Source organism: Camellia sinensis, chromosome 7 (genome assembly GCF_055761805.1).
Source record: "Camellia sinensis isolate YWXY chromosome 7, ASM5576180v1, whole genome shotgun sequence".
Classification (NCBI taxonomy): domain Eukaryota; kingdom Viridiplantae; phylum Streptophyta; class Magnoliopsida; order Ericales; family Theaceae; genus Camellia; species Camellia sinensis.
The window spans coordinates 101,830,346-101,887,748 of record NC_138967.1 but is presented as its reverse complement, the minus strand read 5'-3'; the positions used below and the strand labels follow the sequence as shown (position 1 = coordinate 101,887,748).

The 57,403-nt window shown below is 35.0% G+C and overlaps 2 protein-coding genes across 3 annotated transcripts; one reads left to right on the top strand and one right to left on the bottom strand.

Annotated features, from left to right (window-relative positions):
* The first annotated feature begins 1,739 nt into the window (after positions 1 to 1,739).
* Positions 1,740 to 23,401, top strand: LOC114315770 (putative E3 ubiquitin-protein ligase RING1a). Of its 2 annotated transcripts, none has more exons than XM_028262375.2 (10): positions 1,740 to 2,125; positions 2,225 to 2,270; positions 8,544 to 8,602; positions 18,148 to 18,229; positions 18,690 to 18,810; positions 18,910 to 18,951; positions 20,900 to 21,376; positions 21,588 to 21,695; positions 22,338 to 22,535; positions 22,993 to 23,401. In XM_028262375.2, the coding sequence occupies exons 1-10, from the start codon at positions 1,927 to 1,929 to the stop codon at positions 23,023 to 23,025; spliced, it is 1,365 nt and encodes a 454-aa protein (XP_028118176.2). In that variant the 5' UTR covers positions 1,740 to 1,926; the 3' UTR covers positions 23,026 to 23,401. The 2 variants fall into 2 exon arrangements, with proteins under 2 accessions (XP_028118176.2, XP_028118175.2); XM_028262374.2 differs by having other exon boundaries at positions 20,894 to 21,376.
* An 888-nt stretch (positions 23,402 to 24,289) lies between these two features.
* Positions 24,290 to 32,492, bottom strand: LOC145795227 (14-3-3-like protein). Its single transcript, XM_082878899.1, has 9 exons — positions 32,281 to 32,492; positions 32,016 to 32,096; positions 27,954 to 28,041; positions 27,709 to 27,818; positions 27,520 to 27,603; positions 27,271 to 27,352; positions 26,833 to 26,934; positions 25,008 to 25,059; positions 24,290 to 24,522 (listed from the first exon to the last, which is right to left on the bottom strand). Coding segments are annotated over exons 1-6 (408 nt in total). The 5' UTR covers positions 32,283 to 32,492; the 3' UTR covers positions 24,290 to 24,522; positions 25,008 to 25,059; positions 26,833 to 26,934; positions 27,271 to 27,309.
* Positions 32,493 to 57,403: the final 24,911 nt, after the last annotated feature.

Sequence of the window (57,403 nt, the reverse complement as noted above, 5' to 3'; positions counted from 1 at the left end):
TTATTCACCCTATGGTGGTGATTTTTATAACAATGTCATTTTTCACCAATGACCAACAATCAATTTTTACATGTAATGGCTTAATTCAAGGATATTTAACTTCAATTTCAAAGTAAAGGCAACATTTCCAATACTTGACCAATTTCACAAATTAGAGTTTCAAGAAAGTTGGAGCTTGCTCAATTAAAGCACCCTTATGCTATACAACATTAGGAAAATAGGTTTGAAAAGAAAAATAAAGATATAAAGAAATAATCAATAAATTCCAAATCCTAACCCTTTGTAATGCACATTTTCAAAATCTCTACAAATATCTTAATATAGCATAAGGAAACTACCACATATACACATATAAACTCACATAGGCCTCGTTGTAAAGTGGCTATTTTTTAGACTTTTTGGCTATTTGGCTATTTTAGTTTTTGTGTTTGGGAAGATAGGTTGGATTTTTGTTGGATTGTTGTATTGGGAAATGTGTTTGAAATGATGTTAAACAATGAAAAGATAAAAATGCCCCTAAGAAGAGTTCCTTGTTGAATGACATGGCGTTGCGTTCTAACTTGGGAAATATATTTGGGTTCCATCCATTGGTGTGAATCTCAATGTTCACAAGGGGCAATTTGAACATTTGACAACTTGAGGTGGCAGTGTTGTCAAGACACATGGTCTTTTTTTGTTCAGTAATGCTAGGGATCATGAAAAATATATCATGAATATTATCATGAAAGTTTCTCAACCTTTGGATTACTCATACAATAAAACATCACACATTAATCAAGACTAATCAAGGGATGAAAAATTTTCATGATATATTTTATGATATATTTTTCATGATCCTTAATATTACTCTTTTTTGTTTATATATGATTTTTTGCTATTTCAGCTGTGAGGCTAAAATAGCCTTCTCAACCTACTTCCCAAACACCGCCATATCATATATATATAAAAAAAAAAAAAAAAAAAATGGAGAAAATGGGAAGTGCCAAAACTTGAAAAAGTAGAAATTGTCTTGGATAGATGTAAAGCCCTCGTTGTGCTCTACAACGTTAATACTTGAGTTTTTGATTGGCTCAAGCTCTAAGGCTTCGAATCTAAGAGATTTATGGTGAGTTATGGTAGAGAGAAAGAGAGAGAGAGAGAGAGAAGAGAAAAGAGGAAAGTGAAAGTGAGTAAATGAGAGAAGAGAAAAAACAGAATTGCAGAAATAAATATTTATCGGATTGACAATTAATTGCCATGAAAGAGTAATTGATCGCTCTCAAAATTCAAAAGCTGCGATCTCCGATCAATTGCGAGTCTCTGTTGAAGAAGCAATTGCTCGAGCAATTGATCGCCCATTGATTGCAAGCTATTATTGAAAAGATCTAAAAATGAGCAATATTGCTAAGCGATCGATCGCCTATCAATCGCTAGCCATTAGAAATCATTCGAACTAAATGCAAGTGTACCAATGAATAGAGGAGCCGAGTGGTGGCAGGATAGAAGAAGTACTAGTAAGAGAGTTGCTAAGATTTTTCATTATTATTTATAATTTTGTTCTTAATTATAATAATTATATTTAAAACAAAAAATTTATAATATATATATATATGAAATATACGTAAATGTTTTTACGATATAAACAATTTTTTTTATTTTATAAATAAATTTATGTATCACCTATCATATTAGTTTAATTGGTCATATTTCAAATTAAACTATTTTCATGGTGCATCAAATTCAAAAATTCTTAAAACTAGGGGGGATTACTGTGAAAATGAAAGAACAGAAGCCCTCCACTGAACGAACATGCCATGTCCCGTTGCAACGTTTATTTATATATACACGTGCTTTTCTTCCTCTCTCTCGCTCTACAGACACAGACTCTCATCCCCGAAGAAGATCTATTTCGCTTGATCAACGGCGGGCTTGTTCGAAGCATAATCAATGCCTTCACAGAAGCGTAATTCGTCTTCTGATAATAATCTTCTACACCACGACGACTCTCAGCAACAGCATTCCCGCCGCAAGCAATCGCGACGCCAACGAGGAGGAGCTGAAGATGATGATGAAGATGAGCGAGACTACGAACAAGATGAAGAAGAAGAACAAGTGAAAGAAGAGGACGAAGACTCTGAAGATGAGGGTTACGTATCGTATCTTGTTTGTTTATCTCTTCGCGCTCGATATATATGAATTTGTTTTCGTTTGACGATCGTTTATGGTTTCAATTGATACTTCTCAGATTCTGATGGAAGTCGTTCATCTGACGACCCTGCAAACCAATCCGAGTATTCTCTCTCTCTCTCTCTCTCTCTATATATATATATATATATATACATACATATATGTTTGGATGTGCTTCATTTTGATTTTTGCTTTGCTTTCTTGTTTGATTAGTGGTCAGATCGAATGTATCTGTTTTTTTTGTCTTCCTATATGTTCAATGTCTCTGATATCTTAATTGCTACTGCTAGATTTTGCTTTTCTTACGATCATTTTTGAGCACTGGTGTGTATGTATGGATTATCGCAATAAATTGAATTGACTACTGAGTTTTGACTACTGAAGTGGATGAATTTTGGTTTATAATGTTTGGTTGGGTGATGTTGATTTTAGTCTTGCTTTGCCCTTTCGATTATGCTTGATTTACTGCATGAGAGGTTCTTGCATGTCTCAATTTAAGTTATCTATTCTATGTTTTTATGGCTGTAATTCTAAGGGGAAATTACTATTGAGCGGGAAGTGGGGCAAATATTTACTACATGGTGAGATTCTTATTGGGGTGCAACTTTTGTTGTGTTTTTTTAACGCAGAAAGAGGGCAACCCTATATGTTTGTGTAATTATTTCTGGTCATGTGCACTGATTTATAATTTCCCCTAATTTTAAAATATAATTGTTGGGCCCACTTTGTAAGATTCTGTTAAATGTAAATTTATGATTTCCCATCTTCATGTAGTATTTGAACAAGTTTTAAATAGTTGTAACATACTCTTTTGAAACGTTGCCATACAATATATTGGCTTCATGGGAAGAATACCACTTGGATTATGCCATTTCTGGGCTTTCTATACATCATGTTCTATCTGCTTAATTACAACAGCTAAAACCTTTCTGGTGTGTGCACATGTGTGCTTTTATATATCCTTGTCTATTGTTCCTTCTTGTCGTTCCTTTTGTCTAAGACAAAAGGACTTTGCTTTGTTCGCCTTTACTTAAATGCCGGACTATGATTATCTCAGTTTTTCTTCTCTTCCCCCCCCCCCCCCCCCCCTCCTCCTCTTCTTTCCATGCCTTTTTTTTCCTCTGTATTTTAATCTTACAAGGATTTTATGGAGTTTGTGTTGACTAACTATTGCCTATCAAAAGAAAAGAACACCTGTTGACCAACTTAACATTGCTGATTCTACTTTTTTGCTGAATTGAAATGGATATCCTTTTTGAATCTTCCACAGAATACTAAAACATCCCAATGAACTATCTTTCCATTTGATGACAAAAGAGCAATCAGACCTCTCAAGGTCACAGCTTTGACTAATATACAGAGGCTTCTGTGAGAGGATTCTTTAATCAACCAAAACCAGTGCTAATGATGTGGGCATTTTATGTTTCTTTTTGGTGATTTAATGCATAAAAGGTCCTTGCATGTTGCACTGGGCTTGGCCTTTTGCCTGCTTGGTGATACAAGATTCATGTAGAGGAGAGAATCTTGTAGATGATCCTTATTGGTTGGGACAAGGCCACATTTTGTTGAGTTAAATGATTTATGATGACTTGTTTGTTTAAATTGTTAGTAATCCCTATTTGTTATTTTCCCTTTAATCGGACATTTTCAGTTATGCACATTATGCTCACCCGTAAACTCTTATTGTTTGCCTATTGTGTATTTGGTCAAACAAATTCCACACATGCCTATTCCAACACATTCAGCTTCCTGTTTGAAAGAACATTAATTCCCTATCATTTACCTTCTTTGGATAAATTGTTAATTCCCTATCATTTGCTCTCCATGGATACGGAGAAATGTGTCACCAGAACACAACCTCATAGTAGGATTTCACCTGAAAGCAACTTGATCTAGAAAGATTTCATCTTAGCAAATCCTGCCCATTCCGAATATTAGATATCTTGTACAATCTATCCATGAACCTTGTCAACTTTGCCAATTCCCAATACAGCCATTGCTTGGCCTGGGTTGGCCATGACCCCTCCCACATTTTGGCGAACCCATGTATATATAATTTGGCAGAGAGTTTGGTTTGCACTGTTATAATAATTAAGGCTTTTGAGGGTAAATACGGTAATTTTAGTTTTAGAAAAAAGTTTTTATTTTTATTTTATTGTAAATAAAAGTTTTCATTTCTGGCTAGGAAACTTACAGGCACATCTAAACTTTCCTCACTCTCCACTATCCAACACATATAATTACTTCCTACTCCCCTCTCCTTTTCTCACTCTCTCGGGAAAAAAAAAGTTATGGTCTCTCTCTCTCTCTCTCTCTCTCTCTCTCTCTCTCTCTCTCTCTCTCTCTCTCTCTCTCGTGAACAAATGAAGGAAGAAACAATATCTGAAATTGTTCCACGCCTTTGATCCTGTCACGACCCAAATCCGCCCCTAAAAGTTCGGATCATAACCGGCCAGTAATCACTTGATTACCTTCGGCCTCAAACAAACATACCAAGTAATTATAATAATGAGGCCATAAGCGGAAGCATAACACAAATGAAGAAGTTCATTGAGCTGTGCCAAAATATCAAAATCATACAGCTTACAACATAGCATATTTACTTGACCATGCAAAAACTTATGTACCAAAGAGCATTCCATATATATGGTTTACATATCCCAAGACCATTAAGCAAAACGAAACAAACGTCATAACTGAATGTAAATCAAAAACCAAAAGCTCTATTTTGGAGACTCGACCAAACATGTTCACAAAAATAATTCCGGAGGCAGACTATAAGGTTGACTTCCATGTTGATCACCTACACACATACAACATAGGGGGTGAGCGTCGCTCAATGAATAATAGTAAAGTAAAGAGAATTAAATGAATAATCTTGATTTAAAAAAAAGCAGATTATGTTAACACAATACTCTTCCACAATTACATCCTTCATAACATTATCCATAATCATATTTACAAAACGGCCTTAGGACCAACATATTATGGAACGGTTTCAAGCCCAACATATAACAGAACGGCCTCAGGCCCAACATATTACAAAACGGCCTCGGGCCCACATATATCACAACGGTCTCGGGCCCACATATTAACACAACGGCCTCAGGCACACATATTAACATAACAGCCTCGGGCCCAAGCACATCGTAGCATAAACGGAACAACCGTAGATCCATATTGCACATGTTATATAACATTCATAAAACTCGTTCATTTTGATCAAAACACAATATCAGAATAAATCACCGTATCTGGGTCAAAATAATCAATTAAGAACATATCTTTACAATACTATTACTCACAGTAAGTTTGGTCTTGCGGCGTTGCCTCCGACACACGACCTGCACAAAACATGTCACATACACATTCGATAAATAATTCGTTTCATTTCATACACTTTTCTTTTAATAGTTCATAACCTTTTTCAATGGGTTTCTAACTATCATTTCATTTCCCAGAGGGTTTAAATAAGGTCGGGAATGCGTTCAGGAGGCTAGGGAGGTCAACATGAGATAGCAAAATTTTTTTCCCTGCTGGCTGCTCGTGCGGCTGGTCCAACCGCTCGAGCGGTTAGGTTCCGCTGGTGCATGTGGCCGCTCGAGCGTGTAGAATGGTTTCCCCCAATTTGGTCCATGCTCTGCTCGTGCAAAGCTCGTAGCCGCACAAGCGGTTTGGGTAGTTCTAGATAGTCTGAAAATGGAGTTTTGAAGCCAAGTTCCCAAATTCAATTTCAAACCCAAATTCATGCAAAACTAACTCAAAACTTGGTATACTAACATGATTCAAGTATAATTTCAATTCAAACACATCAATCTTGCTTCAATGTCAAAATCAAAGTCTCATCTTTTTCCATATATGTACAAAACCTCGTGATTAAGTTCAAAATATATATATTCGCATGGATGATCCTTACACAAATGCTTGTTGTATGGATAATTTAGGATTTATTTCATGCATTAATCACAAGCTTGAACTCAAATCAAACAAAGTTGAAGACATTAAGGTCCAATTTCTTGAATTTAGCTCAAACAATTACATAACTCAAACCCTAACTCATATAAGTGTTAAATCTTCAAATTCCTCTTGATTTCAAGCAAAAGATGAGTTATTTACAAAGATTCTAAGTAGATTTCCATATCTTAGCTCAAATTTGGGTTTGCCCCTTGAATCTCTTCCAAAACCCTATCTTCTCCTCTTCCTCTCTCTCTAACTCACTCTCTGGTAAGCTCTCAACAAAAGTGATGAAAGGAAGAAGCTATATACATATATACATTGGGCCAATTAACTTAACTAATCATTACGAATCATAGTTTTACAAAATTTCATGGTAGTCTTTAAAAATCATGCTGAACACAAATATGAAGTCGGTTTTGGTTTCTGGTGTCTCTAAGGCTTTCAATTTTAGTTCAAAGTTGTAATTGCAACATATATTCCTACATTTGACAGATATAATTCCAAAATCATATAATTCACACACTTAAACATGCAACTTAATATCAAACACATAATCACATACATAATTAAGCATAATACGGATTGGGTTATCACAAATCTTTTCCCAAAATTGCATTGCCCCCATTTATTCTCAATTCGCAATTATTATTCTCTATGGCTTGAACTAATTTTGAGCGATTCTAGCACATCTAAACTCTCTCTCTCTCTCTCTCTCTCGTGAAGAAATGAAGGAAAAAAAAATATCTAAAACTGTTCCACACCCCTAATCCTATCCCAAAATTGCGATGCCCCTTTTTTCTCAATTCACAATTATTAGTCTATGGCTTGAACTAATTCCAAGTATTTCCCCTCTTTAATTTATGGTCATTAATTTTTGTGGGTTATTTTTTTGAGAGAGAGGTAATGGGTTTGATTAAATTGAGATATGTTTTAAATTAGGACTTCTATTTTGTTGTTTCTACCTTTATTATTATGGTTTATTTTGCATTTGTTCTAGATAAAATGTCTCACTTTGATAGATTACTAAGTAGATATGTACTTAAAAAACTATTCATTTTATTCAGTCCATAAGAATATTTGTTTATAATGATTATTTTTGTTTTGTACATTTCAATGCATTGCAAATTAGGGTTTGAAAATTTATGTTTGGCATAAATTTGACTTTGTTCGGCATAAATTTGACTCTGTTCATGACAATTCACAACATAATACCAAGAAACTTGAGCAATTGCGCAAATAATCAGCCATAAAACTTGAGCACTTTTTTGCGCAAACAATTAGACATTGAATCATCCTAATTTCTCCCTCGCATAATGGGACTAGAACCTCATGCCTTTCAACATACTAGTGTGTTCAATAAACTTGTCCTACTCCTTCCTAATACCTTTCAAAAGACCTAAACAATGAGACATATATACTTGTAAAGAGGATAAACTCCCCCAATCACAACCATACTTCAAGGATACCTCTCTCTCCCTCTCTCTCACAGTTTCGTTAGAAACATTTAACTTTCCAACACCCAACCCATCTCCACAAACAAACTGTGTCTCATTCAACCAAATCATACTTGAATTCTTTTGTTATTCCCCACAACAAATCCCTTTGAGTCTTTCCAACTTTTTTACAACAAAGGAAAGAATGACAAACGTAGACATAAAATTTGTAGGCCAGCTAGGTAAAGTACTCTTAAACTGGAGTATGTCTACCCCTTTCTAAGAGGTATTAACATTTGCATTTCGCCATATCCTCTGAAATCTCTTCACGACAAGATCCTAATTGCCCAGGTTTTGTACAAGGAATCCAAAGGCAGGCCCAAATACGATGATGGGAATGATCAAGTTTGTACGATGCTGCTTAAACTTTGTAAGGATGAAATCCTTTAGAATCTTTGTCTTCTCTTTGGAAACTAAGCATTGAACGGCTTAAGAGAGGCCACAACGTACCCCGGAGCTATCAAAAATCTAGTGTGATGTAAACCACCACATAATCAGTTGTAGGTGGGATCATTGTAGTATTCTAAAGCTGGATGGCATCAGCGGTGGCTGGTGAGGTATGTCCGTGCTAAGAACTCTTGTCTTTTGTTCTATGGTGACAACGGCTATAAAACAAGAGGAACTGGTAGTTTCGTAACAATAACTATAATTATTGACTTAAGTCTCTATTGTCTTAGTAAAAATCTGAAACGTAGTCAAATTACTACTACATTAATGTGGTGTCTAACCTTTACGAACTCGGTATCTTGTTTTCTCTTTTCTTCCAAGATCTTGTGTGTTCAATTAAGCAACTATGACAAAGATGTGCAACTGCATTTCACCTTTTGTTTCTCTTTTTTCCTAAGATCTTGATGATGACTGTTCTTGTTGACTAATGTGAATTTTATTGTTGATTGGGTATTATTTATTAACTTTGACTTTTTACAGATGGGTTCTTGTGAAACTGCCAGCGCTTCGTACGTACGTACAATGTCCAATATGTCTAGGTATTGTTATTATGCTCTTCTACTGTGTCAATCCTTTTTCTAGGATTCTGATTATTGCAAATCTTTTCCTACATCTTAATTTAAACATCACTATTTCTTTTGTTTTTTGTGTGCTTTGAATCTTTTGCTCGGATGTGAGAACTCAAAATGCCTTTGCACATTGTAATGTATAAATTATGGCTCCATAAATATGATTTGTAAAATTATAACTAAGAAGCACATACACTTTTGAGTAGGAGGTGTGTTGTGCCCAACACCCGTCATTATTCGAATACTCTAAAAAGTGTGCTCGACACTTCTTCCAATGTTTTAAAAATCGGACCAGACCGAACCAGCCAGTTCAACCGGTTGACCCGTTGATCGGTCCAAGGTCCGGTCCGGATACACCCTCAAAACTGTTTTACCTCGAAAATCCGCCTTTTTTAGTTAAACCGGATAAACACACGCTTGAACCGGCTAACCACACGACCCAGTGCGGGTTGAAGCGAACCGGCCAGACCATTGCGTGCTCATACAAGCCTGGTGCAAGCATGGAAAAAAACTTGTCTCCTTGGAGTTGAATGTAGGTACTCTTGCTTGCAAGAGCCATATTGTTTCCACTAGGCCACTGATTCTCCTTGTTAATTATATAGTACATATATATTATTTATTGTTTGAATCCATGTACTCTCAAACACTAGCATAACTAACATTTTTACTAACAATATATAAAAAGTATGTGTATAAACACATATATTTGAACTTAAAATATAACTACATTGAGAGTGGTATGACCATATAACCACTATGCTAACTTTAGCTTTTGTTTAAATTTGGTTAATATATTTATGTAATTATATATATGTATATTAAAATTTAAATAAATGTATCTTAATTCTATATTATTATTAAGTCTTATTTTTAATGATTTATAAAATAATTATGATGTCACAGTTCGATTCCGATTTGACCCAACGTTTGAACGGGCGACCCCGTCTACCCGATCCCTTTTCCAGTTCACTTACTGTTTCAGTTTTTAAAACATTGACTTCTTCAACATGTCTTAATTTAAAAATCAAATACATAATATTAGGCACTTTACGAACACTTCATGGACACTTAGGCGATGTTTCGTGAACCTTCCAAACATGTCCCATGTGATGAATTCCTTCATAATAACAAATGTCTTGCATTCTTTAAAACATAACTTATGCACTTTAAATATGTTGTAAAACATTTATAAAATGAATACATCATGCGTATCTATAATTGTTTTGTACTCTTTAAAATGTAATTGTTACATGAATGATATCTTGATGTTTAAGCTATGAATTATATAGCCTTTTTAATATTATATAGACTTTTTTCATTATCCTTTAATAACTTATTAATATATATATATATATATATGACATATAATAAATTTGTATCGTGTTTTTTTAAAATCGACATATTAGCGTGTCTATGTCGTATCCGTGTCTATGCTACCTAGGTTATACACTTTATGGGGGTGAAAAAAAGGAAAGAGAGGGATGGCGTTGTATTGACCAAGTCCATTGGGGGACTATGTTATGCTACAAGTGAGCTACGGATTGAGACGTTGCCTTGCTCATGCTACACGTTGGTGCAACGCTAAGGTGTGCAATGGCCTTAGGCGGAATCTAACACACGTGTTGGCACGAGGACTACGCCGTAGGCAAGAGATTGACCTTCGGTGCTTGTGGGCTTCGCATGACCAAGTGGCCATCCAATATGCATTGATTGAGGCATGCTTGACCCTAAGACACTTCGAGATGCTGTTAAAGACCCAGCATGCAATATTGGCTTGTCGGCTAAGTCGTGGGCCTTCTCTAGCACATTATTGTGTGGCTAGGCATCTTGATGACATAAACCTAAGTTGGGCGAGTACCTTGCTTGAGGTAAGCTTGGCGCTATGAAGTGACTTATGCCGTGCTTGGTGCACTTGAGGCATTAGGCCTACTTGTGGCATCCTGGTGAAGACTGAGCTTTCTTGTGAAGTTGTTTTGCTTGACAAAGCATTGGGCATTAATGTTCAAACGGATGAGATCATCAACACTTGATTTGTCAACGAGCTTATGGCGGGCTTAAACTTGGTGGAGTTCGAGCGCCACACGGGCGAAAAATTGATCCACTGCGCCTCTAAAGGAGTCAGCCCGTGACAGTTGGTATCAGAGCTAGATCACTCATTTGGGGTGAGCTTGATGTAGAGTAGACATGCAGCTATCTTGTGACATCATTTCTTCGTGGACCTTGATGCTGCTGTTTGAAGGAGTTATGCATGAAACTCATCTTGGTGGACGTGTATGACATCCTAGACTCTAAACAAGACCGCCGTTGGTTTTCTGGTCATGTTTGAACCGTGGGAGTTGATTGGTTGTCTTGGGGTATCTATGCTTATTGTGCTATTTTTCGGCGATGCCTTGAACGCAGCGACCGTTTTTAAGTGTGCGAATTAAGCAGCATTGTGGCATCTAGTGTTTCCTTGCTAACTTGGTGTTGCCTCTCACTTTGTGGACTTGGTGAGCATTTCTACACTGTGGGCACACTCTGGCGCAAGTAGGCTACATTTGTGGACGGGTTGCTTCCTAACCAACAGGGTTAGCATGATTGTGTTGCTTTGTTGGCTATATGGAGATGTCTACTGCAATTTGAACTTGTGCAATGCTTGTATTAGATTGTGGGCATGCGATCTTCATCTATTGAGCCTTAGAGACGGATTTTCGTTGGCAGCCGTGCACGTGCTATGGCATTATCATTGGTTCGCTTCAGGGGGCTTATGTTTCGACCGTTCGTGGTGGCATTTGCAACTTGTGCGTGTTAGTGGTTTTGCATCTTCAGATGCATGGTTGTTGACTTCTTAGAGGGTTTGCTCAGAAAATTTTCAAGACAAAATTTGAGATCTTGACTCTCGTGTGCAGAGGCACCGAGTGTACATGCTTGCTAGAGAGCGGGGTGATGGATGAAATCACCGTTGTTAGAGGACAACCATGTAGCGGGACTATGAAGTCAAGACATGATTTGGTGCGAGGATCAGCGCACCGTTTTGTGCATCATGGTTGAGATGGATAACTTTGTGGGTGGTAGGAATGGTGAGCCTTTGAAACGCGAAATCTTTGAGCTTAATGAGATCGTTGACTCGAGTGAAGGCAGTGGCCGAGGTACTGGGAAGCATGAATTGAATTCTAGCCAGAAGGTATAAGTTAAGACAAAGGGCTTGCCAGAGGGCACGAGCATGAGATTTAGCTAGAAGACTACACTTTGCCAGAGGGCACAAGTTGAGCAAGGTGGGCTTCATTTCAGCTTGAGGGTTACACTTCTACAAGAACATTGAAGTTTTAAGTTAAAAAAGCATATTCAGCTATAAGGCTACACTTTGCTAGAGGGCACGAGTTTGAGTTAAGCCAAAGGGCTTCATTTTGCAAAAGTGCATAGGAAAATTTGAGTTTGCAAAGAGTGCATTAGATCGAGGGCTATAATTTGCTAGAAGGCATTAGCCAAAGTGCTTTAAAGTTTAAGTTTGTTAGAGGGCTTCAGAGATTGAGCTTGCCAGAGGGCATCAGCCAGAAGGCTTCAGTGACATGAGCTTGCTAATGAGCAGCAACTAGAGGGCTTTCTTTTCGCCAGAGGGCACAGTATAAAGACACTTCAGTTTATTGAAGATATCAGCCAGAGGGCTTTGTGCTTGCTAGAGGGCATTGCTTAATCATTTTAAGGGGCAGCTATTGATTTGCATTGAGTCGACGAGGGCGTCGACAACTCGAGTGGAGGAGGAAGTCGCAAATGCGACCACCCACTGCGAAATAGCTCGAAGGAGCATGATGGATCATTAGAGGAACATCGCCTAGAGGAGTCACAGCTCAGAGGAGCTTGAGTTTGCTCAGAGGAGCTTGAGATTGCTCGGAGGAGCAGTGGCAGAGAGGCCATTCGAGATGAGGGCTTAGCATTTAAAGAGTATTGGCAAAGGACAGAGTTTTAGAGCATTGGCAAAGGGCAGAGTTTAGAGACGCTCAGAGGAGCTTTGGCAGAGGCCATTTTTAGAGAGGGCATTTGAGACAAGTTGCCAACAGAGAGTGCAACAAATGGAGTACATTGCAGGTGGATTTGAGTAGAGAACAATGAGGGGAGCTTGGCTAAAAGAGTTAGATGTTGAAGGTAGGCCATCAACGCAGAGGTGTTGGACTCGTCAGAGGAGCTGATACATGCATTGCATCAGCTTTGTGCTACATCAACGAGGACGTTGATGGTTGAAGTGGAGGAGGGTGTCACGGGTTGCCTTGCAAGGCCAACTCTGTGACGTTTTGCTCGCGGTAGTGTGGCCAATTGAGTGCTCAAGAGTGCCCTTAGAAGTGCCTCAAAGTGGCCCAACATTGGCCCTAAACAGCCCAAAGCATATGGGCCAGCAGCAGCAGCAAATAGCAAGGCCGCAGCCCCATGCCAGCAGCCAACAGCAGCAGCCAGCCACAGCCCGTGCCAGCTGCAGCAGCAGCCAGCCGCAGCCCATGCCAGCAGCCAGCAACCAGCAGCAGCAGCCTGCAACAGCAGCAGCCCAGCAGCAGCAGCCAAACAGTGTAGATTTCGGCGCGTTGTTTCGGCATCCAAATGAAGAAGTTTTGGGCTGAAATTTTTATTGGAAAGAGGTCTTGGGGGAAGTGTTTTCCCGACCAAGTTTCATAATTTTTCTCAATTTGTGGAATTTATGAAAAATCATTATGACTCTTCGAACATATTAATGTTTCCTCCTGCCAGAGGGCAAATTGCTTAACAAGCATATATAACGGTGTAAGGTGTGCTACCTACCTATCTCCCCGCCCAAACTGGGCTTAAAGTGAGCAACCTTGGGGCAACTCAAGGGTGGGCTTTAGGCATCCAAAGGGGTGTCAAGAGTCTCCGCGTGGGTTTGGGAGCCCCGTGGATGGTGCAATAATGTAGGCACTGCGTGTGCCTCTCGAGGGAGAGGTTCACCACGATGTTTCCATTATGCCAAACAATATGGCATCTTTGGGACTTGTTTTGGACCGAATGGGCTATCGAGGCATTGCCAAAGGCCTCATGTGCCCACTCAAGTGCTTGGTTTGGATTCAACCTTGCACGAGGGGATCCCGTGGCTTAAGCTAAGCGGTTGGAAGGCAACACAGTATATGTGGGCTATCAAATGAAGGCATCAAGCTATGTATTGACTAAGTTCATTGAGGGACTACGTTATGCTACAAGCGAGCTACAGATTGAGATGTTGCCTTGCTCATGCTACACGTTGGTGCAACACTAAGGTGCGCAATGGCCTTAGGCGGAATCTAACACACGTGTTGGCACGAGGACTACGTCGTAGGCAAGAGATTGACCCTCGGTGGCTTGTGGGCTTCGCATGACCAAGTGGCCATCCAATGTGCATTGATTGAGGCATGCTTGACCCTAAGACACTTCGAGATGCTGTTAAAGACCCAACATGCAATGTTGGCTTGTCAGCTAAGTCAAGGGCCTTTGCTAGCACATTGTTGTGTGGCTAGGCGCCTTGATGACATAAACCTAAGTTGGGTGAGCACCTTGCTTGAGGTAAGCTTGGCGCTATGAAGTGACTTATGCCGTGCTTGGTGCACTTGAGGCGTTAGGCCTACTTGTGACATCCGGGTGAAGACGAAACTTCCTTGTGAAGTTGTTTTGCTTGACAAAGCATTGGGCATTAATGTTCAAACGGGTGAGATCATCAACACTTGATTTGTCAACGAGCTTATGGCCGGCTTAAACTTGGTGGAGTTTGAGCGCCACACGGGCGAAAAATTGATCCGCTATGCCTTTAAAGGAGTCGGCCCATGACACCTAGGTAGTCCTTCGGTGGAAGCAAGGTGGTTGTGATTGGTGTTAGGTTCCTCCTATTGTGGCTCTGATACCATGTAAGTTTAGAGAAGAGAAGAGAAAGAGAAAGAGATGGGGAATTAGTCAGACCTCATCCCCTTTTATATTAAGAATAAAGCATAATTACAAGAGTGCCATAAGTCATGAGTTATAGGCCAGCTCATTACAACCCATTACATCAATCAAGGAATAATAGAATAAAATGGAATAAAATATGAGAATATAATTTCCTATTCTAACACAATGTATATTCTTTAATCTAAACTAAGTACAACGGGGTATTACATCACCTATTTATAGACTACAACTAATAGGCCACCTAATCATACACTTAAGGTATTTATTCTACTACATCATATTCTTCTTTTTGAAGAAACTTGTCCTCAAGTTTAAGCAACCACTAAATGAACTCAAGAACACCACCATGTAGCAGTAGGTGAGGAACAAGTGTTGTGTTTCCTTTTCCAACACAAACATGTTTCCTCACAACGCATCTTTATGCGAATACCTTGATCCGCTTTCTTGGTTAAGAAACCATAGATGCAAACTGACAATCGTCATCATGTCCATACCCCCCTTGCTACCACTTGGACAGAATCCCATTTCTCCAAGCCTCTTCACCTCTGACCTGCAGATTGGTGTAAATGAGTAATCTTCCTATCGGAATGAGACTACTAGGTCGGCAAATGATATCTTTCAAAGCAAACAAGGCTGAAGGATGTGACAAATTGATAGGATCAACTATGCAACCACTAGACAAGAACGACTTGAGAGAAACTAATCACAAGCTGGAATTTGGCATTGCACACCTTCTTTCCTTCCTTCCTCTGGACACAAATATGAACTGAGCACACAAGAAGCATCCTACTCAACTCAAAATAGCTTCCAAAAGAGGCATGAAAGGAGTCCCAATGATAAAGCTTCAAACAAATCTTTGAAGCTATGAAAAATATCAATGTCGGTTTGCAATGCAACAATTGATCTACTCATTTATTTCAACTCATCTCTTTGATTATGAGTTTGATTTAGATTGGCATCATTGCTCCTTCCAATTGAGAAAGTCATCTTGGTTTCTTAACCAAATTTGCAGCATAAACGATGACATAGGATATCCAGCATCTTGAAAAGTGGATACAATGAATAATTTGATCCAGAATTTCAATTCAGTCACAGCAACAACAAAAATTGAACCAGATTCAAACTATTGAACCAGAACTCAAGCAGAACAGGAGACTCGCAAGTCAAAGTGGTCTCAAGTTTGAGATTAGAATTGAATCCTTCCAAAATCAAACCAAATCCAAAAAATCTGTCGAAGTCGAATCCAGACTCATGGTCTAAGTGACGAAATCGAACTGCAATCCAAGCTTCGAAGTTGAACTCCGTCGCAATCCAAGTCGTGAGAGTTGAATCGCTATTGTGATCAAATCGAAGAACTAGATTCAGAGCACTATTCAAGTTGGAATCGAGTTGTGAGCACAAAAGTTAGATCAAAGTCAGATCTTGGCTAGGACTTTAGATCGAAGTCAGTTCTTGACTAGCTTCAAGTTCGGATCTGGGGCTTTGAATTCAAATCAAATTGCGAAACAAGTCAATATTTGCGAAAATCGAACTTCGAATCAAAGCGATTGCAAATTGAAATTTGAAGTCGAGATCGCAGCACACACAGATCGCAAATCGAATCAATTAGGGCTTGATCATCTCGCAAGGTTGAGTCATGAAGTAGAGATCATGTTCGATGTCCCGAAGTCGAAAATTGCAATGTTGTGATTGCAAAGTCCAGAGTTGCATCAAGAGCTGAATTGAAGATGCTAGGGTTTGAATCGAGGCGGTGTTGTTGAAGAAAGCAGGACAGAGATGGTAAGAATCCTGAAGCTTTGATACCAAATAATGCAATCCAAATGCAACTCGAGGATCAAATTGAGAGAGAGAGAGAGAAGACTAATGCCCCAATTAAAGGGCTAGAGAGAGAAACCAAGCTCTACTTCCATTACAATGTATGTTCTTTAAAAAAAAACTAAGTACAATGGGATATTACATCACCTATTTATAGATTACAACTACTATGCCACCTAATCATACACACAAGGTATTTATTCTACTACATCATAAAGCGACTTAATGCAGTGCAGTTGAGGCTTGCAAGACACATCAAGGTGAAAGTTGCAAAGAGGTGCATCTCTTTGAAATGTGCTGGGTTTGTCGAAGATATGACTTGAAATCTAATGAAGCCCTCTTTGTACCAAAAAAAAAAACTATGAAACCCATATTTTATGTGTTGGTAGATTTTATATATTTTATAAAAAAACTTAACATAAATAAAATAATAAATGACAATTAAATAAAGATCCTCTACGCTAATCAACAAATTGAAGATATATTACAAGGCTTTTCTATACGGCTTACCTATTTTATTTTTTTTATTTTTTTATTTTTTTACATTTTTTCTTATAAACAATAACAATTGTTCAACAACAATTTGCAGCACAAGTGTTTAATGTTGGGAAAAATTATATAACCTCACTTGCACTCAATTGATTTGCAATTAGTTTCTCCAATTTTCATGTATATGACCCCTTTTATTGTTGGATGAGATGAGTTGATTTGTTAAAATTAATTGCTAACAATATTAAATTACTTTAATTTCTTAATTGTTTGATTGTATAATTGTCTAACTGTTTTTAATTGTTTAATTGTTTGGTTTGTGTTTGTTTCATTTGAAATTATTGATGTGCTCCGTGATATTAAGCACAATGTAATGTACTGGGTGGTAATAATCTCATGTAAAAATACATGTCATTCAACAAATTTTCATACTAAGTTCTATACAATATCTATATATGAGCCTTGCTCCAATGAAGGCTGTGCCTCATGCCTAGTCCGTAGGGGACCGTCGCACATCGTTGCGCCCTTAAGTAACAGCAAGTTAAGTGTTGTGACTTCTTATCTTTATGCTGTTAATTTTTGTTATATTGTATCTTTAAATTCCACATATTGCTCTTTATTCTCATCAGAATATGAAATCATAATCTGACTTGTCTTCTTTATAAGCATATACTGACATATAATGTAGACAAATAAAGCAGTCTGGCTTCTTCTTGGGGGATCTCAAGAATATAATTAATTTCAGTGGTAGAGGTGAATATTTGTGTATGCCTCTGGCTAATTACAAGTGAGAAAACAAAAGCTACTTTTAACCTTGTGGTTGCACAAAAGCAGCCAACAAGAGTGTGAATCTGTGTTGCATGGATATAACACATAGACATGTATCACAAGCAGGGGGGTGCAGTAATTTATCAAAATAGGATGAAAACTGGATTAGGACATGACAAATTTGCATGCAGACCTCTGTTAACTCATGAAAGCTTCTTCATCCTTTCATTCCCCTCTTGGAACGTGAAGAAGATTCATGTGTTTCTAAACTTATGTCTTTCCTTTCCAACGGCATAATGAACGTCTGTCCTTAGGTTTCAAATATTTTTATTCTCCTGTGAGGAGGTCAGAGATTCTACTGCTTATTTTTTTGTTCATTCTATATTGTATTTCTCTAGTTGGTGCATTTCTTGTGGAGTCAATTTAAGGAAACTGGAACTCCAGCAGTTCACTTCCTTATTAGTGGCTTATGTGCCTGTGTTTTTCCTCAACATCCAAGATACATATAAACTAGAAAAAAGTAACTTTGCTATTTCCTTTTGCAGGGATCATTAAGAAAACAAGAACTGTGATGGAATGTTTGCACCGCTTTTGCAGGGAGTGCATCGACAAGTCGATGCGTATGGGGTATGTAACAAAACTATTCCAACATTATCATCATCTAAAAAGCATACACTTCTTAAAGGTAACGTGTATTACAAGTTTGAATAAAAATAACTTGGAATCCAGTGATAAAACAAAAACAATGTAAATTTATACCCGTTCTCCTTCTTTGGAATTTAAAAATAAAAATTATTGTCTTTGAATTAACTATTCATATACCTGGCATATAATAGTTGTTTATTTGTATATATGCTTATAATAAATATATAAAATGATATCCTTTGCACGTGTCTCCCACGGGTTGTGTCTTACATTTTTTGAAATTTTCTGTGTTGGTGTCTGTGTTCTGTCACGTGCCTGCGTCCGTGCTTCTTAAATCATCATTTGATTTAGGACACAATTGGACCTGTTGGCTTATAGTTAATTTAAATCCTACGACAATTAGATTTCATCTCTCAGGTTGATAATTGACCTTTTGTGACAGGAACAATGAGTGTCCTGCTTGCCGCACACATTGCGCCAGTCGACGTTCTTTGAGAGATGATCCTCGATTTGATGCCCTGATTGAAATTTTATATGATGATATTGAGAAATATGAAGAGGAGGTAAAAGTATATTCATGATTTGGCCTGGGTACTTTGCTATTCACATACCATATTGTGTAATGAGAGTTGCTCAGTTGTTTTCTGAACATCTGGTTTCAGGAACTGGCTTTTCATGAAGAGGAAAAGACTCGCAATAAGCAGGTAAGATGTAAGGATAATTGCTTCATGTTGGTAAATGTGCATCTGCCACGCTTGCTTGCCTTTTGCAACATTTGGATTTTGTAGGTCCATTAGTACTGAGCAGCAGTCACTTAAACTTGTGATGATTCCTTATCATAGATGCTGTAACCATCATGATGGGTTTGAATGTCTTGTTCCATACATCAACCATCTTTGACCTTGTTTGTCTATCCAAATTTCAGATGACAAGTTTTTGAGACTATCATCAAAGACGTATGAGCTGCTAACTTCATGCATAAAATTCCATTTTGACACTCAACTAGTGTTGTAAAAGAGGTGTTGCATCCACAGCACACCATGCTAGGAAGCACGGGTGTGGGTACGAATGTAGGTGCAAGTATGTTATGGGTACGCAATATGGCAAAACCAAAAGAAAAAGTAAGATACGGGTACAGTCTGGTACGTCTATAAAAATTATATTTTTATAATTTATACTAGTACATGACATATATTACTTAAAAAAAAAAAAAATCAAATGTAAAACATATTCATGCATTTTTGTAATGGTCAAAAAAGAATTCTTAGTTTTTTTTTTTTTAATATTTTTGATATTTGTAAAAATCCCTTATATTTTTAAAGTTTAAAAAAAGAGGTACAACATAATTATTCTAGTATTTAAAAATAAAAAATAAAATTTATGTTCCAAAGTACCCAAGCTGTATGGGATGTGATGTACACGTCCCGTACCCATCCTGTACCCAAAGTATTTTGCGTACTGGGTATGCGTGCGGTACTTGGTATTCGTACGACAATATTTTTGGAGTACCTGTGCTTCATAGACACCATGTTTTAAATTGTAAATTGCCACTGCTTGAATTTTTCTCTAATCAGCTTGGCTGCCTAATTAAGTGTCTTGGTGGAGAGGCCATCCTAGCTTGTGGAACTTAGTAGGGAATTTTTTTTTCAGGCATCAACATCATGCTTGAATTGTGAGCTGGATTGTCCTAGGCCTCAAGGGCCATTTGGTCATAAAGTGAAATGGAATTAACAACCTCCTGTGCCAACCAGCGCCCCCCCCAAAGTGCATCTGAAAGTTTGTCCATCACATCTGGGATATAAAGAAATTAATATTCTTCAAACTTATTCATTCTTGGCCATCCCTAGTCTCTCTCTCTCTAATATATATATATATTTTGCAATTGCAACCCATATACTTGACCATTATTTCATACAAAGGAATCTTGTGAAAAAAAATAAAAGAAATAACATGCAGTGATCCTTTATTTTAATCTAATTTTCCATCTCTATTATGAATGTTTTATGTTTATTTTGTTTGGGAATTTTATCGATTGCATTCTAGAGAATAGGCTAAGTTTCCCATTTTGTAAATGGCTTATGCAACAAATTGACTTTTTTTTTGGGTCTGAATTCCTCACCATGAGTTAGGGTCTATGAAGGATGGGTGCTTTGACCAACATGCCGTACCCGTACTAGGTACTAACCGGTGTAACGTACTTCATATGGTTAGCATGATTTTAAAATTAAATTGTGGTTTGTAAGTTCCTTTCATTAGACTTCTTTATTTTTAGTTTTATACTTAGTAGGTGTTTGGCATGCACATTTTAAAATTAAACTATGGTTTGTAAGTTTTTTAATATAATGGTATTTAATTTTGGTTTATACCTTTACTCTTGGCATTAAATATGAATTGTAGGTTGGATCTTAATAAATTAAACCATTTAATCAATTTTTGCATTACTTCAAATTAAAAATAAATATTTTTTTACAAATGTACTAAACCGTACCCATACCCTATTTTTTTGGATTTTACTTTATTAACGTACTTGTATCGTACCAGTACTCATATCCATACCCGTGCTTCGTAGGTTAGGGTGCATTAGCATACTGTATATATATATATATTTTTTTTCCTGGTTTGTTTCTTCAATATATTTTTGCACAGATTCAGGCATCAATTGCCCAGATTTTTCGTCGACAATCTGAAGCACTGGTCACTAGACGCAAATTGGGTAAAGATACAGATTCTGCATCAGGTTCAAGATTACCGCGCAAATATTCTAGAAGAAGAAGAAACACCAGGGAAACTGAGCATGAAGGATCTGATGACGAGGATGAAAATAATCATGATGCAAACAAAGATTCATCTTCGAATGATGAGCGGACAACAGAAATTAAGCAGAGGAGGTACAAGAGAAAAGCAGGGGCACAGTCCTCCCAGCCTTCTCCATCAGCTGCAAATTCAGATGGTGGAGGCAATGAAAATGACTTAGAAGCAAGCAGAGAAAGCAAAGGTACTTCTTCTGGGCCTGTGCGGAATACAGAAATGCTTGCTTGGGGTGGAGGTGGTGCTCGGAGCAAGAGTGTCCGGAACACCCGCATAATGAAACTGGCTAAATATCTCGAAAACGCAAAGGACAATGATGAGGTATGTGGCTACATTTCTGTATAATTCACTTAGTCAGAATTGAGGTTACCTGAGAGTGAACAGTATGTCATCCAGAAAGTTTTCTTGTATACGTCAGTTTTGATGCCATAACATTCTCATTTAGTTATTCTGTTTCACTAATTTCGCATAGATCACATTTGTGATTTCTGTGTGGCTTTACATTGTTTGCAAATTTTCTGCTTATTTGCAGTTAGATGTTCATCTCATCCTTATTTCTTTGGACAAAAAAAGAACGGCAAGTTCAAAGGAGCTGTACCTCTGTTGCCCACCATGCTTTTCTGTCAAAAGCCTCAAAGAAGTGAGTATTGTCTCTACCACCTATAATGCACGGACACCTCTCTGGAGATCACGTACATGTGTCCGACATGTGTTGGACACGAACACGTGCCAAACATGCTCCGGACACGTGTCAGACACACTAGGACACTTGGGACACGCTAGTGACACATTGTAGACACGCTAGGGACCATTTTGAAATTAATAATAATAATTTAATTAAAATTTAAAATTTTGTTTTTTATACCTAAAATAGCATATTAAGATTGATGAATTGATAAAATAAAATATTTGACATAAAATAAATATAAAATATATAAAAATATAATATGGAATAAATATATAAAATTATATGTTTTGCACGTGTCTTGTATTTTTTGAAAATTTGCGTGTCCATGTCTGTGCTTCTTAGACGACAACTTATTTTCTGCAAAAATTTTCTCAAGCTAGCTGATGCACTCATCCCACCGTCATTTTAACTATGCATTAAGGCAATCATAGTAAGACGCCATCATTTGCAAAGTAATAATTACATGCAGCTGGCTGAGCCTTAACCCTAATCTTAATATAACTTTTTCTTTTCTTTTTTTTAAATATATTTTTCCACACTTGTAATTCTTATCTAACTTTCTATTGCATTCTGTAATGCTTATGTCATGCACAGTATGTTTCTCGCGAGACACAATTACAGGCTGAAGATATTGAAATACTACTAGGGAAGAAGCACCTGCATACCAATGGTCTGCAGTCCACCCGCAATGCTTCAACCTTAACAGAAAATGAAGCTGTACTACAAAATTTGAAAGACCAAGAAACTTTGGCGGGGCTCGGAGCCAAATGCGATCAAGATAATAACCATTTGGTACGTATACATTCACAAGTATATATATATATATATATATGGTTGTGTGCATATTGTTTGTCATCAATTCACCTCTCTTGGAAACCCTACCGTTGCATTACAATGTGAATGAAGAGTGAGAATCTGTGGACAGCCATTTTATGCACTTTGTGTTAAAGGCTACTTTCTTACAGATCCTACCTGCGTAGTCCATCTCTACCTTTTGGCACACATTATTGAATCTTTGGAGGCCTTAGTATTGGAGTTTGTAACAACTCTTCTTGTTTAAAAATACCAAGAAAGAGTTATGATGGGTGGGAAGATCTGTGTGCACGGGGTTGGAAAAATCTTGTAACCTAACTAGGGTAGAGCTTCCCATTGTAATTAAATTAATTAAAAATGTCATTTTCTATAATTTTTTATCGTACTTTATATTTGTTGGTGATTAAAACTACTTTTTTTTTCTGTGCTGTTTCAGGTTCTGGCTTATAGGGTGAAGAAGAGAGATTAGGAAGTTCATCATCATAAGCCGAGGAATGGGCCATATCACTCTATTTGGGAAAGAAGGTTGAATCAGGTAAATGCTGCTGTTGTAGGGATGCCTGAGGTTGCTTTCTGATCCTCTGATGAAGTATATGTTTCCTATGTTTTAAATTATATGCTGGGTAGCAGTACATTACCGAGGGGACAGACCCCAAAAAAATAGATTTTTATGCTTGTGATTGGAATTGTAGGATACATCTAAAAACAAAAAAAAAACCCTTGGCTGTTATGTTTGTAATTGGACTTTTAGGATAGATCTTTTTAGTTTCTCTGAAAAATAGGTGATGCTTATTTTTTAACTAAAAATGCTTGCAGATGGTTGAAATGTATAGTCGTTTTTAGTAGCCCCTGTTGATGATTTTCTTAGTGGTTTCTGATAGTTAGAGTAATTGCTCATGGACCAAAGAGGAGATTGAGACTTGCTCACAGTCAATAACGAAAGAAAGCCGTGGAAGAATGCTCGGCTTTTATCGGATACCTTAAACAGTAGTCTGGTTTTGATCTCTTATCACAAATCAGTTACTTTAAAAGCTCATTTATCGTCTTTGGGATTGTTAGGATGGATAATCACATGATTATCGACAAGCAATACAAAACGAACATGACAGCACATTGATTTTGAAAGAATTAATGACACAATACGTTTGAGACACGTTAAACTTTCATATTTTTATGAAATTGTTATATAATTTCATATAACTAGATACATTGAAGAAATGAAAATTTACGAAGCACGGTACGTAACACGACACAAATATTGCATAGACGCCTAACTTTTTAAAATATGTAGAACACGAAACGTAAAGGCCTAACTTTTTAAAATATATAGAACACGAAACATAAAAGACACGTGTAAAATATATAATTTTATATATTTATTATATGTTATGTATATGAACTAGGGATGACCCGTGCTTGAAGGCACTACCAACAATTTTTTTGGTGTCACGTGTTACGAAACTCAATGATAATAAATCAATTCAAAATGGTAACGTTACTCGACTTAAAACTTCACATATAAGAAATTGAAATTGTTTCTGCATATTGAATTAGCGAAAGCATTTATAAATTTTAAATAGCAAATTTCAAAATTAAAGTTCAAAAAATGAATTATGTATTTGAATGTAGCATATGCAAAGAATCTAGAAATATTTGCTAAACTTAAGAGTCAAAATAGCAAATTTTAGATTTTTATCCACGTCAAAATGACACACCTATACACTATAGCAAGTTAGAATGTGATAACCTTCAATAAAAGAATGTTATTGAATTAGTATTACAACTGGTAACCCTATCGCTTTATCAGGTTTAAATTCCTTCAAATAAAGGTCGATGAACATTATGATACAAAAGAATCATCCTAGCTAACCCAAAAATAAATAAATAAATAATTTAACATGAGAGAGCCAACCAATGACACTGGTAGAAGCAACGTAACACAATGTTTCCAATATGGATCAATGACCTGCAACAAAATCACTCGCTTAAATTCGCTTCAAAAAACCAATAGCTATGAAAAATTACATCAAAATGAAATCCGAAGAAATTGCAATGAAGAATAATTGCATCAAAAGAAACTGTAACATGAAAAATCGCATCAAAATACATATGAGAAATAGGAAAATCAATAGCTATGAATTAAGAAGAATTGAACATAACTATTATGGTCAATTGAATTATGTATGCATTACTAAAGTAAACAAATGAGAATAGACAATTGTATGCATTACTAAAGTAAACAAATGAATAGAAAAGCAAATAATAGTATAGAAGGATCAATTGAGAATGCCGACAAATCATACAAACCTCCAAATAGAATTAAACTCAAATTTTGTAAGGGGAGCGAATAATTTTTTTTATTAAGACTAAGAGAGTCTTGTTATAAGGAAGAAGAATTTTTGAAGGTTGTAAAACCAAACAAAATTAAAATTTTAAAAAATTAAAGCTTACCTTGTGCGAAGTATCCATTTTTGGATGATCATGCTCCGTTGAGTTTCCATCCCTGTAATGAGCATAACTCATTTTCTAGTTGAAGCATTATGTATAACAATTAGTAGGCAACAAAAAAAGAATCAAACTTGGAATTAATGTTAATGGGCAAATCTAACTAAAATTAAACCCAAGGTTAATTAAATAAAATTAATTGTATTATTTTTTTAAACAAAGATTACAACCAAATACTTGTGCTAGTTCATTTATCATTTTAATATTTTTGGAATCAAAACCATTCAGAAACACATTTAAATCTAACCCATTTTAAAAAAAAAAAAAATCATTACATGAAGATAGGTTTCTAAAATCTGAACCATTTCAAAAAATTATTACATGAAATTCACAGCTTTTCCTCATCTCATACCCAACACCACATTTGCCTCAAACCAATCAATTGACCTGCCTACTAAAAAAAAAAGGAAAAATAAAAAGGGATTACATACTTTTCACTTTCTAGGTGATTGATAATACGTTGTATACTCCAAATCAATCACCAAGAATTTGCCCACAACATTTAAGAGAGCACTTCACCAACATTAAGGGTTGAAAGTGAAACCACATTTTTCTTCACTTATGAGTTACCATTATGTATAATCATCCAATTAAAAGTATAAAGTATGTTTAAACTACTTCAAGCATAAAGTAAGTTTATGCCATCACTCATTACTCCAGGATGACTAACTAATAACATAGATGGTCTACCAAATTAATTTAGTTCCAAAACCAAATATTTGAAGAAAAAAAGAAACAACCAATTGGCTTAAAACTGGCTTTTATTAATCTAGACCTCTTTACTGTTTTTCTTTTACAAATTCTTTATAGACCACATTGAACCAATCTCAACATTGTTTATAGAGTCTTACAAAATAACTGGCAAAGCTGAAAGTATAATTTTTTTGGATAAATTACAAATACACCCCTGAGGTTTGCTTAAAATACGAATTGTTCCATGTGGTTTGGAAAATTACAACCTGTCAGAATTTTTTATTTAACAAAAATAATTAAAAAAATGAAATTTCTAACTGTTCACCTATACAATAATCAAATTATCTGAATTATTAATTGAAATAAAATTTTAACATTATTAAAAATTATTAATTAACTTGATGATTTATTAATAAAAAGACATATTTATTATGAAATTAGAAACCTTAGAGGACATAATGTAATTTCTAAAACCACAGGGGGTAATTTGTAATTTAAGTAAATCTCAAGGGGTGTGTTTGTAATTTACCTTTTTTTTTTATTTATTTATCACAACTTACAATCCTCACTCTGAAAATAAAATAAAAAATGAGGAGGAGATGAAGAAGAAGAAGAAAGAAAGGAAAAAAAAAGAAAAAAAGGAAAGAACAGGCGCAACTCTTATACAAAATAACAGATGATTTTCACCCAATAAAACTAAAATATATTAAGTTAAGAGTCACAGGGGTAAAGGGAAGAAGAAAAAAAAATTGACTCTAACCCATCCAATCAAAATTTTAATTTATTATAATCATATTTGTTTGTCACATCTATTTTAAAATGAATATACAATTGTGCCTACAATGTTTAAATTTTAAAATGAAAATTTTAATTGATTATAAGCACTGGTAAAGTTATAGGGTGTGGAATAAGTAGTAGGCAAAGTTATTCTATTAAATCAACCTGATCTAAATTTCTTTTCCACCCCCAAAATCACCTATATCACGAAGAAAAATTACAATAAAAAGAAACTCCATAAATACACTTCTAGTTCCCCAAACAAAGATATAAAATTGTGAAAAAAAAAAAAAAGGCTCACTTGTTTAATGGGCCGTTGTGCCATTGCTCTCCATTTCTTGAAAAATTCACTAATAGACCCACACAACACTTCCATTCATTATATAACCTGAATTTTTTGAGTCTAATCAAAACAAAGCAAAATCAAACATAAAGGCATTCTAAACCATGCCAATTTTCAAAATTATAGTAAAAATTATCACAATGATTATCATCAAAATTGTATGAAATTCAAAAATTAAAATAGAAGGCCCAAGTTATTACCATAAAAAAATCAAGTACTCACTCTTCGTAGTTCTAAACCTAGCTAATAATCCAGAAGACAGCAACATGTAAATGAAGCCTATCTAAAAAAAATTTAAGATTCTTAATTTTCACAACATGTAAAATGAAGTCAAGTTGAGCAATAGATAAGCAACAAATTATTGACAAATCCATCAATGGAAAGCAGACCAATTACCTAATCAACCATTGCGGCAAACAAAGTCACAACAACTTTTTATGAGCTAATCAAACACTCCTTCAAGCCAAGGCATATGTACCTAAAACAAAAGGAAGAATAGAAAATATAAGCAAGCAAGCTCCATTATCCAAAATCAACTCCTTAAAAATTGCCCATTGTTTGTTATGACACCAGATACGTAGGAATTAAGAATAACCTCTCAAGAGAATTCATAATCTCATAATAGAAGACAGAGAAGTTGGATACCAGCAAGATAATCTCATAAGAATAATGTCTTTTCTTTCCTGGTCAGTCTTAAACTCAGCAAGATACCAGTAGTAGTCACCTTTCCTGAATTAATGAGAAACAGGGAATATAAACTTACTTCCAAAGAAATGACACAGATAAACTTCTTTCCAAAGAAATGGCACCAGATAAGTAGGAATTAAGAATAACCTCTCAAGGGAATTCATAATCTCATAATAGAAGACAGAGAAGTTGAGAGCAAGGCCAAGACGAATTGGGTGTGTTAAAGGGAGATCTATATTTGCAATAGTAGAAACAGCCTTAAAAAAGAAAAAAAAAAAAAACAGCATCAAGAAGACACATCAAGTGAAGGTTAAAAAAAAAACTATGTCAATATGCAGCAATTCACTATGCATATCTCTAGTATAGGATGTCAAGACAATTGATCAACATGCCTCATAACCCTTCAGTGATTGTTCAACAACCTCTTTTCTTTCCTGGTCAGTCTTAAACTCAGCAAGATACCGGTAGTAGTCACCTTTCCTGAATCGATCAGAACACAGAGAAGATAAACTTACTTCCAATTTGGAAAGGAAAGAAAAATTTGAGAAAAATAAAAAGTCACATTCAAGGTAGGCCCCAAACCAAATTGTATTAGTATTAGAAGTATCAACTGATAAAACCAAACGACACTAACTAATGTACTTCAAAAAAACAAAAATAAAAGAAGCACACCAACTAATAAGAAAAAAAAAATCTAAATCAACAACCAACATAAACAATTATTACAAAACCAACTATAATTTGACAACAAATTGAATTCATCTTGGTAATGAAAAAAAGAAAAGAAGCAGAGAATAAGATTCTAAGCTGGTTTCCATATTAAAAAGTAACAAAGACTAACAATTAATGGTGTTCTACACAAAATTGGAAACCAATATGATGAATGTAGACAAACCAATATGATTAGTGGTGTTCATATACTATCACCACAACCATATATGTATTAAGCATACTACACTGCAAGTAAGCATACTACACTGCAAGTAGACAAACCAATTTTCTAATCATTAAACCCATACCTACTATTTTCAATGTGTTTGATGGAGGTTAGTTTAGTATAGGATGTCAAGACAATATATATCAACAACCAATGTAAACAATTATTACAAAACCAACTTTATATGCAATAGTAGCTTTCCCTGAACTATCTGTTTCAATTTTTAATATATATCATTAGTTTTTCAACTTAATTGGTCTCTAAGTGAGTTACTCGAAGCTTAAACTTGAGTGAAAAAGATGCAGTTATGATGGCATGACTCTAAGAACATGTGAACATTGTATTTGCCTATGCAAGCCAAATAATGTTTTATGTAATGATTGTAGGCTCTAATAATTAGTAAATGTTTTCATAGTAGCAGAAGCAAAACCAAGGAAGATCTACAGAGTTAATTTTCATAGTTTGATGCTCAATACGGATCAAACAAATTTGATGCTAAGCAATTGCGAGTACCCACAAAAATCATAGATGGGATAATGAAAGTACCCTCACAAAAATCAGACACGTAAACTACAAAACCAAAAATTACTATCAAACAACAAAACAACAAATCCAAATAACTCCTTCAGGATTCAGAATTTAAACAACAAATCAAAATTATAGGCAAGAGCAAAGAAAGTGAAAAGGCAAACAACGAAGAGTGAATAAATTTTATCGGCAAGAGCAGAGAAAGGGAAAAACACAACATAATCAACAACGATCGGGAAAAAATATTGTACAGCGAGTTCGAAGTCTTACCTAAATGAGAAACAAGTCACATAATATAAATGAGAAACACAATCAAACTCAAATGAGAAACAAATCACATAAAAATTTAGACACCCAACGAAAACCCAAATAAAAATTTTGAGGCATTTTGGAGACCCATTTTAAAAATCACATAGTGAATGCATATAAAGAGACACATAAAACAAACAAAAAAAGTCGAAAAAGAAAAATCAACAAAAAAAAAAAAAAAAAAAAATTGAACTGAGAAACCCTAGATATGCCTAGAAAAGGAAGGAAAAATTTGAAGACGATGCCGATCTCTTTCTCGTTGGTTGCGTCAATCGATCTACCTTGCATTTGATCAAACAGTGCACTTAAATCAAAACCAATGAGGGGAGTGGGTAGAAGAAAGGGAGAGAGAGACTGAAACAGAACCAGAGAGAGATTTACAAAATGGCCTCTTTACTGTTCATCCAAAAGTATAAAGCAGGTTTAAACTGCTTCAAGCATAAACTTTATGCCATCACTTATTACTCCAAGATGACTAACTAATAACATAGAGAGTCTACTGAATTAATGTAGTTCCAAAACCAAATATTTATAGAAAAATCAAAACGGCCAATTGGCTTAAAACTGACTTTTGTTACTTTAGACCTCTTTACTGTTTTTTTTTAAACAAATTCTTTCTAGACCTCATTGAGCCAATCTCAGCATTGTTTAACTGGCAAAGCTGAAAGCATAATTTGTTTTATTTTTTTTTTATCAAAACTTACAATTCTCACTCTGAAAGTAAAATAAAAATGAGAGGAAAAAAAAAAAGAAGAAAGAAAGAAAGGAAAGAATAGGCTCAGCTCCTGTAAAAAATAACAGACGGTTTTCACCCAATGAAACAAAAATATATTGAGTTAAGAGTCACAGGAGTAAAGGGAAGAAGAAGAAAAAAATTGACTCTAACCCATCCAATCAAAAATTTAATTTATTATAACCACATTTTTTTGTCACATCTATTTTAAAATGAATATACAATTGTGCTTACAGTGTCTAAGTTTTAAAATTAAAATTTTAATTGATTATAAGCACTGGTAGAGTTATAAGGTGTGTAAAAAGTAAGAGGCAAAGTTATTCTGTTGAATCAATATAATCTAAATTTCTCTTCCACCCCCAAAATCACCTATCAAGAAGAAAAATTCCAATAAAAAGAAACTCAATAAATAAACTTCTAAAATTGTGGGGAAAAAAAAAGGCTCACTTGTTAAATGGGTCGTTGTGCCATTGCTCTCCATTTCTTGAAACATTCACTAATAGACCCACACAACACTTTCATTCATTGTCTAACTTGAATTTTTCAAGTCTAATCAAAACAAACTAAAACATCTTGTTTTTGAAAAATAATAAAATCAAACATAAAGGCATTCTAAACAATGCTAATTTTTAAAATTACAGTAAAATTATCACAATGATTATTATCAAAATAGTATGAAATTCAAAAATTAAAATAGAAGATCCAAATTATTAGCATAAAAAAATCAAGTACTCGCACTTCTTGGTTCTTGCTTCTCTACTGTCTCTGAACAAAAAACATAAACTGCATGTAGCTAATAATCCAAAAGATAGCCAACATATAAAATGAAGCCTAGCTAGTAAAAATTTAAGATACTTAATTTTCACATGTAAAATAAAACCAAGTTAAACAATAGATAAACAACAAATTATTGACAAATCCATCAATGGAAGGCAGACCAATTACCTAATCAACCATTGTAGCAAACAAAGCCATAACAACTTTTTATGAGCTAATCAAACACACCTTCAAGCCAAGGTTAAAAAATTGTTTACCATTAATCATGGTTAAGGTGGCAAACCCATAGGACTTCTAAATGAGTTAATGGTCATAATAGAACATACAATAGATCCTATGTTTGAATCTTATAGTCTGTCAGATAATTCCAATACTCATACTTAAGGACAAAATTAAGGGAAGCATATATATATATATATCCTTTTTATAGTTGGTTAAGTCTGTTTGCTACTGCCTTACTTTTAGAAGCATTTTTTTGAAAGGAATTACCTTTCATAATCATGTAAGTAAACCATCAAAGAAACAAACAGAGAGATAAAGCAAATTTACATACATTAATAACCATATGAAAACACAAATTTGTATCACATGCATGGAATTAGGTAGATGATTGAATCAAATTATCAACTAAGCAATGAAATGCACTGTTATCAACTAAGCAATGAATTAGTAGTGGAATTCACCAAATTATAGAAAGGAAATACGAATCGTAATCAGAAAATTTTAACTAATTCAGAAAAGACAAAAATCGAGGAAATCTCGATATCATAACAATAGAGAGTTGAGTGAGTATACACATATTGACATGAATATTATTTCAAATAAAAGCTTAAATTTAAACCATGAACAGTGACCAACCTCAAGAAAAATTAGTGCAAAGTTTGAAGTTTTCGGATTGAAACAAAAAAAAAAAAAAAAAAAAAAAAAAAAAGGCAAAAACAAAAATAGAAAGAGCAAAATAATGGGTTGTGCTCCAACCAGTAACAAAACTTTAAGATGACTCAAACATTAACCTCTTACAAAAAGCATCCTTGGAACTCTGAAACTCTGAAGACAATGTTAGAGACCCAATCAAAATTATTAGTAAAAGACAATAATTCGGGACTCAATGAGAATATCAGAAATACAATCAATCAATACCGTAATGTAAACATCCCAATTCATACTTACAAATTTATTGAACTTTTCAACTCAACACCAAGCATTGATAAAGCAACCACAAATCTGTAAAATAGATCCTTCCAAAGAACCCTGAGATGAGTGAAAAAATTGTAAAGCTTCCTATCAATTAAACAATCAACCAACAAAAACAAAAACATAGATCTATATATACATACATACATGAACCCTGAGATGAGTGAAAAATACCTATCAATTAAACAAAAACATAGATCTATACATACATACATACATACATACATACATACATACATACATATATGAACCCTGGGCAATCGAAGAAATCTGAGGTTTTGGAAGAAACCAGAGAAACCAAAGTTTTTTTTGCTACTGAGAAGCCAATTGAGAACTCAATTTCTTCCTCAATAGTCGATGAACATAGTCGACTGTGATGACTCTGCTCCAATTAGTCCAAAAAACTACCATTTTAGATTCTCCAATTTGGTTGCTCATCGCGTCTCCGTTGAAAATATAGATTGAGCATAGTTGTGTTGGAAATGGTTATAAAATTCTGGATAAAACCAGAATTTTCCTAAGTTCGGTCTATTTTTTAGGTGGGCCCCGAGTGTCGATTTACTCGGGTCAAAGTGGTAACGCGTTCTATGCCGCGTTGTGATTCACGTGGTATATTTGGTTGCTCAAAACCATTACCGAGTGAATGGGAAATTGAAGCCAAAGTGTGCTCCATGGAAATGGAGTTTTGGTGGAAATTCCTTAAGGTTGTAAATTGGCTTGTCCCACATTGATTTGGTGGGAAGTTTTGAAAGGGTTTATAAGGCTTAGGGTGAGATACTTGGGGTGTGCCCCAAGGGGTACCCAAGTGTTTTAGAGGGAGAGGTTATGGGCTAGACCCATTGGACCCAAAAATCATCACACGCGCGCGCGCCGCCGCCGCCGTCCGTCCGGGTTGGGCTTGGGCGCGGGTGCGTGGTGTGTGATTGGGTTGGGCAAAAAACATTTGAATTTAATTTTATTTTTTATTAAAATAAAATCCAGAATTCAAATTAAATTGGTTTGGATTTTTTGTTCATCCAAACAGGGCCCTTCCCGTTTTCAAACAGAAATAAACTGTTTTTGAATTAGTGCACACCCAAACAGGGCCCTTCCCGTTTTCAAACAGAATTAAACTGTTTTGGATTTATTGTTCATCCAAACAGGGCCCTTCCCGTTTCTATCTGTTTGAATAAACAGATTCAAATCTGTTTAAATTTGAATCTAACAGGTTTCATACCTGTTCAATTCAAAACGAAAAGCCACCTTAACATCTATAAATAGACTACCCTCCCATTTGGATTTAATTCCAATTTTTCGTACTCCATACTCTGCAAATTATATTCTTCATCTTGCTGCATTTTATTTCCGAAAGAAAGAGTGTAAACACTTAGTGTGTTCGTAAGGCAAACAATTTGTAGTGCTGCTATTGTTTGTGGTAGATCATTTCATCCTGGGAGATAGACGTCCAAATTCTGAAAGCACCGTGGAGAGGACGAATCTGTCTTAAGGACACAGTGTTAAACACTGGACTTGATCAGAAAAATTATTCATATAAATTAACCAAGTAAGTTTGTTTAATTTTATTCTGTTTTTTATTTGTTTATTCAATCAGATTTTAATTTTGTTTTTGTAACAAAATAAAATCTGTGGTTTTATTTATTTATTATTATTTCGAGTTTGATTTTTGTAATCAAACAAATTCTCTCCTTTTATCTATTTCTTTTATTCTTGTTGTTGTTTTGTACACAACAGAATTTAATCTATTTAAATACAGTGAAGATTGTCCAACAATCTTAAGACAGATTCCTTTTTGGGTATCTTCATTGTATTTAATTTTCTGTATTTTCAAATTAATATTCTGGTTGGAAAAACAAATAGTGATTTATGCTATTTGACAGATAGTAGTAATATACTGTCTCTTTTCTTTGACAACAACTAGTAGTACGATACTGGTGTCATTAACAATTCAGAATATTATTTGGTATTACAGAAAATTCTTGGTATTTTATTTTTCTAGTTTTAGTAACAAGGAAAATAAAATTATATTATTTTCTAGTTTTAGTAACAAAGAAAATAAAATTATTTTGTGTTTTAATTTATTTTCTGGTTTTGGTAACTAGAAAATTATTTTGTGTTTGTTCTGATTTTTGTAATCAGATAGTTTTGTGGTATTTTATTTTCTAGTTTCAGTAACAAGAAAAATAAAATGATTTTGTGTTATAATTTATTTTCTGGTTTAAGTAACTAGAAAATTAATTTGTGGTTTGGTTTTCTGATTTTTGTAATCAGATATTATTTCGGTATTTTATTTTACTAGTTTTAGTAACAAGGAAAATAAAATTATTTTGTATTGTAATTTATTTTCTGGTTTTAGTAACTAGAAAATTAATTTTGTTAATCAATCATGTAACTTTGTGACTCGGTCACAATCTGTTAATTTTATAAGTGACTTATGGTTTCTTTTGGTAGACCACTTATTTTTTGAACCCTTTGTGAAAATGTGTTAATTCTTTTGACTTTATCATAGTTCATCGTGAGTATACATGGAAGAATTTGTTTCTAGAGTAAAAATATTAGTTTTACAAACTAATTTTATTTTTATTACAATGTGGATTCATAGTCTTGAATTGTTTCTGCACTTGAGTCGGAAAACATATATATATATATATATATGTATTCACAAGAACATTTTAATGCATATTTAATTTGTTTATTTATGTACAAATCAAACTTATTAAATGAAGGTATGCTTTGTCATTTTGAAGTTTAAAGTTTAAATGCGTTGGATTTTATTTATGAGTTGAGAATCCTTTTATTTCATGATGCAAGTGATGGGATCGTGCATGATTAATTTATTTTGTTGATTCATTATTTTTAGTTGATGCGTTTGATATGCATGTATGATATCAACTCAAGTTATTTCTTAACAATAATTTCAAGTGATTTGGAATGATAAATTGTTATGTCGACTTAGGACATAAGCAGGTTAATTTGAATATTTCTAATCAATTTTGAATGGGTGTTTAAACACCAGAGAAATTTAAACATGAAGATGTATGTAATTATATCGGTCCGTTTAATTGGGAAGTAATTTAAGAAATCTTTTATGTTGATTATTGAATTATGTGACATGAGATGTCATTAATAATTATATTACTTGCGTAGTAGAATTTGTTAAACCATGAACCATTTTATTAATATGGGGGTGTTTCTCTTGCATTAGTTGAGATAAGTTAATTTTCTTCTGTCACAAATATTTTTATGACAGTGACATTTATTTGTTATTGAATTGCAAGAATGTATACAATCAAATGGGTTTTTGAATTGTTTGATTCTTAGGCAAAATTTTTTATGAGGATATGATTTTGTCAAAACATTAATTCTGCCTGGAGTAGTCATAATTATTTTGATTTTTTCTTGAATTTGTTTTAAAATTCATTGATTTATATTAGAAGTGATAGGGGTGGTGAATATGATGCACCATTAAATGAATTTTGTGCACAACATGGCATTATTCACCAAACTATAGCCCTTATTCTCCACAGCAAAAATGGAATTGCTGAAAGGAAGAATAGAACCCTAAAAGAAATGATGAATGCCATGTTACTAAGTTCAGGTTTACCACAGAACTTGTGGGGGGAAGCAATATTGTCTGCTAATTATGTTCTTAATAGAATACCTCACAAGAAAACCAAAAGCATCCCTTATGAATTGTGGAAAGGTAGACCCCCTTCCTACAAATACTTAAAAGTGTGGGGGTGTTTGGCAAAAGTTGAAGTACTTGTTCCTAAAAAGACTAAGATTGGACCAAAAACAGTAGATTGTGTGTTTATTGGTTATGCTCAGAATAGTAGTGCATATCGGTTTCTGACTTATAAATCAGATATACCTGATATAAATGTGAACACTATTATAGAGTCAAGGAATGCTGTGTTTTTTGAACATGTCTTTCCTTAAAAGAAAGGACAGGAATTAAGTTCACAGAAAAGAACTTATGATTGTACACAAAGTCAAGAGACTAATGACAATCAAACACAAGAGACTAGTAATAGTCTTGACTAACAGGATTTAACTAATGATGAACCTAGACGAAGTAAGAGAGCAAGAACATCAAAATCCTTTGGTCCAGATTTTCTGACATACTTGTTAGAAAATGAACCTCAAAGCTTTAAGGCAGCAATGACAGGTCCTGAAGCACCTTTGTGGAAAGAGGCTGTTAATAATGAAATTGAATCCATTATGCAAAATCATACTTGGGAATTGGTGGATCTTCCACCAGGTTCTAAACCTCTTGGATATAAATGGATATTCAAGAGAAAAATGAAAGCAGATGGTTCAATTGATAAGTATAAAGCAAGACTTGTTGTTAAAGGTTACAGACAAAAGGAAGGTCTGGATTATTTTGACACATATTCCCCTGTGACAAGAATAACATCCATTCGCATGCTTATTGCTATAGCAGCGTTGTTTAATTTAGAAATACATCAAATGGATGTTAAGACAGCTTTCTTAAACGGTGATCTAAATGAAGAGATCTATATGGAACAACCCGAAAGGTTTGTAGTATCAGGGCAAGAAAAGAAAGTTTGTCGACTTGTAAAATCCCTTTATGGATTAAAACAAGCACCTAAGCAATGGCATGAAAAATTTGATCATGCAATGCTTACTAATGGGTTTAAGATAAACGAATGTGACAAATGCGTCTATGTTAAAAACACTGACCAAGGATATGTCATAGTTTGTCTTTATGTGGATGACATGCTTATCATTGGAAGCAGTCAAAACATGATCAAATCAACTAAGCAGATGCTTAACAAAAGATTTGATATGAAAGATATGGGGGTCGCAGATGTTATATTAGGAATGAAAATTACTAAAACATCTGACGGATATGCATTATCTCAATCTCATTATATTGAGAAAATTCTTGATAAATTTATCAAGGATGATTTGAATTTAGCTAGAACACCTGTAGACATCAGTCTTTATTTATCGAAAAATAAAGGTGATGCAATGTCTCAGTTAAAATACTCCCAAATCATTGGAAGCCTAATGTACCTAATGAATTGTACTCGTCCTGATATAGCTTATGCTATCAGTAAATTGAGTAGGTACACTAGTAACCCTGGAAAAGACTGTTGGAAAGCGATCATTCGAGTTCTTAGATATCTAAGATTTACTCGTGATCATGGTTTGTTTCTTGGAAGTCCACGAAACAAACTTGCATCGCACGATCCACAATGGAATCCGAGTTCATTGCTTTAGACAAAGCAGGTGAAGAAGCAGAATGGCTTCGTCACTTCTTAGAAGACATTCCAATGTGCCCAAAACTTGTGCCAGCTATTTGCATTCATTGTGATAGTCAATCTGCAATAGGCAGGGCACATAATCACATGTATAATGGTAAGTCACGACATATTCGTCGTCGACATAATACCGTAAGACAATTGTTGTCAAACGGAATAATCTCAATAGATTATATAAAATCTAAAGAGAATATTGCGGATCCGTTAACAAAAGGTTTGACAAAAGAGCTAGTGTATAGTTCATCGAAGGGGATGGGATTAAAGCCTATTACATAAGAGTCGTCATAATGGTAACCCTACTTATATGACTGGAGATCCCAAGAACTAAGTTCAAAGGGACAACTAAGTTATGTATGGCTCGCCAGAAATCACCAAGGGATTAAAAATTCCCTACCCATTCCTATGGTGAGAGTGATATCTGCAACATATGTTGTCTGCAGGGGTATAAGGATAAGCTTTGCTTTTAATGATTACTTATATCTTGATTAAGACATAAAATCAAGATGAGTATAAGGAGATACTCACAATAAGAATCACCTATATGAGTGTTGAACTGGGGCCGGTTCTACGAGAATGAAGAGGCTAAATTCTCTAGAAACACTTATGAAAACCAGGTGCGTTCAAGGCCAAAATGAACACAACAGTGAGAACCACGATGTGTTAGAAGATATTTTGTGTGAAATCTATTGTCTTGGCTTACACAAACGGCTGAACAATTCAAGGCATCGCGTCCATTGGTTAGCCAGTAAGCCCGATAGGTTATCACTAGGGAAGGTTCAAGGCCGAAAACTACCTATCCTGATGCAAGATATTTTCGACTTATACTCTTTCGTTAAGTCTGCATATTGTTGCATTTCCGTTGTCATCAAATTCCATTCATGTGGGGGATTGTTGGAAATGGTTATAAAATTCTGGATAAAACCAGAATTTTTTCCTAAGTTCGGTCTATTTTTTAGGTGGGCCCCGAGTGTCGATTTACTCGGGTCAAAGTGGTAACGCGTTCTATGCCGCGTTGTGATTCACGTGGTATATTTGGTTGCTCAAAACCATTACCGAGTGAATGGGAAATTGAAGCCAAAGTGTGCTCCATGGAAATGGAGTTTTGGTGGAAATTCCTTAAGGTTGTAAATTGGCTTGTCCCACATTGATTTGGTGGGAAGTTTTGAAAGGGTTTATAAGGCTTAGGGTGAGATACTTGGGGTGTGCCCCAAGGGGTACCCAAGTGTTTTAGAGGGAGAGGTTATGGGCTAGACCCATTGGACCCAAAAATCATCACACGCGCGCGCCGCCGCCGCCGTCCGTCCGGGCTGGGCTTGGGCGCGGGTGCGTGGTGTGTGGTTGGGTTGGGCTTCTAATCTTTTTGGGCAAAAAACATTTGAATTTAATTTTATTTTTTATTAAAATAAAATCCAGAATTCAAATTAAATTGGTTTGGATTTTTTGTTCATCCAAACGGGGCCCTTCCCGTTTTCAAACAGAAATAAACTGTTTTTGAATTAGTGCACACCCAAACAGGGCCCTTCCCGTTTTCAAACAAAATTAAACTGTTTTGGATTTATTGTTCATCCAAACAGGGCCCTTCCCGTTTCTATCTGTTTGAATAAACAGATTCAAATCTGTTTAAATTTGAATCTAACAGGTTTCATACCTGTTCAATTCAAAACGAAAAGCCACCTTAACATCTATAAATAGACTACCCTCCCATTTGGATTTAATTCCAATTTTTCGTACTCCATACTCTGCAAATTATATTATTCATCTTGCTGCATTTTATTTCCGAAAGAAAGAGTGTAAACACTTAGTGTGTTCGTAAGGCAAATTATTTGTAGTGCTGCTATTGTTTGTGGTAGATCATTTCATCCTGGGAGATAGACGTCCAAATTCTGAAAGTACCGTGGGGAGGACGAATCTGTCTTAAGGACACAATGTTAAACACTGGACTTGATCAGAAAAATTATTCATATAAATTAACCAAGTAAGTTGTTTAATTTTATTCTGTTTTTTATTTGTTTATTCAATCAGATTTTAATTTTGTTTTTGTAACAAAATAAAATCTGTGGTTTTATTTATTTATTATTATTTCGAGTTTGATTTTTGTAATCAAACAAATTCTCTCCTTTTATCTATTTCTTTTATTCTTGTTGTTGTTTTGTACACAACAGAATTTAATCTATTTAAATACAATGAAGATTGTCCAACAAGTTGTTGGGTATTTTTGAAAATCCTGGGAGATGAGAGGAAAAAGGGAAAAGAAAGGTAAAGTAAAAGAGAGATAGGAGAGGAATGGCTGGGAATCAAATTCTTGGCAAATGATCTCAGCCATTCCATTAATACTTAAAGTGATCTTAGCCCTTAAACAAAAATATAAGAGAGAGACATTTTGAAATTTATGACACGCAAGACATTTTTTAAAAACAGTTTTGCCATATTATATAGATATTTAAGTTAAATATAATAATTTTTAAAGTCGAAAGGAGGAGAATATGTATAAATTTATATTATTTTTGTTTTAGTATTGGATTCAAAATTATTTTATTCAAATTTATAATATATTTCATGCGAAGTGAGTGTCACGTTGTGTCAGCGTGACACATTGCCTTATTGGAAGTGTTCATGTTTCGTAATTTGACGTTCTTTTAACAATTTTTGAAGAGTGTGCCAGTGTCTTACACGGGTGTCAGACATGTAGGCTTGCTTTGTAAAAATGCACAAGATTTATTTATGAGAGGAAATTGTACTCCAGTAAATTTTGCTGTACGTGGTCATGGTCAATTTATTCCTTCCATTATATCCTGTTTTAGAGTTGATGGTAATTGGGGAGATTGCTATTCCTACCTTTTTTCTCTCCAATTGTTTTGAATTGTGAGGAATGGAGACTAGCCATCCAAATCCACTTTACCCTTTTTATAGTTTGGGTTATTTGCATTTCATTCGTAGTTTAATCATAGGAATGTGATTTTGATTTTGATTTTGATTTTTTAGCATTATGCTCAACTCTGTTAAAAAATTCATCCAACTACAAAAGTAAATTTTACCTTAAAAAAATTTATTCTATATATCATAGAAAATATAGATGCATGATTGTTGATGATGTCAAACCAACCTAATGTTGTGCCAAACAAGTTAACAGCACCTTAAGCATGAAATTGAGCAAATTTCAAACGCCTTGAGGACAAATGGCAGGCCGGCCATGTTGCCTTAGATTTTTGCCCGGGTTGATTTTGGAACATTTTTAGGGCCTGAAACTAGGTAAATGTTCAAAAGACATTTAGGAACACAAATTTGAGTTCAAAAGTGTTTTGGTAAGTGGGAATTTAAAAGGACAATAGTTATTTTGAAAATTGAAAAATGAAAAAAGGTTCAGGTTAAGGCAAATTGATGATCCAAAATGATTCTCAACGGCTTAATATATGGAGTTTTTCATAGTCACTTCAATATCACTGTTGTAGGATAACGGCTCAATTCTGAGACTAAGTATTATAGTTGGTCAAAATGAGGTGTTTATAACCTCTCTCCAGCCCCTCTTCTTTTTTCCCGCAATCCTCATCATGTCCTTCGCAACTCGTCGACACGTAAAGAGATAGAGAAAGAGAGTAACAGAAAAGGTTAGGGAGTGACAAAAAGGGGCTAGAAAGGACATGGGTGGTAGAAAGGGGCTAGGGAGAAGAGCCAGAACTAGTGGTAGGTGTAAAATTATAATTTATATTAGGGAAAATTTGTAATAAAAAAAATGAAGGCGACGGAGGTCTGAAAAAAAAGAGGCTAGGGCTCCTAGTAGCAATCGTGGTATCATTTGACTCCTCTCACTTTAAAAACAAAGATTTAACTATGACTTATATTTTCAACATTACCTACTGTCACATTATTCTAGCAAAAAAATAAATTTAATGTTATTACATTTCGGCATAAAATACTAAACAACACATAGAGGGTGTTTGGGAAGGATTTTTTTTTTTTTTTTTTTACTAAAAGACAAATTGGTTACAAAATTCCAAAAAAACAAATCCAAATAAAATATCACATCAAACCCTATAATCATTTCACTTTTTCTCTCACAAATATTACATCCAATCACAAAAAACTCAATTATCTTTCCAAACACAAAAAAAAATTTCTCTAATAATATCCTACAACTAAAAAAATTTACAAAAAACTCACTTCCTGAACACCCACAGAGTGTAACGGATTCTCAATAGGGCTCACTCCGCCTTTGCATCTCCAGCCCCACCCAAATGAAGAAGCATTGCTGGCATGGGTTTTTCTCCCCTACTTTGTTCTACCCCACCCCCACCTTAATTATAGTCATTATAATTATATATTTTTATCTATATAATATATAATTTAATTTTCTTAAATATAAAAAAATAAAAGCACTAAAATATTATACTTAACATTCATTTTTACTTATTTATTTATCATTTTACATTTTAACCCTCATTATTTTTGAATTATTATCCATAATGTACGATATTATTTTTAATTTTTATTAGTATCGTCACTCTAAAAGTTAAAAAATTAACTCGCTCGGTAATGATTCCAAATTTTGAACACACATGTTCAAATCACTAAAATTGTTCAGCTATTTTTTATTTTATTTTTAATTACAAAGGTTTTGGGGGCTTATCCCATAGATACCATATAATTATGGCCCTAAGTCTTGAGAGTAAATAATGAAATTTTTATCCATTAATCTAATTTCCAATCTATAACTTCTTATATGGAACTCATATGTCTTGACTAACTAAGCAAGCCAATTGATTTGTTTACTATATTTTTTGATGTAAAAATAATGAGTATATATATACATGACAAGGTTGAATGATGTTGGTAGCACAGTAAAAATCATACCTAAACTACATATCTAACCTAGGTTTTGGAGATTGTTTCTTAATTGAATTGGTGTTATTTGTGAGTTGTTACAATCAAAGGAGCCAGAATGGTATTAGTCAGCAACAACTCATTTCTAATTTGACAACAACAACAATCAATCAATTTAAAGTAAATGTATAATTTTATTATAAAATTTTGTAATATCAACTAAAAATTACGTAATATTATCACAAATTGATATAACAAGAAGTTAAAAATTGTGTAGTTGATGTTGTAAAAATTTATGAATGGATTACGATATTTTTTATTATGTCAATTTATAACAAAATTATACATTTTATAATAGAATATGTATGATATTCCCCCCTAAAAAGTTGGCCACCATAACATTTAAGGTAAGGTAAAAGATCAATACTTTACTTTTCAAAGTTCAATGAGGACATGCTATGAATTTACTATTGGGCTACACTACAACAGGTTTATTAGAACTGTGGTCCGACTTGGAAATCAAATTTTAATCATTTTACTTACCAATTTTGCCATTCACACACAAAAATATTAGGGAAATTAAATAATAATAAAAAATAGTCTTAAGAATTGAGTCTTACAACAAAATAAATTTTGAGTTTTTAATTTTATCAATTTAAATCTCAATCTTTTGATTTATTTTCAATCTAAACCATTTGCTTATTTTCATTGCATAAAACTATCTGAAAAACTGTACTTTAGTATAAAATTTAGTTAAAACTCTTCCATTTGACCCTTGTTTGGTAAAAAAGATAACCCAATTTATTTTGCTTCATAAACCCTTAAGGAGGAGGCACATAATTGAGTAAAAATAAAATAAAACATCATTTTTTTTTTTCTTGGATAATATTATCAGAGTAACACGTAAGATAGAGTAACATTTACTTTTACATCAATTTCGATAGTAACATTTTTTTTTATTATTTTAAGAATTTCATAGTCAACATGGATCTTATTTGATATATCTTAATGAGGTATTCTAAAAATACTTATTTTATTAAAAACCTATTTCTAGATCAAAAGTTATATTATTTTAAAGTTTAATATTTTGGTAATAGTGGTATGTATTGAACTTTTCAAAGAAAACAGTTTGTGCTTGTCCTTAATATAATAAAGTTTTATTATGAGGAGGTTTTGACCAAATCTTCCTATTTTAGTCATTAAAATTAATGTAGGTATATAGAAAATATCTAAAATATCCGTTTATATATGACTTAAATACACTTTTTCTAACAATTTTACTTAACAAAAATAGGGAAATGACCCATTTTGGGGCCGACCTCAGTAATTCGAACCGTTCACTTTTTAGGACTCGTTGAGTAGAATATTTATATAAAAAATTAAAACGATCGAACATTGGTAACTATATGTTTAAATCACATTTATATTGCAGAAAATGGATGGTTGTTCTTGAAATTATAATTATCTTTTATTTTTTTTTAAACAAATGTGATTCAAACATATAGTTACCGATATCCGATCATCTTAATTTTTTACATAATGTTCTATTCAATGAATCCTAAAAGTGAATGGTTCGGATCACCAAGGTCGGCCCCAAAATGAGCTCACCAAACCCAAATACTCTCCAACGTGAGAGAATCCAAACGAATCCAAAAAAATAAATAGTTCAGATCACCAAGGTCGACCACAAAATGAACTCACCAAGCTCAATAAAAAAGGATCGTGTTAACAAGCATTCTTAATACACATTAGCATACTTTCTTCTCTCTCTCTCTCTCTCTCTCGCTCTCTCTTGATAGGTAAGGTATCTTAGGCCAGTTTGTACGCACCAGACTGAGTTCCTATAGTCTAAACAAGCCTTTCGAAACAAGGTTTATGCATTGCGGTCCATGGCCTCAAGAGTTTTTGCTGACAGGAGAAGTCAAACTTGAGACCATAAAAAAAATTCTAAAGTCTCATGCACCAAGCCAAACCCTTGGGGTTTGCATTAACATAATTAAGAGTCTTACCAACAAGTGTCTTGGGATACGAATAAAAAAATAGAAAAAATGATTGAAGTTGAAATTTACACCATTGAGGCCGCTAATTGAGATGCCTTATGTTTAGCATAGGTTATTTGGGCTAAAATAGTTACAAAAAGACAAAATATGTTAAAAAGCTAATAAGATAAAATGTCACATTCAAATCATAATCATTTCATTTTTTCTCTCAAAAAAGTCAAAAAAATCAAAAAACCTATCCCAAACGAAGCTTTTTAGCCCCAGGCTAAAAAAGCCAAAAAAGCTAACTCACATCCCAAATGAAGGCTTAACTTATTTCTTAATATAACTTAATATACTTCACAAATATTTGTTCTAAATCAGATTGGACGCTCCAAAATTGCAAAACGAGCCAAAAAGTGAAGTTTTAAGCACAGTAAACATTCCCACACGTGCGGCCAACATTTCCCGCAAGTACGGCTTGCCTTGTTTTGTATGCGCGACTCTTTGAACCTATTTTTGGTGCCGCCAAAGTATAAAAGAAAGAAAAGAAAGCTGGAGAAGGGTTCGAATATTTTCTGAAGAAAGAGAGAGGCTAGGGTTTTGAGATAGAAAGCTTAGAACTTCAAGGTGCTGTTCTATGGTGGCTTCATCTTCTACCTCTTCAAACTCGTCCATGGGTGACTAGTTCTACTTTTTCTCTAGTTTTGATGAAACCCTAGCTATGTAAATAGAGTTTTAACTAGGCTTTGAGTGTTTGAACGGTTTGAGTGAGTTATATAAATGTTTTAGAAGTTTTAATATCATATCTTCCTATCTCTTTTAGTATTCTTTTCTTGTGATTGAATAATGGTTTTCATACAATGGTTTTCTTTGCATTGTATTCAAAGTATGAGACGAGTCATACTACGAAAGATGAGTCATGTTGCTACCTTAGTTTAGAATGAACGACTCATACTACTTGAGATGAGTCGTGCCTATACGTTGAACACAATAATCCCTTTGATCAATGTTTCAAACTTGTAGTTGTGAAACATTGGGTAGTTCAAACTGGATTGCAATTATTTGCCAATGTTAAACGCTATTTATGCAACTAGTGATGGATTGTTTGCCCTAAGATTTTTCCAAATCAATTTCACTGTAACACTCTGAATTTTATTACTCAATTTCCAATTCCTTATTAAATTCCAATTACATAACATAAATGTGAAAGCATATTGCAAATGAATAAATAGTAATGTTCTATCTCGTATATATTACAAATGATGAAATATTCAAATACATAATATCACAATACATGCCCTTAGGCTTACATAAAAAGTTGCAGACTAAATTGACTGCCATGAATAACAAAACATTCTTTTACAGTACATAAACATTTATCTAACCTTTACTCCATATCTAAAAGACAACAAAGTAACTCCTTGGCTCTTGGATGACGCATCCAACTCTACACTTGAAAATTTTTCAATGATTGGGATGAACACAAAAGGTCCAGTAGGGATCGACAATGATTCTAAACAATAACACTTCATATATAAAAATGATCATGATGCTCTATATTATACATAAAAAGAATATGTTTCTTTTTATATTCAAAATACACATACATACATGCATAGATTTTTCAAAGAGAAACCCTTTTTAACATTCTAAGAAAAACTCATTTCTTTCTTAGAGTTGGTAATCATTGTTCGTTTTTCTAAAAATAATTTCCTCAACTCTATTTGGTTGCACAAAATGTTTTCACATGTAATCGATTATAGTCTAGCTTTAAACATTAAGTCATTAGTAACATACCTTCCATTATCACCACTGAAATCATTTCACAATATTATATAAACGATCATAATTTCAATAATAATTCCAAAACGTACTAATCACATCCATTAATTACTCACCACATAACCACTAACATCCCACACGTTATTTAATAATGAAACATATGTAGACACCTCATTTTGACCGACCGTAAGACTTAGGTGCTTGAAAGCTTCTCGATGATGAAACAGTAATTACTTCATCCCCGAAAATATTTGAAGTTGTTACGAGCGGCTGTATAACCCTGTTTTAGCCAAAAACCATATTTTTTGTAAAAATACCATTTTATCCTGAACCTGTTTTTAACTAAAACCCAATTTTTTGGTCCCACTTAAAGGGAAAAGTCCAGTTGAGTTTGAATTAATAGATATTTTCAAAACATTTACTTATTTTGTTAGAATAGTAGAGAGAGAGAGAGAGAGAGAGGAAATAATATGTATTGTATTCAATGAATTGATCCTATACAATAGAAGACCTGTATATATAGGCTGAGAAAAAGTATCCTACTAGAGACCTAACTATGAGAAAGAGTATCCTACTAGAAACCTGACTATGGCTATTCCCAAATATATCTAGGAAATCAATACCTAATATATCTAGGAATACCACATATACCTTAACATCCCCCCTTAAACTCAAGGAGGATAAACATCTTGAGTTTGGAGAGAGAAACTAAAACATGAAATAAAACTAAATAAAATAAAAGGCAAATAGATTGCAAAATCCGAACAGGAGCGCAAGGGTGATTGAAATAGATCAGAGGTCGGAACTAATGCCGGGAGACAGTTTATGGTCTTGTCGGACCATTGTAGGAACTGACTGAAACTAATGCCGGGATAGTTTAAGGTCGTGTCGGACCGTTGTAGAAATTGGCTGAAACTAATGCCAGGACAGTTTAAGGTTGTGCCGGACCGTTATAGAAATTGGCTATAACTAATGCCAGGACAGTTTAAGGTCGTGTCAGACCGTTGTAGAAATTAACTAGAACTAATGTCGGGATAGTTTAAGGTCATGCCGGACCGTTGTAGGAGCTAACCGGAATCAATATCGGGATAGTTTAAAGGGGTCATGCCAGACCGATATAGAGAACTGAATGTTGAACTAGCAATTGTGGCATACACATAACTTATGACGTGGTGTTGAACGATGATGATCACAAATGATTAAGGGCACCGGGGGGTGGCTTTGGTGGTGCGCCAAGGGGCGACTTGGATAATGCGTCAGAGGGGGCGACTTGGATGGTGCGCTAAGGAGTGACTTGGGTTGTGCGCCAAAGGGGCAGCTTGGGTAGTGCGCCAAAGGGGGCAGCTTGGATAGTGTGCCAGAGGGAGCGGCTTAGGTGGTTCATATGGTATATCACCATGCTCACCATGATATAGATATAATACCTCCCCTCAAACTCAAATAGGTTTGAAGATGGAAACCTATTTGAGGTTGAAACAAAGGGAAAGACAAAGTGAAACAGAAACACACAAAAAAATGGATTGTGAGTAAATATATATATATATGATAGAGATATTTGAGATATGAATAAACTAGTGGACAGATAAAGAGATCACCACAAAGCGACACTGAAAGAAAATATGGCAGTGGAAATGGTTAAGGTCCGACGGGCGGCCAAGGCAAGATTGCCACCCGTCAATAAGGCGAAGAACACCAAGAGCTTAACCTATAGCTCTGATACCACGTTAGAATAGTAGAGAGAGAGAGAAAGGAAATAATATGCATTGTATTCAATGAATTGATCCTATACAATAGAAGGCCTGTATATATAGGCTGAGAAAGAGTATCCTACTAAAAGCCTAACTATGAGAAAGAGTATCCTGCTAGAAACCTAACTATAGCTATTCCTAAATATATCTAGGAAATCGATACCTAATATATCTAGGAATACCACATATACATTAACATATTTCATACAAAAATGTCAATTGAAAGTCAAACGAACTTTATTATGAGAAATGAAGGTCCAGAAAGCCTAGAAGCATGTACTTATGCATGCATGCATGGCTAACATGCACAAAGGACACATGCACCCACGTTTGGAGGTCAGGTTGTATGATTGCCCGCATAAGGGTCGCACAACCGCACATCCTATACAAGTAGGCCGCACAAACAAGCCGTGCGGCCATACGTACTATTGGCGGTGCTGAGTGAGTTTTAGCTTCGATTTGATCGAGAGACGCAAGGAAAAAGTGATGGGAAACTCTATAGTGATCTATGGCATTCCAAAATCTTCTCCTTCAGCCTATATATACCTCTCTGCCCCCCTTCTTTGGAGAGGTCAAAGTTTTAGCCAACTTTGAGTGAGTTTTGAGAAAGAATAGCCACATCCCTTCCACCCAAACCCTAAACTCCGAAAATAACAAACCCTACAACAGTTTTAGAAACTAAAAGAGATCTAAGGCTTGAAGAAAATCTTCCATAGCCTTGCCAAAGCTTGAGGGAAGCATTCAAGCACGTTTTGCTTGTTTTTCTGTTGTGTTCTTCGATTTGTTTCAAACCAACAAGTAAGTTTATGTTCCTCTTTAATTTCAGTACCTTTAATTCATGTTTTCATTATTAGACCATGGCTAGGGTATTGGTTCATCATAATCATACAGGATAGTTGTTTTTCATGTTTTCTTTTTGTTTCTTTTGCATATTTTAATTGAATGTATATTAGGAGCATGTTAGAGTAGTTTAATCATCATGTAAGCATGCATATAGCCCGGTTTAATCATCATATAATATTCTGCATATTTATTTTTATGTGTTAGTTGCTTTGTTTGCATAAGATCATGATTAGTAGTCTTAAACCGCGCTTATGTTGCATTATGCGTGTTTAGTAGCATGTTTAGGATCATTGTATCATATTTAATTCATATCTTGCACGTTGGACGCTTTGCAGTGGAATCCAGGTAAGTCTTCTTTCTTTCATAGCATGTTGCTTGTGAGTTTTGTGTTGTTCTTTAAATAATGCAAGTTTATGTGATTTTGGTGTAACATTGGATATTTTGAATGTTTTCATAAATATTGTGTAAAAGTGCACGTTCATGTTTATGGCCATATGTTTTGAAAAATCTCTTTTTGTTGAAAAATAATTATTTTTGTGGAAATATGGCTTTATTCATTAAATCTAAATTAAGGGGTATTTAATTTATTCAAATTACTTGGTTTTAGGTTTAGTAAAGGACTCAGGGTTAATAATGAACTTTGTGAGATAACTAATTATTTAATCTTATAAAATAAAAGATGAGTAGAGGCCATTCATGTGATTGGGTAAAAATGGGTGCATCATGTAATGACCTTCCATTCTCGTACTTTAGTTTCTAAACCTTGATTATTTGGTTATGACAGACCAATCGTTTGCTTAGTTTTCATCATTAAAAATTTCTTAATTTCCCTTAAAAATTAATTGGTGACTCTCGAATGCAAGTTAGTACAACATGGGGTGGAAACGTGCCTTATACCCAAAAAGGCATGGCGTCCACAACATCTTCATATATTCCCACATTTACTGGCCTCAGCACAGAAGTGCAATTGGGCACCTATCAATCCATTTCATTAAAATCGACTACAACGAGTCGCCAAATCCACAACATGCTTTACCCAGCACAAATCGAAAGGGAGCGGAATCTGTGTGAATGCGCCATGCTTTACCAGTCATTATCCAAAAGGGAGCGAAACCTCCAACCACGCTTTACTGAGTTCAAACTGGAAGGGAGCGGAAAGTCTGTCAATGCGCCATGCTTCACTGGTCACAAGCCGAAAGGAAACGGACCTTTCGCATCTCTTAATTATTCCCACAACATTCAAACTTCACAAATAATCATACACATGGCCTATTCATTAACAATCAACAACATATAGTTCCCGAATAGAACAATATGATCCTCATAACATTCCACAATTCCAATATCATTAACACAATCTTGATTATACATCAACAATCAAAACAATACATAATTCCTATAACTAATTTTCATAGATCTCCAACTCTCAACAAAACCTGAGTTTCCATCACTTCTAAGTCACATTCTTAACTTACAAAAGAATTCGTATAACTCAAAGAAACATCAAGGTCTCATTGTTCAACATTATTAAATAATTAAAATTAGAACTTTTGATTTAATCTCCTTGAACATGTCATTTGTTTATTTACTAATTTAATTCCCTAACCGTTATAGCACAAACCCATTTCATAAAAATCTTCTTACATGTATTTTCCATTTACATTAATTAAATTAGTTCAATAAATCATGAATCAACCCCAAGCTTATTCTTCCAAAATTATTAAATTAACCAACAATTAGGGCTTTTTTTTCAAACCCTTAAAATCATGTTCCATGAACTTTAAGTTCTCAAAATCAACATTAAAAGTAAGATTTGCTCTTTGGATTTTGAAAATCCATTCTCAAAAGCATGATTTTAGGCAATAGGAAAAATACTAAAAGTCTATCTATAGCAAGGTATTGAAAAGAAGTAAATAGATCCCTACCTCTTGAAGAGAAGGGGAGAACTCAGAAAACTCAACGGCAATGAAATTATGATCTTCTTGGATCAAAAGAAGGCCCTTGACGAGATCTTCAATCCATCTCAACAGACCAAGGTGAGGAGAGGGCCTGAAGTGAGTAGATCTAGAGATCTAAGTGAAAAAATTTGAGTTTAGAGTGAGGAGAGATCATAGGAGGGGAGAGAGTGAGAGAGAGAGAGAGAGAGAGAGAGAGAGAGAGAGAGAAATAAAAGAAAAATGAGAAAGAGAGTGTTCGAGGACTTATTTATAGTGCTAGGACAATAATAAAATATTAGCCCCAAAGTCAATCAAAAGAATAAGTCAAAACCTCCAAAAAGTAGGGCCTACCTACTGTCAAAGAATTTGAAAATTTCTATCAAGTATTGACACCAAGAGAAGGGGTGTCAACACCGAAAAGCAGTGGGGTTTCAATTATGCTTAAAACAAGCTGGGTGTCGACACCACCAAGCCCTAGTCTCAAGCAGTCCCAAAATTCTAGTGCACAGGTCTAGCAATGTCAACACCAGGAAAAGATGGTGTCAACCCCAGAAAGCATAAACAATATGGAAGAATTTTAAGGTTCTAAAGCATTCTTTGACATAACCAAGCACAAAGTAACAATTCTATCAAAGTCTAGATCAAATTTCCACCCAACCAAAACAACAATACACCTCCCAAAGGATCGCAATAACAAAAGAAATGGAATCAAATGTACTTTCTGTTAGAGAAATGGATTTCACCATTAATTTCCGGTAAATTTGAGCTTTTATTAATGTAGGTCCCACACCTCGATTTGGGTGGGTCCGAGTGGCAACACGTTCCTTGCCATGTGGTGAACAAGAATATATACTCAGGTGGTCGAAACCATTTACGAGTGAATGAGAAATTGATACCGTAGTGAGCCTCATAAACATGAAATGTTTTGTGTGGTTCCCATGAGTTGGTATCTAAAACCTTGTCCCACATAGGAAACTTAGAATAGTTTCAAAATGTTTATAAGCTCTAAGTTGGAGACCTTGGGTTGGGCCCCAAGGGGTACCCAAGTTTTATAGGAGGAGGAGTTATGGACAAACCCAAAACCATCACCACACGCGCGCGCCGCCGCCGTTCGTTCGGCCGGCCGGGGCGGGCGCGGGTATGGGTTTGGGTTTTACCCGTTCTTTATTTTTGCTCCAAAGTTATTTGAATTTTTTCAAATAATGTTCTGCGGGATAAAAACAAAATTCAAAAATCTGAAAATTTTGAATTTACAATTTTCGGTTGCAGATTTCACTCCTTCTCCGACAGACGCATCTCCTACTTGGCACCTGCTCTAGATAACGGTTTTCTATTTCCGGAATAGGCACTTCTCAGCCTATATATATCAGTTCTCCATTCCTTTGTAATAGTACCTTAAAAACCCGAAACTAACTGTATTCTCCTTTCTCTGGTTTTGTTCTTCTTCATTTTTGCATCTTGTGTGAGTTCGGAAAATAAAAAAACATTCTGGTTCGCTGTACAAACAAGGTTACAGTGCTGCATCTGTTTGGGGTGATTGTTGAATCCTGGAGGCAGGATGTCCATTATTCTCGAGCACCTAGGAGAGGACGAATTTCTGTCTTAAAGACACAGTGTCCTTACACTGGCCTCAATCACAAATTTGTTCTTAGTTTGATTTTTCAAGGAAGTTGTAAGTTCTGTATTTTATTTATTATTCTGTTAAGGGAAAAACTACTTGATCTGTTTTTGTGTATTATTCTGTCTGTATGTTATATCTGTTTTTTATATTCTGTAAATTACATATACTCGGAGAGAAAGGTTTCCAACAATTTTAAGACAGAAATTCGTCCTATATATATACTTCGTTGGTTACTGTTTTACCTTTGTAATCCTGTATAGATGGTCTTCGTTTTAAAAAACTAATTTACAGAATAATAAGGTAGTTTGTTTATTTATATTCCAGACAGAACAATAAAGCAGTTCAGTGTGTTTATATTTCTGTTAAGTATATGAGATCATATTGTGATAAGTTGTTTTATTCTTTAGTTCATAAGTGCAGTAGCCGTTTTATCACATGCATTGCTTCTTGAATAAAATATTTGCATGCACTGTTTCTTGAATACATTGTTTTATTCTTTATTTTATTAAAGCACTAGCAGGTTGATCACATATCATGTGTGTTGGATAATGTTTCTTTTGAGTACATGAGCATGATTAGTTTTTAGGATTTTTGGTACTTATAATATTCATACACAGTATATGCTTTTTAATTTATTGTTTTAATTAGTCATATTACTGTTGATATTTTTATTAAGATTATTTTGGGGAGTTAATTATATTGGTCAATTCTATTGTTTCTTTTGACAGATTATTTGGTTACTTTGGTTTATACTTTATAGTCTGTTTTTAAGTCCAATAAAATTAGATTCTTATTCTCCTCATTATTATTTTTTGTTATCCGTTAGAGTACTTTATTCCGAATTTTGTTAGTTTATTTATTCTATTGGAGATTAATTTCTGTTTAATTTAATTTATTTTATTAAACAGTAAGATGGCAACTGAGGATACTGTTATTACTCCTAATCCCATTGTGCCTCCATCGGTGGTTTCTATTCCGGTAGTTACTCCAACTCTGACTCATGGCCCGGGTCATGGACATGTTCCAGTGAACCATGGGGAAAAACCTGAAAAATTCAGTGGTACCGATTTTAAAAGGTGGCAACAAAAGATGTTATTTTATTTAACCGCCCTGAATTTGGCAAGGTTTTTACGAGAAGATGCGCCAACTCTGAAAGAAGATGAGAGTGATGCGCAAGTTGTTGCTGCAGTAGATGCATGGAAACATGCAGACTTTCTCTGCAGGAACTATATCCTCAATGGATTGGACAACACACTTTACAATGTGTATAGTCCGATCAAGACAGCAAAAACGTTGTGGGATTCCTTGGATCGCAAATATAAGACGGAAGATGCAGGAACAAAGAAATTTGTTGTTGGCCGCTTCCTGGATTTTAAGATGGTGGATTCCAAAACGGTGATCAGTCAAGTCCAAGATCTACAACTTATCTTGCATGAAATTCATGCAGAAGGTATGTCTCTGAGTGAGTCTTTTTAGGTAGCAGCTATGATTGAAAAGTTACCGCTGTCTTGGAAGGATTTCAAGAATTATTTAAAGAACAAACGCAAAGAGATGTCACTGGAGGACTTGATTGTTCGGTTGAGGATTGAAGAAGACAACCGTGGGTCTGAAAAGAAAAATGGGCGTAATCTGATGGAGGCTAAGGCTAATGTGGTGGAACAGAAGCCTAAGCACAACAGTAAGAAGAGGAAGTATCCTGGTGAGAGTTCAAAACGCAGCTCTGGTTCTAAGACAAGTGAAATTCAAAACTTCACAGGCAAATGCTATGTGTGTAACAAGCAAGGACATCGTGCCAAAGATTGTTACAAGCGTCGGACTCAACGAACCTTGAAAAAGAAACCTGCTCAAGCCAACATAACAGAGGAAGAAAATCTTTGTGCAATGATTTCGGGATTACAAGTGTCCGGAATGGTGTCTGAAGTGAATTTGGTAAACAACCCCAAAACATGGTGGGTGGACACAGGTGCTACACGTCACATTTGCTCTAAGAAAAAGATGTTCTCCACATATCAAATGGTGGATAACGAGGAACAACTTTATATGGGCAATTCTTCTACCTCAAAGGTTGAAGGCAAGGGACAAGTAGTACTCAAGATGACATCCGGCAAAGAGCTTACTTTGAAAGAAGTGCTGCATGTACCAGAAATTCGAAAGAACCTGGTATCTGGGTCATTGCTGAGCAAGAACGGGTTTCGCCTTGTGTTTGAATCTGACAAATTTGTACTTACTAAAAATGGGATGTATGTGGGGAAAGGGTACTTGAGCGATGGGCTCTTTAAACTAAATGTAATGACAGTGGTTCCTATTTCTAATAAGATTAACACATCTTCTACTTATTTTGTTGAGTCTTTATATATGTGGCATGGTAGATTAGGACATGTTAATTATGGTACCTTGCGTAGATTAATTAACTTAGAATATCTACCTAAATTTCATTTTGATACAAATCATAAGTGTGAAGTATGTGTTGAATCAAAATTGACTAAGGCATCTTTTAAGTCAATTGAAAGAAATACTGAACCTCTGGATCTAATCCATAGTGATATATGTGATTTGAAATTTGTTCAAACACGAGGAGGGAAAAAATATTTCATCACCTTTATTGATGATAGCACTCGGTATTGCTTTGTATACTTGTTGCGAAGCAAAGATGAAGCCTTAGAAAAATTCATAGAATTTAAGGCTGAGGTTGAGAATCAACTTGGCAAGAAAATAAAAGCTATAAGGAGTGACAGAGGTGGTGAATATGAAGCACCATTTGGTGACTTATGTTCACAATTAGGAATAATACATCAAACCACTGCCCCTTATACACCTCAGCAAAATGGAGTTGCTGAGCGGAAAAATCGCACTTTAAAAGAAATGATGAATGCCATGTTAATAAGTTCGGGGTTACCTCAGAACTTGTGGGGGGAAGCTATTCTTTCCGCTAATTATATTCTCAATAAAATTCCTCATAAAAAGTCTCATAAAACACCCTATGAACTGTGGAGAGGTCGAAAGCCTTCCTACAAATACTTGAAAGTGTGGGGGTGTTTGGCTAAGGTAGCAATACCAGAACTGAAAAGGGTTAAAATTGGACCCAAGACTGTTGATTGTATTTTCATAGGATATGCAAACAACAGCAGTGCCTATCGGTTTTTAGTACATAAAAGTGAGAACACAGAGATTCATGTCAATACAATTATCGAGTCTAGGAATGCATCATTTTTTGAAAATGTGTTTCCTTGTAAATTGACACAAGAGTCTAAAAGGACATATGATGCTGCCTTTGACAATGATCAAAGGCAAGTTGAGGAAAACCCAGAGGAAAAAGTCGAGGAGGAACCCAGACGTAGTAAAAGAGCTAGGACAGGAAAATCTTTCGGTCCTGATTTCTTAACATACTTACTGGAAGAGGAGCCTCGAACTTTCAAAGAAGCAATGTCTACTCCTGAAGCTCCTTCCTGGAAAGAAGCTATCAATAGTGAAATTGAATCAATCTTGCAAAATCATACATGGGAATTGGTGGATCTTCTACCAGGTTGTAAGCCTCTTGGCTACAAGTGGATTTTTAAAAGAAAGATGAAGCCGGATGGTTCAATTGATAAATACAAGGCGAGACTTGTAGTTAAAGGTTACAAGCAAACTGAAGGAGTAGATTATTTTGATACTTACTCACCTGTAACAAGAATAACGTCTATTCGAATGTTAATAGCTATTGCAGCTTTGTATAATCTTGAGATCCATCAAATGGATGTTAAGACTGCATTCTTGAATGGCGATTTGAATGAGGAAATTTACATGGAACAACCAGAAGGGTTCGTGGTTCCAGGGCAAGGGAAAAAAGTGTGCAAACTTGTAAAGTCTCTTTACGGTCTAAAACAAGCACCCAAACAATGGCATGAAAAATTTGACAATGTAATGATGTCAAATGGATTTAAAATTAATGAATGTGATAAATGTGTTTATGTGAGAAACACAGAAAAGGGATATGTCATTGTTTGCCTATATGTAGATGATATGCTCATCCTTGGTAGTAATAATGAAATGATCAAAGCTACCAAGAAAATGTTGAACTCTAAGTTTGACATGAAAGATATGGGGATAGCAGATGTTATACTTGGAATAAAAATTACAACGACATCTGAAGGATATACCTTGTCTCAAGGACATTATGTTGATAAAATACTTGAGAAATTTAACAAGCATGACGATCGTCTCGCTAAGACCCCTATAGATGCTAATCTTCATTTGATGAAGAATATGGGTGAAGGTGTATCACAAGTAGAATACTCCCGGATCATCGGAAGCTTAATGTACCTCATGAACTGCACTCGTCCTGATTTAGCATATGCAGTTAGCAGATTAAGCAGGTATACTAGCAATCCAGGAACAGACCACTGGACAGCAATAGTTAGGGTACTTAGATATCTAAAGTATACTCGAAACTATGGGCTGAACTATATGAGATATCCAGCAGTTTTAGAAGGTTATAGTGACGCTAATTGGATCTCAGACACTAAAGACTCTAAGTCTACCAGTGGTTATGTCTTTACCTTGGGAGGCGCAGCAGTCTCATGGAAATCATCCAAACAGACATGCATCGCAAGGTCCACAATGGAGTCCGAATTTATTGCTTTAGATAAAGCAGGTGAAGAAGGAGAGTGGCTTCGTCAATTTCTAGAGGATATCCCAATGTGGCCAAAACCTATGCCAGCCATTTGCATTCATTGCGATAGTTAAGCAGCAATGGCAAGAGCACAAAATAATATGTATAACGGTAAGTCTCGTCATATTCGACGTAGACATAATACTGTTAGGCAACTGCTCTCAAATGGAGTGATCTCCATTGAGTACATAAGGTCAAGAGATAATATCGCGGATCCGTTAACCAAAGGTTTGACCAGAGAGCAAGTTTTAACATCATCGAGGGGAATGGGATTAAAGCCTTTTTAACTAAAGAGTCACTTTAATGGCAACCCAACCTAGCTGACTGGAGATCTCAAAATCTAGGTTCAAAGGGACAACCGAATTATGTGTGACTCATTAGTATCACTAAGGGAAAATTTTTTTCCTACCCTTTCCTAGGATGACATAGTGATGTCTGCAGCGCTAATCAGGTTAAGCTTTGCTTTTAATGATATTCATAAATCCAAGTGGGGTATAGCAGAATACTCTTAATGAAAATCACCTATATGAGTGTGAACTGGGCCGGTTCAATGAGAATTGATAAAAGGCTGAATTCTCTAGAGCACTCAGGAAAACCAGGTATTGTCCAGGGCCAAAATGGGCACAACCGATAGAACCAGATTGTGTAAGGAAATAAAACTGTGTGACAGACTGTTGTCTCGGTTTACACCAATGGC

Excerpts from the sequence above, each read along its gene's own strand:
- LOC114315770 (XM_028262374.2), top strand. The coding sequence starts at position 1,927 with ATGCCTTCACAGAAGCGTAATTCGTCTTCTGATAATAATCTTCTACAC. Across the intron at positions 2,271-8,543 it reads GACCCTGCAAACCAATCCGA|ATGGGTTCTTGTGAAACTGC; the intron begins GTATTCTCTCTC and ends GACTTTTTACAG. Across the intron at positions 18,230-18,689 it reads GACAAGTCGATGCGTATGGG|GAACAATGAGTGTCCTGCTT; the intron begins GTATGTAACAAA and ends CTTTTGTGACAG.
- LOC145795227 (XM_082878899.1), bottom strand. Across the intron at positions 28,042-32,015 it reads TTGAAAAGTTCAATAAATTT|GAAAGGTGACTACTACCGGT; the intron begins GTAAGTATGAAT and ends TGATCGATTCAG. Across the intron at positions 27,353-27,519 it reads CTTATGAGATTATCTTGCTG|GTACATATGCCTTGGCTTGA; the intron begins GTATCCAACTTC and ends CTTTTGTTTTAG.